The 71,074-nt window shown below is 46.1% G+C and overlaps 2 protein-coding genes across 4 annotated transcripts; one reads left to right on the forward strand and one right to left on the reverse strand.

Annotated features, from left to right (window-relative positions):
• The first annotated feature begins 1,195 nt into the window (after positions 1-1,195).
• Alox12b (arachidonate 12-lipoxygenase, 12R type) lies at positions 1,196-13,232 on the forward strand. Its single transcript, XM_047545658.1, has 15 exons — positions 1,196-1,549; positions 2,552-2,756; positions 6,015-6,096; positions 6,236-6,328; positions 6,426-6,548; positions 6,861-6,964; positions 7,260-7,432; positions 7,657-7,800; positions 8,853-9,056; positions 9,248-9,334; positions 9,654-9,823; positions 10,267-10,388; positions 12,201-12,301; positions 12,641-12,811; positions 12,994-13,232. The coding sequence occupies exons 1-15, from the start codon at positions 1,403-1,405 to the stop codon at positions 13,171-13,173; spliced, it is 2,106 nt and encodes a 701-aa protein (XP_047401614.1). The 5' UTR covers positions 1,196-1,402; the 3' UTR covers positions 13,174-13,232.
• An 11,894-nt stretch (positions 13,233-25,126) lies between these two features.
• Alox15b (arachidonate 15-lipoxygenase type B) lies at positions 25,127-33,130 on the reverse strand. 3 transcript variants are annotated; one of them, XM_047545864.1, is made up of 14 exons: positions 32,984-33,130; positions 32,673-32,895; positions 32,313-32,394; positions 30,067-30,189; positions 29,695-29,798; positions 28,329-28,501; positions 27,990-28,136; positions 27,694-27,897; positions 26,755-26,841; positions 26,445-26,614; positions 26,138-26,259; positions 25,940-26,040; positions 25,690-25,860; positions 25,127-25,306 (listed from the first exon to the last, which is right to left on the reverse strand). In XM_047545864.1, exons 1-14 carry the CDS (start codon positions 33,128-33,130, stop codon positions 25,127-25,129), a joined length of 2,034 nt encoding a protein of 677 aa, XP_047401820.1. The 3 variants fall into 3 exon arrangements, with proteins under 3 accessions (XP_047401820.1, XP_047401821.1, XP_047401823.1); XM_047545865.1 differs by lacking the exon at positions 26,755-26,841; XM_047545867.1 differs by lacking the exons at positions 26,138-26,259; positions 26,755-26,841 and having other exon boundaries at positions 25,940-26,041; positions 26,459-26,614.
• Positions 33,131-71,074: the final 37,944 nt, after the last annotated feature.

Raw genomic sequence — 71,074 nt, forward strand, 5'->3', positions numbered from 1 at the left:
CAAGTAAAGAAAGAAAGAAGTAAGGGCCAGGTTCTTGACAAACAATTCCACTGGAGGCCTTCCCTCATTCCAGTCCTCTTCCTAGCTTCATTCTTAGATTTTTTTCCTGGTAAGGGTGTGTCATTTATAAAATCGAGAGATAACATAGATATAGTAAAAATGCATCAAGTGCCCTATATACTACCCAGATGGAGAGAGAGAACACATCCAGCTGCCTACGTGTTCCCCCATTCCTGGGATACTCATTAATCTGACTTGTGTAAGATGTGTTTAGTTTTACCTCTTCTGGAACTTGGTGCTGAGGGAATAAGCAAGTGTGTCCTCTTTAAAATGTGGCTGCTTTTCTTCCAGATAATCTTTGTGGGATCCATCCATAATGTAGCCTAATTTTTTTGTTTTGTTTTGTTTAGAGATGGGATCTTGTGTTTTCCAGGCTGATCTTGAACTTGAGATCCTCCTGCCTAAGTTTCCCAGGCTATTGGGGTTGCAGGGCATGCATCACTGCATCTGGAACTTTAGTTTAATTCCTTTGTTTTTGCAATGATTGGGGATCGAATTTGGGGGCTTATGCCGGACAGGCAAAGGCTCTACTTTTGAGCTCCACCCCAAACCCTTTAGCTTAATTCCTGTGCCCCAAATTTCAATCGGATTTTCTTCTAATTGTATATTCAACCCCAATCCCTCCTCAGCTCATCCCGGCCTCAAGGAAAGCAACACATACTCCACTTCTGACCTGCAATAATTCCTTCCTATAGCATCTCTAGAGCCTCTCTGCATCTATGTGGTCCCTGGGTTTTGGTTCTAACACCGACCTGTCGTGAACTGTGGGTCCTAGGGTTGAAGAATGGTCCATTTCCCACAGCAGATCATCTGAATGGCAAGTCTGTCCCACTCCTCTCCCCTCCAATGCAGGTCACCCCTGCCCACAGTGCTGCTCAGCAGGGGTACCTGGTTCAGCAGGGGTGCCTGACAGCCAATGGGGGCAAGCAGGTGGAAGGAGCTCATTAGTCTGATAAAGATCTGGGGGCCCTGCCCCACCCCCTCCCCCAACTTCCCTGGGGCGCTGGCTCAGGCTGGACTGGCTCCCACACCCTGAAGGCTCCTTCAGCGTGGCATCTTCCATCCGCCCTCTCAGAGGCAGGCCCAGCGCCCTAGCTGCAGTTCCTCCCTGCCAGCTCCCACTGGGCTCCAGCCCAGACGCCTGCTCACTTCCACCAGCTTGCTCCACCCTGGGCAGCTCACATCCCAGCCCTCCAAAGGGCAGCTCCAGTGAGTGGTTCCTGCTGTCTAGCCACTTTGCCACAGAGGCTGGCCTGTTCACTCCTCTCTGTGCCTGGCCCCTCTGTGGGTCCTCCACACAGTGTCCGGGATTGAGCCCTCTCTTGACTCGTAAAGAGCAGCCATGGCCACCTACAAGGTGAAGGTGGCCACAGGCACTGACTTCTTGTCGGGAACCCTGGACTCCATCTCGCTGACCATCGTGGGGACCCAAGGAGAGAGCCATAAGCAGTTGCTGAACCACTTTGGGAGAGACTTTGCCACTGGGGCGGTGAGTGTGTGTGGCCCGGGAGGGATGGAGATGTGTGGGGAGGGAGTCAGGGACAGAGCTTGACCAGGAGAGGTTGGAGAACTGAGTCTCAGCTCTGAAGGCTGTGGGTTTCTTGTGACTCTGGCCTCATCCACACCTGTCTCCCGACCCTTCCCACTCTGCTAGTCTCTGGGCTCTCTCTCCTCATCTCTTTTCCCTCATCTCTCACCCCTTTCAACCCGTTTCCATCGCTCTCACCTCTTCTCCCTTCACTCATTCTACATGGCTTTTCTCTCATCTCTCTCCCATCCCATCCCTTTCCATGGCCTCTCTCCCCCTCCCCAGCCTTCTTCCCTTCTTACTCACTCTTCCTAAACCAAATTGCATCATAACTAGCTTAAATTTGCATTGGATTCTCTGTGACTTAAAATGGCATCAGACCAGCCTGTCCAGTGGGAACCTGCTTGCCCCATGATGGAAGTCACTCTTTGTGAACTCTCAGACCTGATTTTGAGTCAGGCCCAGCCATCTGCTGCTCTGTGACATGAACTGGTTCCTCTATCTATGTGGTCATTTCTGAATTTCCACACCTTCATTGAAAAATGAGAGAAGGGCTGGCTGGATCATCTCTCTCCATCTAGGACTGTAGGAAGCTTAGGAAGTCCTGGTCCCTCTTGGACTGCTTTGTACACCAACTCCTGGGGGTCTGCATGGTTCCTGAAGCCTCAGGTGACTAGGAAAGGGGATGGGAGAGAACAGGACTTTGGGAGCTAGGAAGGGAGGGATGGAGGGACTGCGGTTCTGCCTAAGCCTGGGTAAATGGACCCAGCAGAGAATAGTCAAGTTGGAGGAGTCAGAGGGGAGCCCAATGGTCAGGTCCATGTCCCATCTCTCTGCCACCTCAGTCCAGAAGGTGAACATCACCCAGCATGAGCAGAGCCTGGTTTAGGGACCAACTCAGTGGGAGGCTGGCAGAACCAGGGTCCAGTCCAGTGTGCTCAGTGAGACCTGTGTCCTGCCCAGGTGGATGAGTACACTATCCAGTGCCAACAGGACCTGGGGGAGCTCATCATCATCCGCCTGCACAAAGAACGCTACTCCTTCTTCCGCAAGGACCCCTGGTACTGCAACTATGTGCAAATCTGTGCCCCCAATGGCCGCGTCTACCACTTCCCTGCCTACCAGTGGATGGATGGCTATGAGACCCTGGCACTTAGGGAGGCCACAGGTGAGCCCACACCACCTCACCCCATGCCCAGGGGGCCCCCACTTCAGCCTGATCACCCCAGCATGGCTACTCTGGGCTCCCATTAAGCTGGTCAGGCACCAGGGACTCCTGAGATCTCCTGCCACTGTCATATATTACCCTTAGTCATCGCTGGGCTCAGCTTGGGACTGTATTCTGGCAGAATTAAGATGTGTGAGGCCCAGTGGTCACCTTCAGCATCCCAGAGTCTGGCAGCAGACAGCATTTCCAATCTTGCTTCTTCTTACTGCTCCTGTCCTCGCTTTGAATCCTGCAGGATGGTCAGCCATTCTATAATGACCTTTCTACTCTATGTTCAGGCTCAGCACTCTTGTAGGATGTCTTGTTTCTTATGCCAGAGAGCAAGTCCCGCAACTCCAAAAAACCTGATTCTCCAGTAGGATTCTGTTACTACAACAGGATGCTCTGCTACTCTAATAGGAAGCCCCATTATTCCAGCTGGAGCCATCTTGCTGCATTCAGAAGCCCCAATAACAGTTCAACATCTCCCCAGGGCATCATGGCCTTGTATATGATCTTGATTATATAGTGTATATATATATATATGTGTGTGTGTGTGTGTGTGTGTGTGTATTATATATAATATATAATATATATTTAATATGTATATAAACATATACATTTATATATATTTAACATTTTTTAAATGTTCTCCCCACCCCCAACTGCTGGGGATGAAACCCAGGGCCTCACAAATGCTAGGCAAATGCTCTACCACTGAGCTACATCCCCAGCCCTATGAACATTTTTTAGACTGATGGGCTGTTCTGTTGCCCCAGAGGACACTTTATTTCTCTAACAGGACTCATTGTTATTCCAAAAGCCTCCCCACTTTATCCACTAAGGGCCCATCCACCCCCATAGGAGGCCCTGTTACTGGTGCAAACCATCAGCTTCTCCTGCAGTGGATCAACGCTGCCCTGCTGTTTGCTGAGCTGTGTGGTCGCTCCCATGTGACAGGGACAGGACCTGAGTGCCTGAGTTCCATGCACCTACCCTAGACAGACCCGTCCACCTGACTGGGTGACTGGGTCAGCTTCCTATATGTGGCTGCTACATGAAGACTGGAGGTCTATCCTCTGTAATCCCCCTGGCTCTACCCCAAGCCTCTGCTGACTTCCCTTGAGAAATTTGGAAGGGGAGGACAACTTTGAGGACACCAGGGGATCTGGAATCCCATCCTCCTGATCTTTCTCGTTTTTCTGTGCTACAGTCTTTTCCTAGTGGGGGAGGAATAGGGCCTGAGCTGGGGGAAAGGAGAGGCAGGGGCAAAGGGAGGCAGGCCTAAGAGAGGGTGGGGCTGGCAAGGGAAGAGACTCAGCGGAGATGCAGAGTGCCTTCCCATGGTGATAGGTCTGTGTGGCATGGAAGCAGGGGACAGGCAGGGTGACACTTGGTGGCTGGGCAAGAATGGGGTTGGGTGGGGTGGCTGCCATGCAACACCAGGGCAGGGAGGCTTGAGTCACCTGTTGGGCCCTCGAAGGAGTGAAGCTCCCGCCCTGGGACAAAGCCAAGTTGGGACTCTGGGTTGTACCACCCAGGGAGTGCCATTCACCCAGACTGTAGCATGAGCTGAGGCAGATGGAGGATGGACCCGGTGGCAAAGTGAGGACCTTGAGGGAAAATGATGGGACTGCAGGGATGTGTACAAACTAGCCTGGGGACAACCAGTCAGGATGCTGGAGAAAGATAGGCTTGGATCTCCATCTCAGAGCCACCATTTACTCTCAGGACTTCTGTGCACATTTCCACATTCTTCTAAACTTTGATACCCTCATCTGTAAAATGGAGCTAACCAGAGGCTCTACTTCATAGGGATGATCTGAGAATCCAATGACATAATGTCTAAAAGGACAACTGTTGTGGCTGTTACTGGGTGAAGGGTGGGAGGTCAAAGAAGCTGGCTATGTGTCAAATTCCAGCCTGACTGCTTTTTTTAAAAAAAATATTTTTTAGTCGTAGGTGGACACAATATCTTTATTTATTTTTATGCGGTGCTCAGGATCAAACCCAGTGCCTTGCACATGCGAGGCAAGTGCTCCACCACTGAGCTCCAGTCTCAGTCCCTTGGCTGCTTTTTTCCTGTACAATATCGATTGTTTCATTCTTGAAAAATGGGAATGACAATACAGTCCTTGGGCTGAAACTGTTGGGGCCAGAGGTATTTTGCAATTTGGATTTTCTTTTGCAGTCACACACATGTATATGTTCATATGTCTGTATATAATAGATACATATTAAATATGCATAAATATATACATATGCGTATTTATCTCTTCCTTCCTTCTATGTTCAGGTTGAGTATCCCTTATCTGAAATGCTTGGGAACTAAAGTGTTTCAGATTTCACTTTTTAAAAATTTTGGAATATTTGAGATATTTTTGGGAAGGGACCAAAGTTTAAACATCTAATTCATTTGATTCATATATACTTCATACACAGGGCCTAAAGGTAATTTTATACAATATTTTAAGTGTTTCTGTATTTTGACTGTGACCCACCACATGAGGGCAGTGTGGAACTTTTCTACTTGCATCATGTTGGCACTTAAAAAGTTACATTTTGGAGCATTTCAGATCTTGGATTTTTGGATTAGGGATACTCAGCCTATCATATGTACACATGTACCATATATTCACCACTGGGTATTCTCGATCAAACACATTAATATTTCTCGTCAAAAACTGAATAATTAAACCAAGCGAGTTAAATAAAGACTGTGTCTAGCCTCAGGTAAATTTAGAGCATGCTTTGCTCACCAATGAATTTGTTATGAAACAAACTTGATTTCCACAGCCTTTTGTATTTTGGAATTGCAGGAAAGGGCTGTGGACCTATAATAATTAGTGACCTGCCTCGTAAAGTAGTTTTTGTATGGCTTGAATTATTAATATAAGTACTCAGGCCGGTTGGGGTTGCGGAACCACAACTGTCCACAACTGTCAGTTATTAAATATTTCACTGTGTCTAGAAGAGGGACTTCCCCCAGCAGCAGAACCCAGCTTGAGGGGTAGAGTAGGGGTGGGTTTGAAAATTTTGGTCTGAGATTTTGGCAGGGGACATACCCTCTGTCTTCCAGGGTAGGCCTTCCCCATCCTTAGCCATGAGCCTCCATAGCTCACCCTGGGGGCTAGAAACCAAACTCCTGTTCTCTGAAGTGGGCAGGGACAGGCAGGGAAGGGAGTCAGCCCTTGAGCTTCCTCCTTGGTCTCCCTACAGGAAAGACAATGGCGGATGACTCACTCCCCATCCTTCTGGAACACAGACAAGAAGAGATCAGAGCCAAGCAGGACTTCTACCAGTGAGGGGGAGGGTGGCAGGGTCTAGGGGACCTGCAGGGGTTGTGGGAGGTCAGGGGCCAGTGTTGGCTCTGGCCTGCTGTGCCCTGGATTGGTACCTGGACAACCATAAGGGTTCACCATCTTGGCTTGTCTTTGCAGTTGGAGAGTCTTTGTTCCTGGCCTGCCCAACTACGTGCATATTCCCAGTTACCACCCTCCTGTCCGGCGATTCCGCAACCCCAACCGGCCTGAGTAAGGAGGCTGTGCTCGACCCCTCCCATGGCTGCCCTCTGGGCCTCTGCTCCCTGAATCCCAGGTGCCAGGCCCCAGCCCATGCTTCTCCCCCCAGGTGGAATGGTTACATTCCAGGATTTCCGATTCTCATCAACATTAAGGCCACCAAGTTCCTGAACTCAAATCTCCGTTTCTCATTCATCAAGACAGCCTCCTTCTTCTTCCGCCTGGGGCCCATGTGAGTGGGTATACTAAGGGGAGATTGAGGCTCTGGTGACTGTCCCTCTCTGCTGTTCCATGCTCACCTCCAGGACAGGTCTAGAAGTTGGAATGGCCAGGGAGGCAATGGGAACCAGAAAGAGAGTAGAAAACCCGAGACTTGACACCCGGAGACCTAGACACACAAAGACCTTGGGACATAGGCCACAGAGACCTTGAGACTCAAGAGACTCTGGGACCCAACGATCTCAGTGGGTGGGCAGCCCTGCTGTCTGTCCCAGCACCCCTGGCAGCCTCTCTGACCACCTCCCTCTGGCATCCCACCTCCTAGGTCGCTGGCATTCAAACTCCGTGGCCTGGTAGACTCAAAACGTTCATGGAAGAGGCTAAAGGACATTAAGAAAATTTTCCCTGCCAACAAGACTGTCATCTCTGGTATGGAGTAGGGTATCCCCAATTGAACGAGGGGCATCCAGGTAGTCTCTGGTGTAAGAGGCAAGCCCCTCATGTGGGCTGAGTGACCAAGGGAACAATCAAGAGTCAGGTGTGTGCACCCTCCTGGGGCTTCTCAAAGCATTATCCTGGGCCCCTCCAGCGACTCAAGGCAAAGGTGGGGGCTTAGTTTTCCTCCCTGAGTCCTCTTGGTCTAGACTGACCTCTTCTGTCCCAATGCCTCTATGTCCCTGAGGGGGACTGGTTCACTTTGTGATGCACCTGCACCACCCCTTAGAGTATGTGGCTGAGCACTGGACAGAGGACACTTTCTTTGGGTACCAGTACCTCAACGGCATCAACCCAGGACTGATATGCCGATGTAGGAGGATCCCAGACAAGTTTCCTGTCACAGATGACATGGTGGCCCCATTCCTGGAAGAGGGAACATGCCTGCAAGCAGAGCTGGAGGTGAGGCCCTCTCTGGCAGACACTCTGGACAGCCTCCCTGCCTCCTCCTTCAACGTCCCTGTGTCTCCTTAGCTCTGAGACCCACCTGAGTCCCACCCATGCCCACGTGCCCCACTTCCCCAGCCCTGTCTGACCACTGAACCCTGAGGCCAGTGCGCTCGGCACGCGAGGCGTGGGTCACGGTGCTGGTGTCTACCGGCCTTCCCACCATGGCTCCCCTGCAGAAGGGGAACATTTACCTGGCAGACTACCGCATCTTGGAGGGCATCCCCACCGTGGAGCTCAACGGCCAGAAGCAGCATCACTGTGCCCCGCTCTGCCTGCTGTACTTCAATCCCCAGGGCAACATGATGCCCATCGCCATCCAGGTGTTTGGGGTGCAGTTGGGGCTGCTGTGTGGGTGCACTGCCAGGACCGAGCCTCCTTGTGCACATGAATGTTCCTCTGAGTGTGTGCACGTACTTATGTGTGTGGGTGTGTGAGAGCCTGTGTGTATACTAGTATGTACCGGGAATGTGCATCCATGTGTAAGCTTGTATGTTCATCTCAGTCCACCTAAGCTAATGCACGTCCCAATCTGTGTGTGTGGCCGTGATGAGATTTGCAGGGAGGCTCTTGGGGTGTGGCCCTGTGTTTAAGCCTGGCACGAGAACATGCATGTCCCTATGTGTGCATGTCTGTGTTCTATCATTGTGTCTGTATGCCCATGCGTGAACTGGGTCCCTGTGCTGTGCTTGTGTGTAAGCTGCTGTGTGCCAGGTGTGCGTTCTGTGTGTACGTGCACAGAGATGACCAGAGGGGATGCCCCTGACTCAAGCTCGTCTGCTTGACTTCATTCATCCATTTACTTGAAAGAATGACCTTTACTGTAGGCCAGGCCTCTGCTGGGATTACAGAGCTAATCAGACTTAGATGCTGCCTGGCAGGAGAGGGAACTGAGATGTTCCCTTATCAGGGATCCCCACAAGTGTTGTGATACCCCTCTGGGGCTATCAGCCATGTCTGATGCTTCTAGTTTATTAGTAGAACAGTGGAGGTTGGATTTCAGTGACAGCCTCCCATACTGAGGGCTAGGCACCCTTGCCCTTTTACAGAGTACAGCCTGCACACCTGAATATGGCAGCCCTGGGGATGAGGGAACGACAGCTTCTCAGCAGTGGCACTTTGTGAGCTGCATCTTAAAGAATGAGTGGGAGCTGCCAGATGGAGATAGAGACAGGGCAAAAGTAGAGGCAGAGAGCATAGCAAAAGCAAATGTGGGTGGGGAGGGTCACGGTTTGCTCAGGGGACCAGAGGGACTGGAGCACAGTAGGTGTGGTTTTTACCTCCTTGAACTCCCTCTGCCTCCTTCTTGTGGTGCTGGCTTTTGTGTGTGAGGGTCTCTATCCTCACCTAACCCTCTTTCTTTCCCTGACCCCAGCTGAGCCAGACCCCTGGACCTGATTGCCCCATCTTCCTGCCCAGCGATTCTGAGTGGGACTGGCTGCTGGCCAAGACGTGGGTGCGCTATGCTGAGTTCTACAGCCACGAGGCCATCTCCCACCTGCTGGAGACCCACCTCATCGCTGAGGCCTTCTGCCTGGCCCTGTTGAGGCAACTACCCATGTGCCACCCCCTATACAAGGTATGGGCTTGGGGGCAGAGGCCCCATAAAGTCTCACTGCCTTGTAATCCCTGGGAGGATCTGGGGATCCCTCCAGAGAGGACTTAGGGCAGGGGCTTTCCAAAGTCAGGTGTCTGATGTTGCAGAAATGGGAATGCTGAGATCCTCTGGGGGCATCCTCAGCCCTGTCTTGTCCTTGCTTTCCCACCCAGCTTCTCATTCCCCATACCCGCTACACCGTCCAGATCAACAGCATCGGGCGGGCCCTTCTCCTCAATGAGGGGGGCCTCTCTGCCAGGGTAAGATTTCTGCCCCCAGCCCCTGTTGAAACTTGCTTTCTTCTGATCTTTGCAGTTAGACTAAAAGCAGGACTTCCCACTTGCCTTTGGATCTTGGGGGGTGGGGAGGGGACTGGTTAAAGTGGGTGCTGTGTCTAGAATGGTGCAGAAGCAGGGGATGAGTGTGCTGGCCTGGACTTTGAGAGCAAGGAAGGACAGGCTGGGTCTGTGGCTTGAGGTACCCTCACCGAGTCCTGGAGGATCTGAGATGCCGTGGTCCTCAGGGAGGAGGCCTTGCAAGGATGCCATCCAGCTCCGGGCTCTCCCTCCTCCCCCACAGGCCATGTCCCTGGGCCTGGAGGGCTTTGCTGAGGTGATGGTGCGGGCTCTGTCTGAGCTCACCTACGACAGCCTCTATGTCCCCAATGACTTTGTGGAGCGTGGGGTCCAGGACCTGCCTGGGTATTATTTCCGTGATGACAGCTTGGCAGTATGGGATGCAATGGAGAGGTGAGGTGGGGACAGCAGTGATGGCACTTAGGGTGGATACCCTGAGCTGTTGAAGCGGGTGTGGGAGCTTTTAAGAACCCGAACTTAGATGTCATCTAGGAGCTTGACCTTGGGGCTGGGGTCTGGGCTCTCCATTCATCACACACCTCCTCCTTAGGCCCACAGGGCCTCTTCCTTGCTTTGGACTCCCGCCCTCCTCTGCTGGTCAGCCCTCTCTGGGCTCTGAGGTGCCTGGGGGGCCTCATTTATCCACACTGGGGATCACCTGAATGTCTTCTGATCTTGCCAAGTCACGCTCTCTACTTCCTTCCTGAATGACTTGCCTCCCTATAGGTCTGGGCTAGCCAAGGCCAGGCTGACCCCGGGGAGGTGGGAAGCATGGTTATGGAAGGAGAGGGGAGGGAGAGATGAGGTTCCAGTCTGAGTCCCTGTCCCCTGGTCAGGTATGTGACGGAGATCATCACCTATTATTATCCAAGTGACGCAGCTGTGGAGGGTGACCCGGAATTGCAGTCCTGGGTGCAGGAGATATTCAAGGAGTGCCTCCTAGGGCGTGAGAGCTCAGGTATGGGTGTGAGAGCTCAGTGGGAACTGGAGCCAAGGTGTGGTTCCCAGGAAGCTCCACGAGGGCCCTCCTGCTTCTGGGACAGACAGTATCTCCTTGTGGGCTGAAGGATGCCAAAGGACTACCTAGGATTTCCACAGGGCTCTGCCCTGGACCTTGAAGCAGTGGCATCTCTGGGAGGCTGGGGAAGAAAACATGGCTGACCATTGGTGCCTGTATGAACTCAGGTGCTAAGTCATCTCTGCAGAGGCCTAGAGGGGTCCCAGTCCCTCATCCTAGAAAAAAGCCACTGTGGAATGAGAAATGGGTTATGAACTCTAACAGGAAATATACTGAAAGCTGGGGAGCTAAAGGGAGAAACTGCAAGCTCCAGGAGAGGAGTGGAAGTTGTCCTGAGGTCATGCCACTTGGGCACACACTCAGCAAATATTTAGTGAGCAGCTATGGCGTATTGCTGGGCTGGTTATTGAGGGGGCAGAAGGGATTAAGACAAAGGCAGGTGCCCATCCTCAAGGTGTTTGATGCCTGGGGTAGGGGTGTTTCACTCAGTGAATGAGCAGTGTCCTTACAGCAGGACTGGGGCAGTTTGGAGAAAGCTGAGGAGGGGGCTAGAGAAGCCCACGGAAGGTTTCTAGCCAGCTTGGGCTGGGCTGGTGGAGTCCGGGTAGGAGTGGGGAGCAGTTAAGATCTAGCTGAGATCAGACTCCTTGATTAACATCTAGCTAAGATCTGCCACAAGCCCCTATTATCTCACAGCTATCCTCATCTGGCAGATGGAGCTGCTGCTGCTCAGGAGCTGCATGTGGAAAGGCCCAAAAGCTAGAGGCAGCATTTTGTGAACTGCTCACTGGGATCCAGTTCCCTGCAACTGGAGCTGAGGGTGGAGGTGGGCAGGTTCCTGATAGGCTAAGACTGAAGCCAGGAATAGGGCCAGGTTCCCAGGCTGGTAAGGAGTTTGGAATTACCCTTGGAACCAGAGTGGCGCATCAAAGTGTTTCACAAGGAGATCAGATGTGTATGTTAAAATATCAGGCTACAGTGCTGGTCAGGAGAGTTTAGGAAGCTGTATGGTGTCCAGGAGGGAGGTGATGGGAACTTAACCAGAATGAGGGCTGTGGGGACACAGAGAATTCCAAAGCTAGAAATGACAAGACTTAGTGATTGGTTTGGGTTTGGTGGTGGGGTTGGGGTGGGTGAGGGGAGGGAGGGGCCAAGGGTGACTCCCAGGATTGGGGCTTTTGCAGTTGGGTGGATGGTGTGTGCCATCCCTTGAGCTGAGGGCCTGGAAGCGGAACCTTTGGGAGGAAAATACTCAGTCTGTTTTGAATGCGTGGAGCTTTTGTTATAGGGTAGCTGTGGCAACCAGGGCTGCTCACCTGGTATAATCAGAAAGAAGCCAGCAGCTTAGCTGGGAACAGGCATGAGGCCAGGCTACTGAGAAATTTATCTGGAGTAAGAAAAAGTCTCAAAGGAGGTGGGAAGAATGTGTGTTGGGGTGTTGCTGAGTCAGGGTGGAAAACCCAGGACTCTTCCCAAAGGAGAGAAGCCTCTCCACTCCCTAGGGGAGCTGGAAGAGAGATCCAAGGGCTTCAGCTTAGCTGGGAGCACATCTAGCCAGGGCCAGCCAAGCCCTTCCCCCAGCCTTTTCATATGGACTTGGGAGAAAAGAAGTTGTGGCCACCGGAGGGCGGAACAGGCAGGATAGGGGTACCGGAGCTTGGAGGATTGGCAAGAAAGTGTGACTTGGGCTTGGAGGCGCCCTCTGCTGGATGGTCAAGGCTGGGACAGGATTGACGTCCGTCTGCCCTGCAGGCTTCCCCACGTGCTTGCGAACCGTGCCTGAGCTGATCCGGTATGTCACCATCGTCATGTACACCTGCTCGGCCCGGCACGCAGCTGTCAACACAGGCCAGGTACCTGTGTTCACCAGCCCATCCCCAGTCGCAGACCTCCTAAATTGAGCCGTAGCCCGGACTTCAAACCCAACCTTGGCCATTATCTCTGGTCCAGTCCGGATTTGTGTGAACCCCTGATTCAACTCCAGTCACACTTGAAATCCTTTCAGCCCCAACTCAAACCCACCCTTACTGCACCCCTAACCCAATATCCGCTCCAGCACCACCAGTCTAAACCAACCCAGCCCATTCTCAGTCCACTGGGGCAGGAGTCCAAGTCAACCAAGAGAGGGTGATAAGAGCTTGGTGGATAGGAACTCTTGGGGTGCTCTCTGAATCCCTTTACCCCACCCCCAGCTGGAGTACACCGCCTGGATGCCCAACTTCCCATCCTCCATGCGGAACCCGCCAATGCAGGCCAAGGGGCTGACCACGCTGGAGACCTACATGGACACATTGCCGGATGTGAAGACCACTTGCATTGTACTCTTGGTGCTCTGGACCCTCAGTCGTGAACCTGATGACAAGGTGCAGTGTGGGGTTCTGGGACTCTGAACATGGGCAGGCTGGGGATTGGGGAAGGCGAGGATAGCTGGAGGTGTCCAGGGCTGGGAGCTTGCAGTGGGCAGCGGCTGAAAGGAAGGCGTTAGACTGTAGGTTGCGTGGGGATGAGCCTGGCTTCTTCCCAGCGCCAGGTTCTGTGTCCACAGCGGCCCTTGGGCCACTTCCCGGACATTCACTTTGTGGAGGAGGTCCCGAGGCGGAGCATGGAGGCCTTCCGCCAGCGCCTGTCCCAGATCTCACACAACATCCGCCAGCGCAATAAGTGTCTCGCTGTCCCCTACTACTACTTGGACCCAGTGCTGATCGAGAACAGCATTTCTATCTAGGACACCCCCCTTCGTATTTCTTCGTTTTCCTATTTTCGAATAAAATTACTTCAAATGCTCCCTGGGTTTCTGAGTGTGGGCAACTGTTTTAGGAGTGCTGGAGGCATGGGGCTGGCACCACTGGGTACAAGCTGGGGCGCTCACACTGCGAAGCTGTTCTCCACTGCCACCATGTCCAAGTAGGCCTAGAACAGCACTAGGCCCTGGTTCTGCTCTCAGATGCCTTGGAATATCAGGACCAGATGGGTCTGCTGTGGACCTCCTCCGTGAAGTGCTCATCTGGGCTCAGAAGTCTCTGGTGTCGCAGGGTATGGGGACGGAGGGTGGGGGTGGTAGTGGGGTAGGGGCAAGGCTGGGACCTAGACTCTCACGATGATTCTGGTCCGTCTGAATTCCCCCTACCTGGGTACTCAGTCCCACCTAGGGGAGCCAGATCACGCAAGACTCAACTTGAAACAAACTACCTACCCAGCTGTGGAAGAGCCATCACCCTACAAGAAATCTAGACCACACCAAGCTAAAACTCACTTTGAAACCCAGACCACTCTAAGCTCCACCTACTAGGAATCCATACCACCCTAATACATACCCTCCAGCCAGGGAGACATTCCAAGTCCTGCCCACCTAGAAGATGCAGCCTGCTGAGTGCACCCTCTAAGAAACCCTTTCTCCCCAGGATCCTTCCTCACCTCATCCACTCTCCTGAAACCTGAGACCCTTCTCCCTGTACCTCTGACCTTGGTTTCATTGCTGATGCCCCGGATTACCAGGGTGTGGCATTGACCTTAGGGAGTAAGGCTACCAAGTCTGGCCTTTGGCAGTGAGTGTGGGGGGGGGTCACATAGGGCAGGAATATTGGGTATCTAGGAACTGAATTCAAACCAAGCCCTCCCCCCAAATTCAGCACAGAGCTGCCACTTCTCCTGCTAGGCCCCCTTCTTCTATGACCCTGTTTGTCCCTGGGGTTCTGGGACAAACAGTGGCTCCCCTGGCCACTGTTGATGTTGGTATATTGGGCTGAACAGGTGAAAATGATTATGGTGAGATACTACCTGAGGCCAGCACAACTGTGCAGGGTGGTGGGATCCCTAGACAGGAGTGAGGTGGGGAGAATAGAGCTGAGACCCAAGGGGCTGCTGCCCTGGGGAAGTGCAGCCTGGAGGGCAGGGAACAGGCATGGATAACTCACCTGAGCTCACGTAGCTTAGAAAACCTACTGGAAGATGTCTCTGACCCAGGCCTGGAGCTCCAAGTCCCTGCTCTCTGCCCTTTCATTATCCTGGTAGTAGATGTCAATAATATTGGTCACAAAGCTGGGGACCCAGGAATACTGTTCACTGCCAGTTGGGGTCCAGTGCTGCCCAGGGCTGTGGGTTGGAAGAGGTCACTGAACCTTTCTCCAAAAGGAGGAAACTGAAACCAAGGCAAGAAAATGACCAACCACACAGTGTGAACTTCAGGGCTGAGTTTCAAACTGTGATCTTTACCAGGGGTGTGGCCTGAGGGCCAAAGGTGGTCTACAGATTTTTTTTTTAAGACATGCTACCAGAATCTGAGTAGCAAGAGAGCCTGGGTAGTCCACTTTTTTTCTTTTTTTAAAAATACTGTAGCTGGACATAATACCTTTATTTTATTTATTTTTATTTTTATATGGTGCTGAGGATCAAACCTAGTGCTTCATATGTGCTAGGCAAGTGCTCTGTCCCTAAGTTACAACCCCAGATGTGTTTGATTGACTGTCAAGGTTTATCGTTTATTTTTGAAGTGGAATCATCAACATTTAAATATTAGAAGATGTCTGGTTTCTCTTGAAAAATCTGAAGACCTGGCCACAGTCATGCTTAGGCGCCCTTTGTCACCATGAGACACACGTGAGTTCTCCACTGGCCTCCCAGTTATTCCCTCTTCCATAGCTTTTTTTCTTCTTGCTGGTCCTTCAGACACTGGAGTTCCTGTCTCTTGAGCTTGATGAAGTCAGAGCAAAGGATTAGACACCAGGCTGGTGGGCTGGTACTGTCTTAGTTGGGTTCAATTCCTCCATTGGTTTTCCAAGGGCCATCCAGTCCTAGCTAGAGAAGGGGTCAGGAAGGGCATGCAGAGCCACTCCTAAGAAGGGTGTTGCCATAGGCAGCTCCTGTTGGTGTGTTCATACAGGTACAGTCCTGGAGTACTTCAAGGGGGAGGTGGGGTATGAGCTGAACTCAAAGTGGGGGTAGTGTTTGAATAGGAAGAGAGGAAGAAATTGGGGTGCTTTGCCTCCATAGACTTGGAGTGTTCTGCGGAGGAAGAATGGAAAGGGAGGGATGAGCCATGTGAGGCTCATGAGCAGCAACTGCACTATCATAACCCCGGTGCTTGAGGGAGGTCATTATGTAGGCTATTGGCAGGAGGTGGGGACCCACAAGAGGCCAAATGTCAAGAGATCTGACCAGTAGATTGGAGGCCAGGGGTATACCCTAAGGAGATTTCTTATGAGGAAGCTTCAGAAGGAAAAACTGGAGACAGTGATTATCTATAGGGAGAACAAAAGTATTAACAGCTAATACTCAGAGAGCACTTCCTATTTGTTGAGGTTTTTCTTTTTTAAAGAAGAAAAAATTTAGTTGTAGATGGACACAATGTCTTTATTTATTTTATTCATTTTATGTAGTGCTGAGGATTGAACCCAGTGTCTCACATGTGAGAGACAAGCGCTCTATCACTGAGCCATGATACCAGCCCCTGAGGTTTGTTCTTAAGGTTTAACATATAATTCTAATAAAAATCTATGAGGTATGTGCTCTTATTACCCCTATCATAGCCTTTGCTTCAAGATAGAAATCAAAGAGGACAAAACAGAAAAAGTAGGAAAAAACAAACTTAGGGAGGGGCTGCTGGGATTAGAGATGTGATGCTTCCCACTGAGAATGGCAGCAGTGGGAGCAGGCCACCTTGCAGTTGTCCTGAGGATGTGATATGCTACCCACCCAGCCTACCAGCCCAACAGCCCCCAGGACCCTGGCCTGCTGGCCTGGATAGCAGGGAGAAGCAGGGGCCACTGCTGGGGCACTGGTTCAGCAAGGTCAGGGCTTAGCCATAATTGGGGCCTCCCATTAATGATGCTGGGATGGGGGGCCAAAAGGATGGATGACCTGGTCCACCAGGGACACAGAGTCCCTCTAGAGGAGGAAGGAGGAAGAGGATGGTTGGGGGAGGGGACAGCCCTGCACAATTCCTGGACACTTTGGGGAAGGAGGGAGAATTACTTAGAAGCTGAAAGTATTTCACTTAAAGGAATCTCTTTTTCTAGAGCCAGTACTCTGGCCTCTGTGTTCCATCCCAGAGTCACCCCTGGTTCCAAAGAAAGAGCCTTCCTGCCCAAGTATAGGAGATGCCTCTGCTGTGGCCAGGCCCAAGCATCAACAACAGGCACCGAGAGAAGTGAGCCCAACTGGAAGTCAGCCCTGCAGGATGTAGAGGTTCTTTACCGGCTTAGGGCACATCTCATTCCAGTAGCTCAGACTGCAGAGTGCTCAGCTGACCAGCTGCAGGGTATTCTCTGTAACGATAATCAACTCATCACCAAGATTTCTGAGCCTTGGGGCCACTGCCAATGTGTGGAGCTGGCGAAGTGCCAAGAGAGGGCATTCTCACTCAGCCCTCATCATCTCAGGATGATGTCTCTTGCTCAGGTGCTGAGCAGGAACCACTGGCCCAGAGAAAGATGGTTAGCAGGCTGAGAATGAGGAGACCTGACAGGAGTGAGAGGGATGAAGTGGGGCCAGCACCAGATGAAAGAAACAGGACTGGGAGCTTGGATGTGTGGGTTCCTGTTTTAGCCAGTTTTTTCCTTGCTGTGATCAAAAGACTTGACAAGGACAACGTGGAGGAGAAAAAGTTTATTTGGGGATCACAGTTTCAAAGTTCTCAGTCCATAGACAGCCAACTCCATTGCTTTGGGTCAAAGGCAAGGCAGAATATCATGGCACAGGACATGGTGTAGGAAAGCAGCTCAGGACATGGTCGCCAGGAAGTAGAGAGTTCCACTCATCAGGGACGAAATATAATTCCCAAAGCCATGCCTCCAGTGACCTACTTCCTCCAGCCATATCCCACCTGTAGTTACCACTCCGTTAATCCATCTGTGGATTAAGCCACTGACTAAGTTACATCTCTCATATTTAATCATTTCTCTTCTGAAATATTCTTGCATTGTCTCACACATGAGCTTTTGGGGGATACCTCATATTTTAACAGCTCCTAAGGGCACCAGGAGATCAGGGAAGGGAGACTGGGTCTCTGTCCCCTCACCTCTAGTTGAGCCTGCAGCCTTGCTAGGCCACCACCCTATCAGTGACATGAAAATTGTTTTGGGAGGCAGTGACAGTGATGGGTCAGGACAGGGTGGAAGCCATTCAGAAACAGGAAGGTGAAGAATGCATCCTTCTGTCAGAGCTCAAACACACACTCTGCAGGAGTGGACAAGCGGAAGGTCACCCTGGTCCCCTGCCTCCAGCCCTGCCACCATTCTGGGACTCAACTCCAGCTTCCCAGTGTGGTCCCTTCCTGATGCTAGTGGGTTCTCTTCCTCCCTCCTCAGCTGGTTGAATGACTACCAATGAGTAGTTTCTCAGAAAACAAGAATTAGAGGTTCAGGTTCTACCTGAGAAGTCCCCTGATCTCCCTGCCCCCCCCACCCCCCATTTTGGAGTGCCTAAGGGTGCCCTGTGGTATGCATTGGGACTATCTCTAGGATGAGAGTAGAGTTTGAGAGCCCCTCTCATCCTTCCCAGTTTCCACTGCACAAGGGTTCTTCCAATTTACTGTCAAAAATCACCAGTCCTGGGGCCCATTCTCCTGCAACTTTGCCAGGAGACAGTTTGGGTAATATGTTAAACCAGAGTAATCATTCAAAAGAGTTTGCGCCACTTTGGGGCAAAGCACTGGTGCTAGGGATGTTAAACTGACAGTTCAACATGCCTAGTTTGAACCTACAATGCACCCGGTGGGACGAGGGTATCAGAGAGTGGACACACCTGAATCCTCTGACATGGTTTCAAGTTTGCATCCCAAGACCCCAACCAAATAGGTGCAATTTTGAAAGAGCTTTAATTTCTCTAAATTGCTTAGGATATTCCCGAGACAAGTCCCCCCCCCCCCCCAGTTATTCAGTGTTGGGGACAGTTTGAAGAAATATTATGAAGTTGGAGAAGGGATGTTTTAGGAAACTTTTTCATCACTTTGATCAAAATATCTGACAAGAACAACATAGAGGAGAAAATGTTTGTTTTGGCTTGCTGTTTCAGAAATTCAGTTCATGGTTGTGGACTCCATAGCTCTGGACCTGAGGTGAGGTAGAACATCATGGCAGAAGTTATGGAAGAGGAAAGAAGCTCAGGACGTGGTGGCCAGGAAGCAAAGAGAGAGAGTTGCACTGACCAGGGACAAAATATAACCCCCAAGGCACACCCCCAGTGACCTACTTCCTCTAGCCACACCTACCTGCCTACAGTTACCGTCCAGTTAATCCATATCAGTGAATTAATCTGCCGATTAGGTTAAGGCTCTCATGACCCTATCATTTCACTTCTCATGACCTGATCATTTCAGCTCTGGATATTCTTCCATTGTCTTACACATGAGCTTTTGGGGGACACTTCATGTCTAAACCATTGGTCAGCAAACAGGCTCCAAGGCCCTGACTTAGTTTCCCCAGCTTTAGAAGGTTGGCTTGCTGCACAGGACAGAGGTTGCTGGTGTCCAGACAAGGTGGGAAAGGAGAGTTTGCCCCAGGAATTGCATGTAACTCCTTGTTGTTGAACTAGGAAGAAGTGGAATTGTTAGAACTTACTTTAAGGGCATCCTTTCTGAAGCCTGGAAGTGCAAATGGCTAGACAAACAATGGGGAAGGACATTTGAAGTAAGGCATCCTCCTGGGTCCCTATGCTCTGCCACCTGTTTTCCTCACATGGAGGCCAGCAACCCTGAGTGACAGGGAGCAAGGCTTTTCAGGACAGAAATGGGGTTCTGTGCAGGACAGGGGAGGGAACTGGTGACTGTGCATGACAAGATCTGTAATTTCCAGAAAGATTTCATTCTGGCCCTCTGGTCCTCAGTCCCACAAGGTGACTGCTGAGGATCCTTTGGTCCTGCCCCATCCCTGCACACATGACAGACCTGACACTGGAATGAGGAAGATGAAGGTGCACTGAATCTTATTCTGGTTTCTCCAGGGTTGTTGACTGTCCTGCTATCCCTTTAACTTCTGCACAAATTTCCTGCAGAAAATCACAATGGCACAGGCTGGGGAGGGAACCAGGTATAGAGAAGGAGATGTCTTGTGGTGGTCAGGCAGGCTCATGGGGAGGTGAGGTAGAGTTTCTGGTCTACTTGATCCATGCCCGAGTGGCACAGGTTGGGACCAAGCTCCTTGAGGTTCTCAGCATCCAGGCAGTGGAGTATCCCCAGAGGAAAACTCACTCCACCTGGGTAGGGGCAGAGGTGGAGATGGCAGTGATTGGTTAGTGACCAGACCCCACCCTTTGGGCATTGGAAAGGGTTACAAGGGTGGGTTCCTTGGGCCTGGTTGTAAAGAGAACATTTAGGACAGGGATTCTTGAAGGAAATATGCCAGGATTCCATGTATGCTGTTCTTGGTCAGATCTGAGGCTCAATTGACTTCAGAGGGCAAGAGCAAAGGAGTCTCTTTGCTCCCCCAAACTGGGCAAGCATCAAGAGTTGGGGACTCTGGGGACTATCAATCCAGAATTTTCCTGCTTCCAGATATTTCTACAGCTTCTCTTTAAGTTAAGCCTGGTGCTGGGCAGAGCAGAAGGTGACTGGTTGTTTTGCTTGCCAGATGATTTTGGCTGGGAGAGGAGATTTTGGCTAGTTGAGAAAGGCACTTGCCTCTCACCCTTTAAACACCAGCCTCTTCCCCCTCCTCTTCTCAGGCCTGGGGTGGAGGCATCCCTGAACTGGAAGGACCCCAGTCATTGAATGCCCTTCTACCACTTCCTCCAGGGAAACAGGCCATTCCTATCATCTGCTCACTCCCCATTCCTTCTAAGGCAGACCTTCCAAAACAGAAGTTTGCCTGATGTCATTCATTGACCCCCCCCAATTCAACAGCAGACAGCAGAGACCATGACCCAAAGAGCAGAGATGTTGGGAATGTAAATGAGGGATCTTAGCCACTCCACATTATGGGACTGCCACCTCACCCTCACCCTGTCTCCACCAGCCCCTCCCACCTCCACTCATTCCTTCTAGCCCAAAACATCTTCACCTGACCCATCCTCAGAACCAGTCCTCTCCCCTAACCCCATCCCCAAGTATGATTCTTCTCAGCCATCTCACCTCCTCCTTGCCCTGTTCCTTTTGTTACCCCTAGGCGGGTCTACCTCCTTTCGTCCCCCTCCTGCAGCTCTGGCCCACCAGTTGCCGGCTCAGTTGTCCCATCCTTCATAACTCCAGGCCCCGCCCACTTCAGCTCCAGATTGCAGAGGCTGCGAAGGGGGGCGCCCAGCCACTGCCTCACCAGGAACCCGCGCAGAACCCGGGTTCTCAGGCAAGGACAAGTGCCTGAGAGCGTTTGACCAGACAGGTGGGAGGGGAGTTTAATGCACCAGCAGTAGCAGCAGCAGCAGCAGCAGCAGTATCGGGCTCCTAGGGGAGCGTCACCTCGAAGTCATGCTTCTGGGGCCAGTGGGCAGAAGGAGAAGGCCAGTGTGGGAGCGCTGTTCAAACGAGTGGGGATTCCTGGCGGCGCGGGTACTCAGTGCGCCTGGGTTGAAGTCCTCGAAATTGTCCAAAGGCACCGCACTGCTCTCTCCTGCAGATTCCATGAGGAGCACTGACACGTCGTCCCCGTCCCCGAGCCTAGGAAGGAGCTGGTGGTCACATGTATCTGGTACCCGCCTGTAGAGGGCCGTTGGGGGGTCGGAAGTGCAACAGGAGTTGAGACAGGGCGGGCCCGTCCCGAAGACTCAAGAGCACTTGGGGAGGCAAAGTAGGGGTCGAGGAAACTGTGCGCTTTGCTCAGATTCCGGTGACCTGCGCTCTCCAAATGTGCCTCCATCCGGAGGCATCTCTTCCAAGTCCTCCACTGGCTCCAGCGCGCAGCGAAGCTTGGGTGGGACCAGGAAACGCTTCCTGCTTTCTGGCTCAGCTCAATGAGCTGAGACCTGGAGTCCTGGAATAACCTCGACTCCTTTCGTGCTTGCCCCCACCTCTATGAACCTTAGGGACCTGGGTCTCTTTTTAGTCCAGAGGATACTCCCTTTCTCCTCCTCCAGATGGTTCCAGTTGACTCCCCACTAAGAGAATTGGTGCCTCCTCCTCTGTCTCTACCTTGTCCACGCCCACCTATGGAGGGGCTTCTCTGTAAATGACTACAGTTGCAGACACTGAGATACTCGGTGACTATCACTGCCAGCCCTTGCTCTCATCCTCAATCCTGGGCCTGGTCACTTTCCAAGTCAGTGAGGAAGGGAAGGGGTAAGTCTGGGGATGACTGATTTTCCCACCTTTCCCTGGGATTGAGCAGAGACATTTGGAACATCCAAGATGGATGGGGCGAGGGTACAGGGAGGAGGCTGGAAGAGGGCCCAGCAATGAGGGAAGAAGGGACTAGGCTTCTAGGTCCTGGTCTCGGGTAACACATGTGCCCTCAGCTCCAACTTGTCAAAGTATTAAAAAAAAAAAAAAAATTAAAAGCACAATTTATACAAATTCAACACAGGTCAAAGATTTTATTCAACCCAATTGTTCTAAGAATAATTGAGGTGCTGGCCATGTATAGGTGATGTAAGAAAGGAAGGTTAAGATATAATTGCTGGCTTAAATACAAAACTCTCAGTGTCCTACAGGGAAATAAACTAATATCTTTGCTGTTATCTTTTTGAATGAACAGAAATCATTTGCATTTCTGCTGGAATCAAATTACATGAACTTTACAGAAACTGAGACCTTATTAATAATAGCAAACAATGATACAGTCTCCTAGAATGTTAAATATCCTTAAGAGAACAGGTGGTTGTCCTCTTGATTTTATGTATTAGCTTTTGATAATTTTTCTTTTAGGATAATTTTTTCTTAACAGGCCTATTTCCTGGAAGTATATCAGGCAATCAAACGTCCTTTTCTGAGTTCCTTTTCTCTTTCTCTCAAATTAAGTTCCCCACTTTATTCCTCTTATGTGGCCCTGCTGTACTGTCCACCTTTTACAATTTTTTTAAACAACAGGTGGGAATGCATCTTTCCCTCCAGACATTTTCCTTTGAATTTGACTTGATTTTCATACTTAGCTTTTTTAATCATAAAAGGAATCTTATGCTTATCATTGTATAACTTTTTTTCCACCAATATAACAATGTTTTTTCCATGTCAGTATTTATAGATTGACCTTATTAACAGCTACATTAATTTTCATAGGACTGTTTCCTAATGTCTAATATTTCCTTCCTAATGTGTTTTAGATTTTAATTTTTCCACATTTTTGTACATTATAGTTATACATAATAATCTGTTGCATATTCATATGTGCACACAATATAATTTGGTCAATGTCACTCCCTAGTACTTCTCCTCCCTCCCTGCCTGCCACTCCTTGGTCCCTTTCCTCTACTGATCTCTCTTTGATATTTAGGAGATCCACCTCCACCTTTCTTTTCCTTTTTCTTCAATAGCTTCCCCATATGAGAGACCTTCTGAGTTTGACTTATTTCGCTTAACATGATAATCTCTAGTTCCACCCATTTTCCTGCAAATGCCATAATGTCATTTTTCTTTATGGCTGAATAAAACTCCATTGTGTATATATACCACATTTGATTTATCCATTCATCTGTTGATGAACACTTAGGCTGTTTCCAGAGTTTGGCTGTTGTGAATTGTGCTGCTATAAACATGGGTATGTATGTATCACTGTAGAAAGGTGCCTTTAGTTCTTCAGGATAAAGGATATTTAGATTTAAAAAAAACTTTTTTCCATATTATAAATAATATTGCATAGAACACCACTGTAAACATTTCTTTGTGCAAATATGGTAGCATTCAGCAGGATATCTTCTAACTGCTTTTGCTGGATTCAATTTTTTTTTCAGTACTAGTGATTGAACCTTGTCCTCCTGAGCTTATAGTTCAGTGACAGAAGTAAGGATGAGGCTCGTGTCATCTGAAACATGTCTTCAAGTTGGCCTCAGCAGGACAGTAAAAGGTTGAAGGAGGTACACTGACTCACAACTGGCTCAACTCAGAAGTGGTAGACATTCCTTCTTCTCACAGTCCATTGGCCAGAATTAATCACATGGCACCACCCTAAGCAAAAGGTTGCCTGGGAAATGTTGGAAAGAGTGTGATATACTTGGTGAACATAACCTGTCTGCAGTAACTTGTGGTTCCTAACATTTCAAGTTAAGTCAAGCAGAACCTTTCTCATGGAGTTTGAATCCTGAGGTAAATGAATCAAGGACAAAAAATATTTATTCAGTATTCCAATTCTGTGCCTGGGAAAGTGTCCCTGGGTTTTTGTGCTCCAGTTGCCCAAAGCTACCTGGATTTCTGGTCTTTTCTGAGACTGCAACATTTAACTCTTTAATTCCTCAAAACAGTTTCATTTGCATGAACTCTTTTATTGGCCTAAGTGAGCAGGAAATGTTTATTAATAGAAACCAAAGAAGTTTAATAGATGCATAGCTCTTTGGGCACACAGGGTCTCATTGGGGAAGAATAATTCACATGTCACCTGCCAGCCCATACTGTTCTTTCCGAAGCATTTGTCCATTGAGTTCCATGATTGGGTTTATGCAGATACAGTATATGTTTTGCATTTTGTTCATTGTTTTATAAAAATTAGTGAAACTATGGTGCATGCCTGTAATCCCAGAGACTTGGGAGGTTAAGGCAGGAAGATTATAAATTTAAGGCCAGCCTCAGTAATTTAGAGACCCTGTCTCAAAATGAAAAATAAAAAGGATTGAGGGTGTAGCTCAGTGGTAAAGGACTCCTGGTTCAATCCCCAGTACAAAAAAAAAAAAAAAGAAGGTAGAAGAAGAAAAAAATTAATGAAGCTAAGCACCTACAGCACTGATACCTACAATATTAGTCAAAGATGAAAATCATCAGGTGAATTCAAAAGGATTCATTTGTTAATGAATGCTCACTAAATCTGACACACGCACATACACACACACACACATACAGAGAATTAAAGAATTTGTATGAAATGGAATTCCGTCATGAAGATGGAATTGGGAAGGCAAGGTATGATTAGTCATCCATTAATAGTTTTTAACTCTCTCAAAATAGAACCTGCTTTAAAATATACTTTAGTTCTAAGAACAGAGGAGGACACTGCCTGCAACCACCCCCGGGCAGTGGGTTCTCCTCCTTCTGGCTTCTAATGATCTTTTCTTAGTGTTCATTCATTTTAAAGCTGGGATAGTAGGTCACGGTCAACCCGTTGGGCAGTCTTCAGGCTGAATTACTTCTTGTGTGGTCCAACAGCCTACAGGAGGGCTGGCTGCCCTTGAGTCAGGTGACCGTGCTGTCTAATCAGCTGTGGTCAGTAGGTCAGGATCATGCATTTCCTGGTTACAGTCCAAGGTAATAAAAGGCAAAACAAAACAAACTAGTAAAACCCTTAAGGGGGTTGTGCACTTTGAGGCTTGAAGTCTCCAAAGGTTCTCGTCATCCTGTTCTCTGTGGGTGTTTTGTTTTCTGTCTTTTGTGGGGTGGAGGATGAAACCCAGGGATTTGCATATGCTAGGCAAGTGCTCTTCCACTGAGCTACACCTCAGCCCCTTGTCTCTCTGCTTTGTGGAGTGGGGGTGAGTTACATGGGGCTTGGTTGTCCCAAGTGAGGCACACTGGGGCCTGTTTCTCTTGGGGATCCTTTTCTCTGGGTGTCAGTTAGCCTAGAGCAATGTGGTCAGAGGGATGTATGTCACATGGCACCAAGTTCTCCAGGGATTTAGATGGAGACACTGTTCTCAATGAGCGAAGGGTCCAGGTAGGTGTAAGGCAACGCCAGACTCTGGTTCCGCTCCCTGATGTCCCTTGAAATCTGGGCCAGACGGCTCTGGAAGGCAGCAATACTTCTCTGTGGGGCCTCTTCTATGAAGTGTTCGTCTGGGTAAGTGCCCAGGGGCCTCTGGAGACCAACCACAAGGTTGGGTGAGGGGGCTGCTGAAGTCCCATCCCCTGAGTAGCTGTGACCCACCTTAGCTTGTTCTGTTCCCAGTTCCCACTGAATCTCATTCATGCCCCTCCCCTTAAGCTTTCTTCTTCAAGTGAAGATATCTGCAGGCATCTCTTGAGAATTTTTAATTTAAAGTTTTAAAGGAGCATCATCTCATGTTGCCTTTGAAGCTACACATCATCTCATTCAGCCACTTATCTCTCATTCTGTGTCCCAAAGCTCATGTGTCCCACTGGGGGAGGTTCTGTGGGGCAAAGGGACCCAGCTCTTCATGGCAGAGTCAGGTCTGGGCCAGGGAAGGTAAACAACACACTGTCTTCTATGCCCATACTCACTTTGTCTCCAGGCTCCTGGCTCAGCAACCAGAGAGCAATGATGACATCGCATGTGGCATTGACTGGTGGGAGGGTGGCTATGAAACCCTCTGGCCGTGCCTGTCCTTTGGAAGTGGGCGGTGGCAGCTGCATAGTGGGCGGCAGATTGGGCATCCAAACACAGGAGTCAAACTGAAGATAGAGAGGGAGAAATAGGGCTGAGGAGCCCAGTCCTTCCATTCTGGCACCCCTGGTACTGACCTTCCCTTACCTGGCCTGCACTGATGGCTGAGTGCTTGGCTGAACAGGTGAATATCACCATGGTGACATATTGCACCAGAGCTTCCTGGGTGTACAGGGAGGACGGCACGCCTGTGGGGAGAGCTGGGCTGTGGCTGGGGCTGATAGGGTCCTGAGGACCTCCCTGCAGAGGCCCGAGGGTAGGGCCTAGGGGCTGGGGGCTCCGTACCTGAGCTCTCCCGGCCTAGGAAGCCCATGGAGAATATCTCCCTCACCCAGGCCTGGAGCTCTTGGTCATCTTGGACAGATGCATCGCTTGGGTAGTAGATGCTCACAATTTCAGAGACGAAGCTGCAGAAAGCACCCAAGATCAGTCCCTCTCTGAGAAGCTTCTCTTATCCTCTCTAAGAACCACCCCTGCCCAATATCATTCATGTCTCAGCCTCCTTCTCATTGTGAACCTTTCTGGACCCTCCCTCTCTTTTCCGGTCTTCCTGCCTTTCCTGTCCCCTAGTTCCCTGGGAACAGCCCCTCACCGCTCCACTGCCCCCCAAATCTGCATCCCATCATCTCGGTAGTAGTAGTCTGGGATATCTTCAACTCCTCGGGCCCGGATATCTTCAGGCAGACACAGGTCAGAGTAGCTCAGCTGCTCCATGTTCCTTTGTATCAGCTCAGAGAAGCCTCCGATGCCAAGGCCTGTGGACTGGGAGACAGGACTCCTGAGCACTAGGACTTTGCTCCAGAAGCAGGAGGCAGCACTGGTATTGGAGAGTCAGAGCCATTCCCCAGCCCCAGAACCCGAGATTCTTCCAATTGAAGAAATGTCCTAAGGCGGTTTCTTACCCTGTCTACCACCTGGCCAGGTGCGATGAGTAGCTCACGGGCAAGTGTGTTGATATATAAGGTATATCGTGTGTGTGGAATCAGCAGCTGGTAAGGGGAAAGAGAGGACAGAACTGCAGATGGCCCTAGATTTGTCCCACAGAGGCACCCACCATGTAAGTCACTCAGAAAGACCACAGGGACTAGTGGGGACAGTTTGGGACAGGGGTCAATGCTCCAGACCCAGAGACCAGGCAGAGTTCACTTAACATCTTTTTCTATGCCCCTAGGCAGGGCCCTTACTCTCTCTGAGCCCCAGATCATTTTAGCAAATGATTTGGATGAGCATTGTGAGCTGGCATCCAGTGGTTTCCTCCGCCCAGGGCAGTAGAAGCACCATGGGCCTGGCAATGTAGAACTGTCCCCCAGAGCTCACTTCTCAGTCTCAGAGGCTGCAGATAGTTAGAAAAAATCAGCCTGGATTGAAGAGTACAAAGCAGGGTCTGTATCTGGGATCCAGAACACGATCTCAGTGGGAATCAGAGTCTGAGAAGCTCTGGGAGGGGGAAATCCTGTCTTTCTCAGAGGAGATGCCTCTGATGCCATGGAGGAAACAGATTTGTGTCATCTGAAGACTCAGCAAAGCCCAGTAACCTACAGAATACTCCTGAGAGAGTTCCTAGCTTTGAAACAACCTGTAGAAAACCTGCTGGTCCTTCAAAGCCATGTTCTCACTTTGGCAGCCTCCCTGAGGCATGGCATCTACCCTGGCTCAGGGTCTGCCTAGAAGCAGGAGGACTGTGCAGGGAGACACTACTGAAGTGGGATGGGACCTCTGCGTCCCAGCCTGGGAAGACAGGGATGCCTGAGGAAAGGCCACTCTGAAGAGGTACTACAAGGGGCAGGACAAGGTGCAGGGATCTTGGGGCACAGTCTGGGCCACCTTAATGAGACACTGACCTTGAAGAGAGGGTGGCAGTGGGGCAGTTGGCGCAGTGTGGCCAGGGTGAAGACCTCAGGCAGTAGGTGAGCATGCAGTAGGTGTGTGAGAGCTTCGTGGACAGAGAACTCAGCATTGCGCACCCAGGTCTTGGCCAGCAGCCAATCCCACTTGTCATCAGTAGGCAAGAAGATGGGGCTGTTGGGACCGGGGGTCTGGCTGAGCTGGGGGTGAGGAGAACAGTGGGGAGAGAGGCAGCAATGAGTGCCTGCCAGTGATGGTGGGACCCTCTCCATCCCTATCCCCCACTACAGACCTGGATGGCAAGGGGCAGCAGGGGTCCATGCCCTGGGCACTGGTATAGCAGGGTCATTGGGGCTGCAGAGAACTGAGGCCTTCCATTGATGACATTGGTATGGACGCCAGAGAGAATGCCATGATCCACCAAGAACAGGGAGCCCTTCTGTGGGAGAGAGAAGGGGAGCTGGGGATACCACCTGGCTTTCTAAAGAATGGGGGTGGGCAGAAGTAGGGAGATTTAGGGCTAAGAGAGGAGTGTGTTTTGGGAGACAAATGTGTACCCCTCCCTCTCCAGCAGGGGATGGGCCCGAAGGCATTGAGATGGGGCTGGCAGAGCTTGGGCCCTGGGCCCCACCTCCAGCTCAGCCTGCAGACTAGTCCCAGGGCCCAGCACTGGGGCCACCATGTCATCAGTGACCGGGAAGTTCTTTGGGAGATTGCGACAGCGGTGGATCAGGACAGGGTTGAGGCCATTCAGGAACTGGGAGGCGAAGAAGGTGTCCTCCTGCCAGTGCTCAAACACATACTCTGCATGGGGATGGGGGACACAGGAACCAGTCACCCCAGCTCCAATAGGTTTCCTCCTGACCTTACAGAAGAGTTCCCTTTGTAATTCATCCTGAGCAACCTAAAGTTTTCTCAGGGTGACCTCTCCTGGCTCCTTGGCATCAGTTCCTGCCCATTCACCAAACAGAAAATCTTAGTGCCCAGTCCACTGTCCCCCATCTACCTGACATTCCCCAGAATGACTCACCAGCCTCAGATACAAAATATCAAAGACAGAACATAGGCTTTTCCTCCAGTTTGGGACTCTCCCACTGCTTGGCATCCTGGGGAATGGCAACTCCAACCATCTGGTTATCTGTGGCAGAGTCCAGTCCCCTCATTTTCCTCCCATCAAGTCCCATTGATTTTTCCATCCACAGGGCCTCTTGGTCCACCTCTTCACTCAATCTCTTCTGCCACTGCCTTGCTGAGGCCATTATGCTCTGCTGCCCTCAGCCAGAGACACAGTTGGTCCTCCTGCGTCCACTCTTACCCCCACCCACCCTATAGAGCACATCTGCCATATGATTCCCTACCTATCCATAAGTTGATAGCATCACAAGGCACAAGTCCTGCCATGGCCCATACATGGCCCTGGCACCAACTGGGCCCTGGCCACTTCTCCAGTCTCCTCTCTGACCTTCCTTCCTCCTCATTCAACATGCTTTGGCCACAGCAGTGATTTTGTTCCCTCTGATCCTTCCATCTTCAGGGCCTTCCCTTGGCCTTGTGGAGCTCTCTGCTCCACAGCCCATCCTTGGCACTGTTAATGTCTACTCAACTCTCTGGGGAAAGCTTTCCAGGGCCCCCCTCCAGGGTAGGTGGGTTCCCCTTTTACATTATCCTGGAGACAATGATCATGTCTCACAAATGACACCAATGATTTGATTTCAAGTGAGTCCTATGGGCACTGTGAGTCCCATGGGCACAGGGACTATGTCTACTGCCCCAAGCCAGTGTCTGATGGGTAGTAGCTCAAGAAATGTCCATTGGATTAGGACATCAGGGATCCTCACAGTCCATGTTTATGGAGGAACATAAGGTCTAGGAAGGGACGGGTCCTGCCCAGAGTCCCACAGAGAATTGGCATTTGGTTTTTGAGATTCCTGACAGTCTTGGGAGCTGATACCCTGAGAAGAACTGATGCCCTGGGAACCCTGTGCCAAGTTCCTCACCAGCTGCTGGACTCTTCCGGAAGTTGAACATCCTTTTCATCTCTCTCAGACTCCTCCAGAGTCCTGTGCGGTCTAGCAGTCCCTTGATTTTGAGCTCTGCAACACTGCCAGGAGATGCGAGGGGTGGGAGGGGGCAAGAGACCCTGGAAGACCCTCCCCAGTCAGCCAGCCTTATCCTTTCTAGGATCCTAAACTAGCTTTCAGGGTCTGAGGTGGTTATTGCCCCTAGGGTAGTCACTGCCCATGGGAACTGGTATGTGCAGGAGGCTGTGTAACCCATATCACCAATGGCAGGGGAGCTGAGTAGGGGAGGGCAGAAGGCAGGGGTGGTAGGGCATCTAAACCAGTGCAGGAAAGGGTGGGCATCCTCACGCAGAGCTGCCTTTCATGTAGAATTTGGTGTTCTTGACTACAGAGTACTTCACGTTGCGGTTCAGGTCTTTTGCAGTCATCTGGTCAAGGCAGTGAGGCCAACCTGGGATGTAAGTCTTCCAGCTAAAGGGCAGAATAGGCAGGTGATCAGCAAGAGACCTCAGGAAGCCCCTGGACTAGGGCAGAGGGAGTCCCCTTGTGGGCCCTGGTCAAGCCAGCTCCCTTTTGCGAGCAAGGACTTTCCTGAGATCTGCCCTTCTCTTTGACCCACAAGGCTCAAAGGAGCTGCATAGTGAGATTTCTCTCTGTTCACAGTTGAATGATCTGGAGTTGAGCATTTGAGCAGAGCTAGACCAGAGTCCTTCCGAGGGAACTTGAGATTGGGGCAGAGCCATCTAGATTATATAGAGTGTATATATAGGGATTGTCAGCTATGGCCATTTTCCACCGTGTGGACTGGGAACCAGAGAAAGCTGAAAGAGAGATGAGAGAGGAAAGGGGGGGGGGGAAGGGGGAGGAGAAAGGGAGAGGGAGGGAGGGAGGGAGAGAGAAGGGGAGAGAGAGGGGGAGAGAGAGAGAGAGAGAGAGAGAGAGAAAGCATCTGGGGGGGGGGGGCTGCCTTGGTTTCTGGCCTGAGATCTGGTAACTCTTCTTGCCTATACTTCTACACTTCTGTAACCACCTCTGTGTCCTGTTAATAAATTCCCTCTTTATCTGTCTGCTAGTTGGAGTCAGTTTCTGTTTAGACAAGCACACAACTCTTGACTAACACAGATGCATCTTGCCGAGGGAAGGCAGTCATGAAGTTGGGGCTGTCCCTAGGGTTTCAGTTACCTTTGACAGGCATCCCATAGAGAAGCACTCCAGCCTCCACAGCTTGTGGTAGCTGTAGCAACTTACTTTGCTTCGGCCTAGGCATCTCTAAAGCCCATTATCAAGTAAATCTCACAGCCAAAACCCTTTGAGTGAAATGGTAAAATCATGTTCCAGAAAACTGAGGACCCCTCCAGCCAGTCCTTCTGTCATTCATTTATTCTTCAGTTTATTAAAAAATTGCTTGAGTTTTCAACTTCAAAGAACAATTTGCAATTAAAGCACACTGCCACCAGGTGGTGGCCAAGCCCTACTTCTCAGATTTCAAAGTGTACATGATTCACCCTGCAGTCTTGGTAAACTGCAGGTGCTAACTTAGTAGGTCTGGGATAGGCCCAGGAGCCTGCATTTTCTAACAAGCTCCCAGGTGATGTTGATGCTGATGGAATGGAGCTGAGGTCTCACTCTTAAGCACTAAAGGCCTAGATAGAGTAGCATTAACTAGAAACATGAACAATGGTAATAGTACAGGACTTGGCGGTTGGTTAGCTGCATTCCTAACCATTTTCTCATTTGTTCTACCTAATGACCCTAAGGAGACTGGTATTCTTGGTCCCTTTTGCAGAAAACGATAAAGAGCAAAGAGATTAAATGACTTGCCTAAGATCTCATAGCTCCTTTTGGAACAGTCTAGATTGGCCCTGGGTCTCTATGGAGACAATAGACTTCAATATCTGCTCCATTTCCCAGGGCTGTTGCTGTGAGATTTAGTGCAATGATATTCTTGGGGGTGTAATTCATGACACACATAGAATCCCCAGGAACCAAATCAGCTTGTCTTCAGAGACCTGGGGCAAAAGCATGCCATCCAGACTTGGGACAGCAAAATACAAGATCAAATCTTCTGAAAATCAGCACCTAAGAGTGGCTCCTGACTTTCTGCCTCAGGAATCCTCACCAGTCTTCCTAGCTTCTTTGTAACTTTCACCCCTTGTACCCTAATACTGAGCCCTGCCTGCCCTGGAGCAAGAGTCTCCTGGGGCTTGGGTGGTATATTTCTGGTTCTACTCACATTTCTGGAGGGATACAAGCTGATGTATGTAAAACCCCTAGGGTAGGGAACACACATGCAGGGTATGGCTTTTACAACGGTGTTTTTCAAATTTCAAAGGGCACCAATCATCTGAACGATTTGTCAAGACAAAAACTGTTACCCCCCACCCCCACCCTAAAGGTCCAAGTCAGAGGTACCAGGGACCTGAGAATTTGCCCTTCTAACAGGTGCCTGCAGGATGCAGATGCTGCTGGTTCCCGGAGCACATTTCATAGGAGAGGACAAGACAAGGGCATTAGTCTGTGTCATCAACAGCAGTTCCAGGTTGTCCCTCATCCCTTAAAGTGCCCCCTCCCTGCAATAATAGCTCTCTCCTCACCAGTACATCTCCTGCTTGGCCTGTAGTTCCTCCTGGCGTTGTCGCTGGAGGGTAGGATGGTGGTCTGCCCAGGAGACCTTGGCTGTGGAAGAAGAAAAGTGGGTGGAGAGGGGGAAGAAGAAATCCTCCTACCTTTGATCCCCACCACTCCCTCCTCCACTGCCGCCACCAGCTACTTCCCCCCATAAGTATTTCTCTCCCAAACCGGGCTGCCACCTCCTCCTGCCCACTGCTCCCACGTATTCTGCCCTACACCATGGCCACAAAGATCTTCTGGTCACTCCCCCTTGCACTTCCTCCAACAACAGACCTCCTCCTGTGTCCCTCCTGTAGCGCCAGCCAGCCCCGCTGCCTCCTCACCTGCTCCTTCTCGTAGCAGCAGGTCCCCTGCCTGCTCCAGCCACTGGTAGCAGGGGAAGCGGAGTGGGACGCCCAGCGGCGGCTCCAGTTGGAACCAGCGGCAGAACCAGGCATCTGGGGCCAAGGGCCCTAGCGGGCGAGGCAGCGCCGGCGGTGCCTTGTGCACGCGCAGCAACAGTACTGGGCCCACGTCCTGGGGGAGCATCACCTCGAAGTCCTCCTCCTGGGCGGTAGGTTTAGTATGAGGAAGGGTAGTCCCTCCTGCTCTCCCCGCTCCACCTCCACCTCTGCCCACCCCCCCACGCACTTACAGCGCCTGCAGTGAACTCCTTGCCCAGGTGGTCCAGGGGCAGTGGGGGGCTTTCTCCCTGGGTCCCCACAATGCTGACAGACACTTTATCCCACGTGCCAGCCCCGCAGGCCTCCCCAGTGGATACTCTGATCCTCAACTTGGCCATGGTGCCAGCCCGAGCCTGCCTCTCTACTGCACACCTGCAGAGCTGGATGGCTCACCCTGGAGGAGATGCCCCGCCTTAACCTGGCTAGGCCCTATGTAGGGAAAGCTGATTGTTGCCAACGACTCCAAGGGCCCACGGGCACCCCTTGCTCGCCCTAAAAAGCTTGTTGGGATTAGGCGGGGAGGGGCGGGGTCGAGAGGCTGGAACCGGACCTAGAAGGAAGTGGATTGAGCAGGGGAATCCATAGTGCTGGCACAGGGAGGGACTGGGCATCCTGAGATTTAGGGGACAGGACCTTTAGGTGATGGAATCCGGTTAGAATTGAGACCCAGCTGGGATGGGTAGGGTACGTTTGTTCCTGTCCCACCCCCACCTTGTTTATTTACCATCTTAACTTTAAAAGCCTGTGCCGTGCCCTCCTCTTGGCTTCCTACAAGACTTCTTGGACTACATGCATTCATTCTTTTATTTCTTCAATTTTGAGAGCTAACTATTCCAGCGACTAAATTAGGTACTGTGAATACAGGCCCAAACAAGACCCAATCTTGGCCCTGATGCAGGTTAAAAGCAGGTGTAAGAAAGAATAAATAAGTAAACAAATACTGTACATACTAGAATTTCAGATAATGATAAGTGCTTTGAAGAAAATCAAACAAGCTGATGTGAGGACCTGGGAAGTGGTGGGGTGAAGAAGAAGGCCTTCAGAGGTGCAGAGGAGGTGACATGGGACCCGAGGGCTGAGAAAAGGTATGACTAGGAAAGGGAATTTTGTGCAAAGACCTGTCTGCACAAAAGTCCTGAAGTTAGGAAGAGTTTAGTTTGTTGGAGAAGGGAAAGGCAGGATTATAGTGAAAGAGACCGAGAAGTAAAAGAAGAGTTCCAAATGTTGGCTTTGGGGAAATACAGATTTGGGGTCTCCAATCTGGAAATACTAAGTTTGATATGCCCATTAGATACCCAGTGAAGAAACTGTTATCAAACCCAGGTTCAGAAGTTCATCTTGGGATGTGGTGGTGCTCATCTGTAATCCCAGCTACTGGGGGAAGAGAGGTTGAGGCAGGAGGATGTAAGTTGCAGGCTAGCCTGGGCAAATTAGGGAGACCCTGTCTTGAAATAAAAAGTAAGGAAAAGGCTGGGGATGTAATTCAGTGGTACAGTGCCCCCAAGTTCAATCCCTAGTACTGGGTGGGGGGAGAGGAAGAAGCTCATCTTACAGAAGAACCAATGTCTGAGATTAGTGTTGGAGAAAAGGAAAGAATTGTTCAGTGACCAAAGAATGGAGATGTGGGAACCCATGCTCCCAAATCCACTTTCTCAACTCTTGGGAGAGGAGGGGTTTAAGATATGACAGGAATAACAGGGGAGAGATAGGCAATAAAAGAGAAGAATATTCATTTATTTTCTGGAAATAAGCAGAGATCTTCCAGGAACTTGGGTGCTGCTTCTTTTTACTTCTTTCATGGTCTCTTGTTTCTCATCATGGTGCCAGGTATGTGTCTTTAGCCTTTAAGCAGGGAGAGAGTGAGAGAGAGACTAAGCAAGTCTAGTGCAAGCTAATTTTATATTATAGTCTTGGACAAAACATTTTTCAGATGATCAATAGGTCTACTTGCAGAGCTGAGTAGAATCTGACCCAGATTGTTGTTAAGGCGGCAAGAGGCACACAATATGAAAACTGAGATGCCATGTGTTTTCATCCCATTCCAGTCACCCCTCAGATAGCTGTAGGTCCAAGTGAAGAGTCAATGTTTTCAGCAAAAGCAGCCCTCAGGTCCCTGAAGAGAAACCTAGGCAACCATTACCATCATAACCCACACACTGGAGGTAATATCTAGTGGGAGATCAATAATTGATTGTCCAACTGTGTGACCTTCAAAATTAGTGATTTTTAACTATTTAATTAATTTTAAAAGAGCAAGTGAGTGAAATTAGAGGGTTTATTTAGATTTTTTCCAGGTAACAAAACCACGCCTGTGCTAAATGGTCAGGGCTAGCTGGTATGCAGCTGGAGTCACCAGCATATGGGTGTGACTAAGCCACAGGCTAGAGGAAATGTCTAAGCAGGGAATATAGGTGGAGAAGAGAAGAGTGAGCAATCTGTGCCCTGAGGTCCTCTGAGATTTGGAAGTCATGCAAAGAAGGAAGAAGCAACAAAGATTGGTCATGGAGTATGTTAGTCAGCTTTCTGTTACTGCAACAAATACTTGAGATAATCAACTTATAAGGAGAAAAAGTTTATGTAGAGTCACAGTTTTTGAAGTTCTAGTCCATTATCAGTTGGCCCCACTGCTTTCGGGCCATCATGGTCCAATGACCTAAAAACCTCCCACTAGCCCCACCTCCTAAAGGTTTAACCACCTCCTAATAGCACCTCCCTGGAGTCCAAACCTCCAACACATGAGCTTTGGGGGGAGATTTAAGATCAAAATCTTAAACAGGAGAGGCAGTTTCATGAAAGCTAAGAAGAGACTGGGCAATTGTGTTAAGTGTTGCTAAGAGGTTGACCAAGAGGAAGACAGAGAAATGATCACTGGATCTGCCAGCAAGGAGGTCTTGGAGTTTGTGCTCCCAACTGATGAGTGCAGTTGAGGGAATCAACCCATTTTTGTGCAGCCAAGTCAGGCACAGACGACAGAATCTCACTGTGAGTCAGGTGACTTTGTGCAGAGCAGTATTGGTGTTGTGATGGGGGTGGCAGCTGGTTGGAGTATAGGTTGAAGAGTGACTGGAGTGGAGTTCCAGCTAAACACACACTCACACATGCACACACACACACACACACACACACACACACACACACACACACCCCTTACCTCTGCCTTCCTGAAACCCCACTAAAATACCAGGTTTAAAGCATAAACATACAAGGACAAGAAAATGAAATGAAGAAATGAAATGAAAATGGTGATATCAGCAACTGATGTAACAGGAGAAAGGTAAAAGTCCAGAAGTGGTCATTTACCACTTGAAAACCCCTCAAGGTCTCAGGAATTGGGAGACAGACACCACTGAGAGTGGTGTGTTTGTGACACTGAAATCAAGATGTGATCAGATGAAAACTTTAATTAGATGCAATTGGGAACTCTTCCCAAACTCTCCTGTATCTCCTCTACCTCTCACAATCTGTAGGTAAAGTATCCTTCCCAACCTCACAAAGATTTATTTTCTAGAGATTGAACTGGAACAAGTCTAGACTTGCGGAGGATACCAGCTAGAGTGGAAGGTAGGACTTGAAACCTAAAATCACAGACCAAGCTGAGTCTGCCATTGAATAGTGGGAACCCCTACCAAACCCCTTCCCTGTGTGGATCTGCTCAAATCCCTGCTTTCAGTTCTTTTTTTAGTTCTTTTCAATTCTACTTAGAAGTAGAATTGCTGGATCATACCAAGAAATTGTGACACTATTTTCCATAGCAGCAGCACCATTTTATATTCCCATATCAATCAATGCCTGAAGCTCAAATTTATCCACATCCTGACTCATGTTAACTTCTGTTACTTGATAATAGCCATTCTGATAGACATGAAGAGTTAGTTGAGGTTTGATCTGCATCTTCCTAATGATTAGTGATGTCTAGCATAGTTTCATGTGTTTGTTGGCCATTTGGAGCAATGTCTATAAATGTCCTTTATCTAAACATCCATTCTTTTTTATTATTCTTTGCTAGGTCAAATTTTAGATTTGTTGTGGAAACGACAAGATGACTCTCAAAAAGTAGGAAAAACCAAGCTTTATTTCACACCAGTGGGCCTAGAGGAGATTAGCATTCCAAAATTCTGAGCACCTCTGACTAATTTTTCATAACATACAGGCTGTCTAGGGTCATAAATTTTCTAGTCTAAAACAGCACATAATCGGACACAAGGTTTCAAAAAACAATATATGATTGTGTATAAGAGTCTTAGAGTAGGAACTGTTTACAAAAGCAGACTGTGATAAAGGAAGCTGGCTTACAAGTTCTTCTGTATCTCTAGCCTTGAGCCCTGAACTTTCATAGGGGCATTTACATTTCAAAGGTTCGTGGTAGGTCCCAGGGAAAGTCCTTTATATTCTAAGAGGAAGGAGTAAATTTGTGCTATTTTGTTCTCCTGAAGCCCAGCTTTAGAAATAGGGAGGAGAACTCTCACTCTCCCGGCAGCGTCCTCAGTTCACTTTATATCCAGGCCTGGGTCGGTTACCCACTACAGATTTAGCATATGAATAATTAGAAAGAATAACTTGCATATTGAATTGACATGTGGAATATATTTGCGTAGACATTTGCACACAGAACACATTCCATATATGTTAAATATTTTTATTTGTAGATCACTCATGATACAAATTGTAATTACATGTATTCTATTCATGTACCCATGTGCAGTGAGTCTAGGAAAATGTGAGCAATTCTTGTTTTTACAGACATGTTATTCTAAAATACATCCTTGGGCTGGGGTGGTTCAGTGGTAGAGTGCTCTCCTAGCACGTGTGAGGCACTGGGTTCGATCCTCAGCACAAAATAAAATAAAATAAAAACTAAAATAAAATAAAATAAAGGTAAAATACATCCTTGGATGTTCTTTTCTTGCTGTTTTTGTCTTCTTTTTCACTTGTATAAATGTATAAATTTAAATGTATCTATTTTAAAGGAAAGTTAGTATTATTACTATAAATTGATTTGTAAGCTTAACTTCTCATAATAGAATGTAACAATAAAAATGAATGTGGTGGGTATAATTAAATTCTAGGTAGACTCTATTGCCTGCAGCCAGCTCCCTGTTGCAGAGGAAGATAACCTAAAGTTGGTGATATAAATAGAGCAACACCTAGTTAACACCTTCTGCCTGAGGTAGCTAGGGTTAAAAGAGAACCAATGTGTGGTTCTGTGTTAATTAAACTTGTGACCCTGTGTGACCCATTCTGACTTGCATCAGAGTATTTGGGTGCTTGTCAAAAATGCCAGTTGCCCAGCAAAACCTCACAGCAGGAAGGTAGCATTTCTGGAAGTTCAGGGGATGAATGTAGATGTTAGATATGCACAGTATGGTGATCCTTCCTTAGGGTCACTGCCCTTGAGCATTTCTTCTTCTTCTTTTTATTATTATTATTTTTAGTGTGTTGGGGATCAACCCAGGGTTTCACATATCCTAAGCAACTAATCCACTTCTAAGCCCCAGCGTTTAGATATTTGATTCTGATCTACAGCCTATGATGGTCACAGATATATCAAATGGGAGGTATTATCCAATCCACTGAGAGATAGATGAAGAAATCAAAGCCCTGACTGTGGAAGGGACTTACTTGATGTTTAGAAATGTCAATCAAATTCTCTGTACTCCTGCTTTGAACCCCTGGATGATTTGACTTCTCGCTCCCCTCTTTCTTCTTTCCTTCCTTCCCTCCTTCTTTTTCTTTCTTTTAAGTTCTAAAAATTTGGAGCAAAGTTGTAGATGCAGGGCTGGGGGTGTAGCTCATCGGTAGAGTACTTACTTAGCATACCTAAGACCTTGGGTTTGAGCCCCAGTACTGCGGGTTTAAAAAAAGCTACAGATGCATGTGTTTTTAAAGAGTCTAACAGTTCTACAAGTATATCACCAACAAGAGCTGCTCCCTACTCTACTTTACCTTTTCTGTTTCATCAAAGACAAGAATTCTCACTCATTTTGTTGATAATCTTGTTATTTACTACCACACCTGAAAATAGCATGCATGTATTATCTATTGAAAAACCTAGGTGCATTTTGGCTTCCCACCATGACAGCCAGGATTTCATTCTTTTATCTGGTGTTGACTCCATTAGATTTGCAAACCTTTCTTAACTTCTGTTCTAGTACAGTTTCATTAGAATTGTGCAAACTGGCATTCAGTGTTTGCACAATTTTTTTTAATATTTAATTTTTTTAGTTCTGGGGATCAAACCCAGGGCCTTGCACAAGCTAGGAAAGCACTGAGCTATGTCTCCAGCCATTCATATTTTGACACAGGGTCTCTTTAAGTTGCCAAGGTTGGGCTTGATTTTGCCATCCTCCTGCCTCAGCCTCCTGGCATGCTGGTATTATAGGTGTGCACCATCTCACTTGGCTGATTACATGATTTTGATTCTATTTGTGCTATTTATTCATAGAGAAGGGAGCCTTATAGTGTATTATAGTAATTAGTTTCCCATTCCCTACAAAACCTTCAGTTACTCTAGATAATTATGTTTGTTATTCATAATCTTGTTTTCTATATATCTTTCATTAATTTAACCCAAAGATTCATCAATTTTTTTTTTTTTTTTTGTACCGGGAATTGAACCCAGGGAGGCTTAACCACTTAACCACATTTCCAGCCCTTTTTAAAAATATTTCATTTAGAAATGAGGCCTTGCTATGTTGCTAAGACTGGCTTTGAACTCAGGGATCCTCCTGCCTCAGCCTCCAGAGCTGCTGGAATTATAGGCCTGTGCCACTGTGCCTGGCTCATCATTTGTCTCTATTACCCTTCAATATGTTCACATTAAATATTGGATCAGTTCTGTGATCCTGAGGAGTCTCTCCCAGGCTTTCAACAGGCTGCACTGTTGGCTGCTCGCTGCTGCTTGGCAGTCATCCTGGACTCTTGCTTCAGGATCATCCTCTCAGTTCCTTTTACCTCTCTACTGCTACAGCACCTGTTTCCTGCATCCCATGCTTTGTTCTTTCTTGGCTGTTTCATGAGCATGTCCTTCAAGGGTGCATGGGAGGAAGAAGTTGTTTAGACTCCCATGTCTAGAAATGCCTTTGATGGATCTGAATACTTGCACAATAGTTTGGAAACCTTTTTGTTCAGAGTTTTGAAAGTTCTGCTCTACTGGAAAAGCAGTGTTGCTATAAAGAAGCCTAAGTCATTTGAATTCCTCATCTTTTCATATAATCTAATATCCTCCCCAAGAAGCTTTCAGGATCCTCTTTATCCTCAGCTTCCATTATTTCACAGTGTCAAGCCATGGTATACTCTATTTTCATTCAGTGGGCCCTTTCAATTTTTTTTTTTGTTGTAGATGGACAAAATATCTTTATTTATTTTTATGTGGTTGTGAGGATCGAACCCAGTGCCTCACACATGCTAGTTAAGCACTCTACCACTGAGCCACAACCCCAGCCAGGCCCTTACATTCTTGAAACTCACATTCTTCAGTACTGGGAAGATGTCTTGAGCTATTTTATTCATCTTTTTCTTCTCTTCATTTTATCTATTGTCCCTTTTTTGAATTCCTATGATTTAGAGGTAGGACCTCCTGAACTGGTCCTTTATTTCTCCATTTTATCTTTATTTATTTAACTAAATTTAAAAAAAAAAATTTAAACAGGGTCTCCCTAAGCTGCTGAGGCTGGCCTACATCTCCCAAGTCCCTGGGATTACAGGAGAGTGCCACAGCACCTGGCTGTACTCCATTTTATTTATTGTTCTCCATTTTATTTTCTCTTCCATTTTCTATCAAGTTGCCTTCTGCTCTATTTTCTAGTGAATTGTCTCAAATTTCTCTGCTAATTCATCCATTGAGTTTTAAAATTTTTCCTATGGTGCTTTTAATTTCAAGAGCTATTTTTTGTTCTGTGTTTATTTTAAAAATAGTATCTTGTTCATATTTCATGATTGTCAAAATTTCTCTGAGGATATTAGAGATAGGGTATTTTAGATTTTTGTTGGTTTCTGATATGCTTCTTTGGGTTATCTATTGACACAAGATAAACCACCTCAACTCATAAAAATTGTTTATTTGCTGATGATTTTGCAGTTTGGGCAGGGCTGCTTTAGGTGTTAGCTAGAGTTCCCTGTACAGCTAATCCCCCTGGGAGGGAGGCGGGCATGGGCCTAGTAAGAATGACTTCACTCCCCTGTCTGCAGTGGCTGGGGCTGGTTGGGCATTTCTCTATCATCCTCATCATTCACTACATGGTGTTTGGATCCCAGGAGGCCTCTGTCTCCTAGGCCATGAACTGGCAGAGTCACTTCTGATGCATGGCACGAGTCAAAGTTGGTCACACACCAGCACAGAGTTCATGTGGGAGAGGAAAGGGACTCTACCTCTTGATGGAAGGAAGAGGGAGGAATCTGTGGACATATTTAATCAACTGCAACACTATATTTTTTTTTCTTTTTTGGTGGTACTAAGTATTGAACCAGGGGTGCTCTATCACTGAGCTACACCATTGACCTTTTTTGTTTTCAACTTTGAGACAGGGTCTTGTTAAGTTGCCCTGCCTGGCCTCATACTTGTGATCCTTCTGTCTCAGCCACCCCCAGTAGCTGGGATTACAGGTGTGCACCTAGCTCACAATACTGGTTTTGAACAATCTCTTTTCTATTCTTTTAATGGAGGCTGGGAAGGGGGTAGAAGTTTGTGTTTGTGTTGAATCTTCCAATTTTGACCAGAATAACTTAGAATATCAACCTGTTGCATTTCTTCATCTCTAATTCCCCATGGGTTCCATCAGTAGCCCCACTCTATCACCTTCTACTGTTGTCTATGTATAGTTGACCCTCTGTGTCTGTAAGCTTCATGTTCACAGGTTTCATCAACCTGGGGACATGTGCTATGTAGTCAGGCCTATGATGGTTGCATCTGTATTGAACATGGACAGTCTTTTTTTTTCTTGTAATTATTCCCCAAACAATATAAGAATTATTTACAAAGCATTTACTTTGTATTAGGTATTATAAGTAATATAGAGATAATTTAAAGTGTACAGGAGGATTACATAGGTTCTGTGCAAATACTATGCCATTTTATATAAGGGACTTAAGCATTCACAGATTTTGGTATTTGCAGGAATCCTAAAACCAATCTCCTACATGGATGTCAAGGGACAACTATCCTTATGTTGAAGCAGGTAGTACCTTGATGGAACTAACATCTAAGTTCTCTTGGTTGAGATTTGTGGAAAGTTATAAGAAGCTTAGGGATAAGCAAAGAGGTGGACCCTGGTAAAATGATTGCGTTTGTTTTTTAGTTTATTGGTTTTATATCTATCTTCTTTATTTCTTTATGCTTGCAAAATTATTCAGAAGAAAAAAGAAGAGAGAACAGAAAGTAGGGAAGTATAAATAATGAGGTTGGAATAAATTTTTAAAGGTTTTAGTGTGAAGGGGAACAGAGAAATGGGACCATAGCAGGGAATGTGGAATGAAAGGAGAATTTCTTTCAAGATAAGTAGTGTTCTTACAATGATTCTCTGAGTCCTGGCTTCATAGTAGAATGACTAGGGGCACTTCAAAAAGCAATACCCAGGTCTCTCCACAGATTTTGGGAACTAGACCCACATGTTAGGTTTTGTTTTGTGGTGCCAGGGATTGAGCCCAGAGGCACTCTATTACTGAGCTACATCCCAAATACTTTTATTTTTTATTTTAAGACAGAGACTCACTAAATTGTGGAGGCTGACCTCAAACCTGGAATCTTCCTGCCTCAGCCTCCCAAACAGCTGGGATTACAGGTGTGCTCCACCCTGTCCAGCCCAGGTATTAGTAATTTTTAAAGCTTCTCTGGTGTTAATCATTTGACAAAGTGTCTGAAGTAATCAACTTAGAAGGAGGAAAGATTTATTTGGGTTCAAAGTTCAAGAGGTTTCAGTCCATGGTCACCTGGCCCCCAGACTTTGGGCTTGTGGTACAACTGTACATCATGGCAGGAGTACATAGCCAAGGATGCCTGTTCACCTCATGGTAACTGGGAAGCAAAGAGAGAGGAAGAGGCTAAGGTCCCAGTGACCCCTCTAAGGTCATACTCCCAATGACTTGACTTCCTCCCATTGGTCCTCATCATTTAAGGGTTCCACCACCTCCCAGTTGTACTACAGACCTAGGAACCTAGCCTTGAACACATGAGACTTTGGGGAACATTTCAGATCCAAAGTATAGCATGCTGCAGATTCTAATGTTCAGCAACCGTTGAGAACCACTGACCCAGAAGCATTTTTGAATCATTAGAAATGAAGGAGGGAAAGTTGATAAAAAAGGAAGAAGGACCCATTTCAGAAGTGAAAATCCAAGAAAGTGTCAGGGCAGAACCCAGAGTCCAAGCAGGGACACTACCAACAATAGGACATAACAAGTTTAACCAACAGAAAATTCTAACTTGAATTGACTTCCACAATACAGTAGGCTATTGTAACCCAGGCCTCACAGGTAGGGTGTATGACACCGTGAATTACCCACCCCATATCCATTTCCCCTCTACCTTCCTCATAAAACAAAAACTTGGTTCAGGGCAGGAAGGTGACCAGGGGGCCCTGGGTGCTGAATCATGCTTATCTAAGCTGAGTGTGATGGTTCTCTGCCTTGTGTTTACACATGGTTGCCCCACAGAGGACCAAGGGCTTGATGTCCTTCTATCTCTTCTCTCTGCCTTCTGCAGAGTTAGCCTCATCCTTGGGTTCCACTCTGGCTACTGTTCCGGAGGCATTTCCAGACCTCATGTTCTCACACCCGACCAACTAGGAAAAGAGGGAGTTTTTTTCCCCCCAGTGGCACCTGTGGAAGAGTGCTGATGCTCCTTTTTTCCAAAATGCTAGCAAATGTCCTCTCACCTCCTTTTTTTTTTTTTTTTTTTTTTTTTTTGTCATTGTTTTTTCTCTATGTGGTTACACAAGGATTCCTGAACGAACCAGTGCAGCCAGGAGAATGGAATACCCTGGGTAGCTTAAGCCCACCATGGTGTATCTTTGGAATCAGGAATGGAATCAGTCCCACCCAAACCACCTGGCTGAGAATGGAAATGGGTGGTGTGTTAGTCAGATTTTCATCCTGTGACAAATACCCAGGAAAAAACACTCATGTGGAAGCTAGAGCAAAATAAGGGAAATAAAGTGATGATGCCTGGGGGGTCTGATACCATAAATATAGTATATAGGGAAGATCAGCGGAATAGAAGGGAGAGAGCCAGAGAAGGGAGGAAGGATGGGAAAGGGGAGGAAATATAAATCGAATTTAATGAAAGCATGGTATATGCATATATAAAAGTACCAAAGGGAATTTCACCTTTAAATGTAGAAAGTACCCATCAAAAACAAATAAACAAAGGAACGAAAGGAAGACTAGTAGAGCAGAGAAAGGAGAACAGGGGTAGGGAGTGGGGAAGAAAAGTGGGGTAGATGGGAATTGACATCAAATTCCTTGCATGTATAATTTTGTCAGAAAGAACCCAACTATGAATAACTATAATGCTCTAATGGTAAATTTAAAATTAAAGATTAAAAAACCTGAGGAAAAAAACTTGAAGAGAGATTTATTTTGGCTCATAGTTACAAAAGTTTCAGTCCATGGTCTCTTGGCTCCATTGCTTCGAACATGAACATCATGGCAGAACATCATGGCAGAAGGATAGAGCCTAAGTAAGTAGTTGTCAGCTCATGGTGGCTGGGAAGCAGAGAAAGAAAAAGAGAGTAAGGTGCTGTAGCACATGCCTGTAATCTGAGTAACTCAGCAAATGAGTGAGGCCCTCAGCAACTTAGTAAGACCCTGTCTCAAAATAAAAAGATAAATGGGACTGGGGATGTGGCTCAGTGGCAAAGTGCTCCTGGGTCCCGTCTCCAGTATCAAAAAAAAAAAAAAAAGTGTGGTGGGAGCTGGGGACCAGAAATACCCTTCCAGGACACACCCTCATGACCTACTTCCTTCAATCAGCCTCCCACAGAGTCCACCACCTCCCAGAAGTCTATTCAACTCTCAATGGATTAATCCACAGATGAGATCAGAGCCCTCATTATCCAATCTCTTCCCAAAAGCCCCACCTCTGAACCTTGCTCATTAGGGACACGAGCCTTTGGAGACACTTCATTTCAAAACCATAGGAGGTAGTTTCATAAGGAAAATATTAGGTGCAGGTATCAGGAAGAGGGGACAAAGACTGGGCAGAAACCCCACTCACAATGGAGCAGGGACACTCCAACCCGTGCAGTGGGACACGTCTTGCATCTTAACAGATCACATATTAGTGCAGATCAGTACCATGGCAGAGGGTCTGCAGTGTGGGGAGAGGGATGATGCCAGAGCTCCTTCCTGGTTGTTTCACATCATCAGTGAGACAAGGGCAAAGTCATCCGCTGAGAGGGGTCTGGAAACTTTTGTGTTGTCATATGCTTGGGGATGAAAGGATAAACAGAACAAGTCCTTACTCTCTAGCAGCTCTTGATTTGATGGGGAAAACCCACAGCCCAAAGGAACACAAATGAGGAATTGTGGATGGCAGTATCCATTCCCCTTATCCTGGTAAAACCAAAAGGGTTGTGGTGAAGCCTTTTTACTATTCTACATTCCTGCTTTCCTATAAGAATAAGCTTTCCCCATTCTCAGCCCACTCAGCGGCTCTGACTTCGTCCTCTAGCTGCAGGGTAGGCACAGGATCAAGTTCTGCTCAAACAGGTTTAGGCAGAATTTGAGAATTGGTCCAGGGATGTGACCTTTTCTTCCTTCCTTCCTTCCTTCCTTGCTTCCTTGCTTCCTTCCTCCCTCTCTCCCTTCCTCCCTCCTTTCCTTCCTTTTCTCACCCATTAGGCAAGTGTTCCACCACTGAGCTACACCCCCACCCTTTTCATTTTATTTTGAGACAGGGTCTTGATAAGTGGCCAAGGTAGGCCTTCAGTTTGCAATCCTCCTGCCACAGCCTCCCAAGTAGCTGGGTATAGAAGTGTGCCACCATGCCCAGTTGGAATAGTAATAATAATCATTATTATTAGGTGCTAGTTGTTGGATCCAGGGCCTTGTGCACGCTAGGCAAGCACTCTACTACAAGGTGCATCTCCAGTCCTTCTTTTATTTTTTATTTTGAGACAGGCTTTTGCTAAGTCTGGCTGATCTCAAACTTGTGATCCTCCTGCCTCAACCTCATGAGTAGCTGGAATTACAGGTGTGCACCACCATACTCAACTCTCTCTCTCTCTCTCTCTCTCTCTCTCTATATATATATATATATATATATATATGTATATATAGAATGTATATATAGAATGTATAAAATATATATATATATATATTTTTTTTTGGTATTGGGATTGAACTCAGAGGTGTTTAACCACTGAGCAACATCCCAGTCCTTTTTTATATTTATTTAGAGACAGGGTCTCACTAAGTTGTTTAGGGCCTTACTAAGTTGCTGAGGTTGGCTTTGAACTCTCAATACTCCTACCTTAGCTGCCCAAGCTGCCGGGTATTTTTAAAGTCTTTCATTACTTAGGACTTGTTAAGATGATGGAATGAAGCAAGCCATAAAGCTGTTGCTGACCACTTCTGTCACCATTTGGGTGGATCCCACCCGAGAACAAAAAATACGGAGGAAATGTTGCTGAATAATATATATATAGACAACTCTTGTGAGCATTTGGATGGAGCCATGCCTGAGGGGAGACTTACTTTTTTTTTGGTGCTGGGGATTGAACCCAGGGCCTTGTGCATACAAGGCAAGCACTCTACCAACTGAGCTATATCCCCAGCCTGAGACCTACTATTTTTGGATACCCAAACCCAAAGTTTTTCTTTAAAATAATATGGAATCCCTTTTAATCAGAAGAATCCTGAATAGTACAGGGGTTCAGCTTAGGCAGACATGAAGTCAGGCAGGTCAGAGAAAACTTTCTTCAGGTAAGAATGGTCACACTGAATTTCATAGATGAGCAGGTGTTAATTAAATGTAAGTAAGGAAAGTGCTCTGTGAACTCCACCTGCTAGCACACCTGTGTATTTGATTCCTGAACTGAGAGTATTGTTCACCTCAGTCTCTTCTGTCCCACTAATCCTCACATCTTCCACTTCCTGCCTCATCCCTCCAAAAGGGTCACTTAAATAATTTTTTGTCATATATTCATTCAACAAGTATGTCTTAGAGTGTGACAGGGGAGGCACTAGCTGAATGTTGTATAGGAAAGGAAAGATGCGTGACAAAGTCAGAGAATGTACTTGGTGGGGACTCAGCCTCTTCCCATTCCATGCCCATGGAAGACATTGCTAATCAATCCATGCAATCTTGAGCTCAGAAGTGGCCTCAGAATCTTTCTCATTATAGCCCTCTAGACAGACGCAACCAACTGATTGTAATTGACATACAAGATGAAGCATAGTGTCTTCCCCAACTCCTTGACATATCTATCTTCTCTGGCTCTCCTCAGGTTGTACCCAGTTTTCTACCTGCTTAGGAGACAAGTGACCAGGAGGATTGTGTGGGGTCTCTACTCCCTTTGGTAGAGGACAAGAATGTGACTGCTGGCACTGGTAGTAAATTATGATAAATCTGCTCTGCCCTCCATGAATGTCACTCTCACTGGCAGTAAAGTATACATTAGTCGAGTCTATGCACCACTAAGGTGTGCACATAGTTGTGTCTGCTTTAGACATGCCCTTCAATAAAGGACCACTTTATTATTGGATCCTTAAACGCAGTCTCTTTGACATACCTGATACGGATTAGACCAATTATACAGATACGTGTTGCAGTTAATTGTGTGTAGCCAGTAGGTGCCATGATGGCAATTGAGTGACTGAAAGCACTACTGGAAGTGAAAGGCAATGAGAGTTTTTCCCATAGAATGGAGAACCATTGTTTCATTTGGAACTTTAATACCTCTTAGCAAATACCATGACTTTAAAACCATATAGCCAAAGGATGCTGGGCACAGTGTCATGCCTGTAATCCCAGGGACTCAGGAGGCCAAGGCAGGAGGATTGCAAGTTTGAGGCCAGCCTCAGCAACTTAGTGAGACCCTGTTTCAAAATTAAAAATTAAAAAGGGCTGGGAATGTAGCTCAATGGTAAAGCACCCCTGGTACCAAACCAAACAAAACCAAGAAAAAACCTTTATAGCAAAAGGAAAACCTTTCATCTTGACTTCTTCAAACTATAACAATAGATCCCTTTCTTAAACATCTAGAATTATATATATGAATATAAACTGTAAAACTGGATAGATCTGAAGACACTTGTATAACATTTTTTTTCCTTTTATTCAAAAACAGAGGAAAAAGGAAAAGAAAGAATGAAATGAAGGCAGAAAGGAAAGATGAAGGAAGGATCAAGTGCATCCTCAAAGTAAAATATGGTCCAGGGCAAAGGTGGATCCATAACAAAAGGGAGACAGGACTTAAACAATGTACTTCAGAGACTGGGAAGAGTGAATTAATTAGGACTATTGGTGTTTAAGTAATAGATACTCACTAGAGAGAACTTGAGTGAAAAGGAAGATTGATTATAAGAATATAAAACCAGCTGGTTTCAAGATGGTGGCCTAGAGGGCGGCTGCATTTCATGTTGCTCCAGGACGCAGGATTCAAAAGAGGAGATAGTGAGAGACTTGGGACCAGCTCAAGGCCACCGGGTGAGTCTCTCCCGTTGGGGAGGCATCCCGGATGGGGCAGTAGCCCCGGAACGCAGGGAACTTTGTGAAGTAGAGTTGCTCGGCGAGACGCCCCTCCCCCCACTGGAGCAGTAAACACGGACAACTGGGATCATCGTAGAGGAGGCGGCTCAGCACAGCGCTTGGACTCGGAGCAACCACTGGGGCTCCGGCTGGCTGCCTGAGGAGGAGCTGCGTGGCGAGCTGTTTGGACGCAGAACAACTGCTTCTGAACACCGGAGGGTTGCCCGGAGGAAGAGGAGAAGCGCGGCGGGTCGCTTGGTCTAGGAGTGACTGCATCAGAGCCACAGGCGGTTGCCAGAGGAGGAGCTGCATCGCGAGCTGTTTGGACTCAGAACAACCGCTTCTGAACACCCGGGGGGTTGCCCGGAGGAAGAGGGGAAGCGCGGTGGGTCGCTTGGTCTAGGAGTGACTGCATCAGAGCCACAGGCGGTCGCCAGAGGAGGATGCGAGTGGTGAGTTGATTGTACTCAAAGCGACCGCTCCTGAACACCAGTGGCCTGCCTGGAGGAGGAGCATGGTGGGTCGCTTGGTCTCGGAGCCACTGCTCCTGAACACCCGGGGGGCTACCCCGAGGAGGAGGAGGAGGAACAGGGCGGGTCACTTGGGCTTGGAGTGACTGCCTAGGGCTACGGGTGGTTGGTGGGAGGAGGAGACGCGAAGTGAGTTGCTTGGGCTCCTAGTGACTGCGTCGGAAACCGGGCCCCTGTCCGGAGGAGGAGGTGTGTGGCGGGTCTCTGGGTCTCGGAGCTATTGTACGGGGCTCCAGGTGGCGGCTCAAAGGAGGGGCTGCATAGCCAGGCGATTAGGTACAGAGCAGGGTCCCAGGAGCTAGGTGGCTTCTTGCTGGAAGAGCCACACAGAGACACGCCTAGGGGCGGAGCGAAGTTTCCAGGACTGGGGGCGGATTCTCTGGGAGAGGCAGCCTAAGGAGACTCGCCTGCGGAGGGTGAGGCTCCCAGGCCCAGGAGGTAGGTCCAGGCCCCTGGGAACGCTGCAGAGGAAGACAGCCCAGCCCAGGCGGTAGTTGTAGATTGAGGAGAACCTCTAGGAGGGGAACTGACCAGTGAGACGTCCCCACTGAGTGAGTCTTCCCTGCCGGGAGAGGTTTTCTCACAGGGACAGTAAAACCAGAGACACAGGCACAAACAGGACTTGCCTCAGCCCACAGCCTAGTTCCCCGTTGGATGACCATTGGTCAACAAGTGGAGGCACCTCTGCCCACTAGCAGGGAATATATGCCACCTGAGGGTCACCACCCCTAGAGAGGCAGCTTCTTCGTGGAGCTCTGCATTATCAACTTCCTCCAAGACTTCAGGCTACTGAAGGATAAGAGGGGATATACTAGCAATCTTTAGGGACATTATAAGTCAATAGAGGAAATCTGCAATATCTCAATGACCCACTGATTAATGAACAATATGAGAAAACAAGGGAAGAAAATGCCCCAAACAAATCTAGATGTTACATCAATAGAATCCAATGACAGCATGGCAGAAGAAATGACAGAAAGGGAGTTCAGAATGTACATAATTAAAATGATCAGAGAAGCAAACGATGAGATGAGAGAGCAAATGCAGGCATTGAATGATGAGATGAAAGAGCAAATGCAGGCATTGAATGATCGCACCAATCGACAGTTAACAGAGCAAATTCAGGAAGCAAAAGATCATTTCAATAAAGAGTTAGAGATATTGAAAAAAAACCAAACAGAAATCCTTGAAATGAAGGAAACAATAAACCAAATTAAGAACTCCATAGAAAGCATAACCAATAGGATAGAACACCTGGAAGACAGAACTTCAGATATTGAAGACAAAATATTTAACCTCGAAAACAAAGTTGAACCAACAGAGAAGATGGTAAGAAATCATGAACAGAATCTGCAAGAACTATGGGATATCATGAAAAGGCCAAATTTGAGAATTATTGGGATTGAGGAAGGCTTAGAGAAACAAACCAAAGGAATGAACAATCTATTCAATGAAATAATATCAGAAAATTTCCCAAATCTGAAGAATGAAATGGAAAATCAAGTCCAAGAGGCTTATAGGACTCCAAATACACAAAATTACAACAGACCCACACCAAGGCACATTATAATGAAAATACCTAACATACAAAATAAAGACAGAATTTTAAAGGCTGTGAGAGAAAAGAACCAAATTACATTCAGGGGGAAACCAATACGGATATCAGCAGATTTTTCAATCCAGACCCTAAAAGCTAGAAGGGCCTGGAACAACATTTTTCAAGCTCTGAAAGAAAATGGATGCCAACCAAGAATCTTATACCCAGCAAAACTTACCTTCAAATTTGACGATGAAATAAAATCTTTCCATGATAAACAAAAGCTAAAAGAATTTACAAAAAGAAAGCCAGCATTACAGAACATTCTCAGCAAAATATTTCATGAGGAAGAGATAAAAAACAAAGAAGCAAATCAGCAAAGGGAGGAATTATCCTAAAGGAACTGTCAAATAAAGGAGGAACCAAGATGTGTCAAAAAATAAATAAATAAAATTTTAAACATGAACCAAATGACCGGGAATACAAATCATATCTCAATAATAACCCTGAATGTTAATGGCCTGAATTCATCAATCAAAAGACATAGACTGGCAGATTGGATTAAAAAGAAAGATCCAACAATATGTTGCCTGCAAGAGACTCACCTCATAGAAAGAGATACCCATAGACTAAAGGTGAAAGGATGGGGAAAAACATACCATGCACATGGACTCGGCAAAAAAGCTGGAGTATCCATACTCATTTCAGATAATGTGGACTTCAAGCCAATGTTAGTCAGAAGGGATAAGGAAGGACATTTCATACTGCTTAAGGGAAGCATAAATCAGCAAGATATAACAATCATAAACATCTATGCCCCAAACAGTGGCTCATCCATGTATGTGAAACAAATCCTTCTCAATTTTAGAAACCAAATAGACCATAACACAATAATACTTGGTGATTTTAACACACCTCTCTCACCACTGGACAGATCTTCCAAACAAAAATTGAACAAAGAAACCATAGATCTCAATAACACAATCAATAATTTAGACTTAACAGACATTTATAGAATATACCATCCAACCAAGAGCGAATACACTTTCTTCTCAGCAGCACATGGATCCTTCTCTAAAATAGAACAGATATTATGCCACAAAGCTAATGTCAGCAAATACAAGAAGATAGAGACACTACCTTGTATTCTATCAGATCATAATGGATTGAAGTTACAAATTAATGAAAGAGTAAAAAACAGAAACTACTCCAACACCTGGAGATTAAACAATATGCTATTATATGATGAATGGATAACAGAAGATATTAGGAAGGAAATTAAAAAATTCTTAGAGGTAAATGAGAACAAAGAAACATCATATCAAAATCTCTGGGACACTATGAAAGCGGTACTTAGAGGAAGATTTATTTCATGGAGCGCATTTAATAAAAGAAGTAAAACTCAAAAAATAAATGACCTAACACTACAGCTCAAAGCCCTAGAAAAAGAAGAACAGACCAACACCAAAAGTAGTAGAAGACAGGAAATAGTTAAACTCAGAGCTGAAATCAACGAAATTGAAACGAAAGAAACAATACAAAAAATTGACAAAATAAATAGTTGGTTCTTCGAAAAAATAAACAAAATTGATAAACCTTTAGCCACACTAACAAAGAGAAGACGAGAGAAAACCCAAATCACTAAAATTCGGAATGAACAAGGAAATATCACAACAGACACGACTGAAATACAAAACATAATTAGAAGCTATTTTGAAAATCTATACTCCAACAAAATAGAAAATTTTGAAGACATCAACAGGTTTCTAGAGACATATGAATTGCCTAAACTGAACGAGGAGGACATACACAATTTAAATAGACCAACTTCAAGTAATGAAATAGAAGAAGTCATCAAAAGCCTACCAACAAAGAAAAGTCCAGGACCAGATGGGTTCTCAGCCGAGTTCTACAAAACTTTTAAAGAAGAGCTCATTCCAATACTTCTCAAAGTATTCCATAAAATAGAAGAGGAGGGAACCCTCCCAAACTCATTCTATGAAGCCAATATTACCCTGATACCTAAACCAGACAGAGACACATCAAGGAAAGAAAATTTCAGACCAATATCCTTAATGAACATCGACGCAAAAATTCTAAACAAAATTTTAGCAAATTGCATACAAAAACATATTAAAAAGATAGTGCACCATGATCAAGTGGGTTTCATCCCAGGGATGCAAGGTTGGTTCAACATCAGGAAATCAATAAATGTCATTCACCATATCAATAGACTTAAAGTCAAGAATCACATGATTATTTTGATAGATGCAGAAAAAGCATTTGATAATATACAGCACCCCTTCATGCTCAAAACACTAGAAAAAAATAGGGATAGTGGGAACATTCCTTAACATTGTAAAGGCCATCTACGCTAAACCCATGGCTAATATTATTCTAAATGGTGAAAAACTGAAAGCATTCCCTCTAAAAACTGGAACAAGGCAGGGATGCCCTCTTTCACCACTTTTATTCAATATCGTCCTTGAAACTCTAGCCAGAGCAATTAGACAGACCAAAGAAATTAAAGGGATATGAATAGGCAAAGAAGAACTCAAACTATCCCTATTTGCTGATGATATGATTGTATACTTAGAGGAACCAGGAAATTCCACCAGAAAACTGTTAGATCTCATAAGTGAATTCAGTAAAGTAGCAGGATATAAGATCAATGCACATAAATCTAAGGCATTTCTATACATGAGCGATGAATCTTCAGAAAGAGAAATTAGGAAAACTACCCCATTCACAATAGCTTCGAAAAAAATAAAATACTTGGGAATCAATCTCACAAAAGAGGTGAAAGACCTCTACAATGAGAACTACAGAACACTAAAGAAAGAAATTAAAGAAAACCTTAGAAGATGGAAAGATCTCCCATGTTCTTGGATAGGAAGAATTAATATTGTCAAAATGGCCATACTACCAAAAGTGCTATACAGATTCAATGCAATTCCAATTAAAATCCCAATGATGTACCTTACAGAAATAGAGCAAGAAATTATGAAATTCATCTGGAAGAATAAAAAACCCAGAATAGCTAAAGCAATCCTTGGCAGAAAGAGTGAAGCAGGGGGTATCGCAATACCAGATCTTCAACTCTACTACAAAGCAATAGTAACAAAAACGGCATGGTATTGGTACCAAAATAGAAAGGTGGATCAATGGTACAGAATAGAGGACACGGACACAAACCCAAATAAATACAATTTTCTCATACTAGACAAAGGGGCCAAAAATATGCAATGGAGAAAAGATAGCCTCTTCAACAAATGGTGCTGGGAGAATTGGAAATCCATATGCAACAGAATGAAACTAAACCCATATCTCTCACCATGCACGAAACTAAACTCAAAATGGATTAAGGATCTCGGAATCAGACCAGAGACCTTGCATCTTATAGAAGAAAAAGTAGGTCCAGAGCTTCAACATGTCGACTTAGGATCAGACTTCCTCAACAGGACTCCCATAGCACAAGAAATAAAAGCAAGAATTAATAACTGGGATAGATTCAAACTAAAAAGCTTTCTCTCAGCAAAAGAAACTATCAGCAATGCGAAGAAAGAGCCTACAGAGTGGGAGAAAATCTTTGCCAATCATACTTCAGATAGAGCACTAATCTCCAGAATCTATAAAGAACTCAAAAAACTCTACACCACGAATGCAAATAATCCAATCGACAAATGGGCTAAGGAAATGGATAGACATTTCACAGAAGAAGATCTACAAGCAATCAACAAACATATGGAAAAATGTTCAACATCTCTAGCAATAAGAGAAATGCAAATCAAAACCACCCTAAGATACCATCTCACCCCAATTAGAATGGCGATTATCAAGAATACAAGCAACAACAGGTGTTGGCGAGGATGTGGGGAGAAAGGTACACTCATACATTGCTGGTGGGGCTGCAAATTAGTGCAGCCACTCTGGAAAGCAGTATGGAGACTCCTTAGAAAACTTGGAATGGAACCACCATTTGACCCAGCTATCCCACTCCTTGGCCTATACCCAAAGGACTTACAATCAGCATATTACAGAGATACAGCCACATCAATGTTCATAGCTGCTCAGTTCACAATAACCAGATTGTGGAACCAACCTAGATGTCCTTCAATTGATGAATGGATAAAGAAAATGTGATATATATATACAATGGAATATTACTCTGCCATAAAGAATGATAAAATTATGGCATTTGCAGGCAAATGGATGAAACTGGAGAATATCATGCTAAGTGAGATAAGCCAATCTCAAAAAACCAAAGGAAGAATGATATCGCTAATAAGTGGATGAGGACACATAATGGGGGGTGGGAAGAGTTAGTGTTAGGGTTAGAGTTAGGTTTAGGGAGGGGGGCAAGAATGGAGGAAGGAAGGACTGTATAGAGGGAAAAGAGGGTTGGGAGGGGTGGGGGGAAGGGAAAAAAATAACAGAATGAATCAAACATTACCCTATGTAAATTTATGATTACACAAATGATATGCCTTTATGCCATGTACAAACAGAGAAACAACATGTATCCCATTTGTGTACAATTATAAAAATAAATAAATTTAAAAAAAAAAGAATATAAAACCAGAGATACAGCCAGAACTCAGGGACAGCCTAGAGACAGGGCTTGGAACCTTGTAAGAACTTGGGAAATTTGCTCTCTCCATCTCTCTTCTCTGCATGTCTATTTTGTTCTCTTTCTCTTTCCCTCTCCCTCTTCCCAGTTCTTTATGGTCCTGGGTTTGCATGGCAGAAAATGATTGCTACAGCATCTTTTGTTTTTATATTCTCTATTTAAGATACATGTCTGAGTGTGGTTCACACCTGTCATCCCAGCTACTCTGGAGACTGAGGCAGGAGGATCACAAGGTCAAGGCCAGACTGGGTAACTTAGCAAGACACTGTCTCAAAAAATAATATTTTTTTTAAAAAAGAGTTTCTTCATTCCAGTTCCCAGTTCTCCAGCACAGGATTCTCAGGACTTATTTTAGTACAGGGGTGCAGCCCTGGTCCCATTACCTGTATGCGGTATGAGATCATGGAAATTGCCAGGTTGGCTGTGTCCACCATAACCATGAGGGTGATGCTGATGAATTGTGAGGTTGTGGGGAGATTATTTCTGGGCATCTGAAAACCCTAAGTAAAAAATATTCCCTATGTAATTCGAGGAAGGCTGCTTACATGAGGTGAGTTTTAAACTAGTTAGTGTTTGATGTAGCTCAGCGGTAGAGTTCTTGCCTAGTATTTATATATATATATATATTTTTTTTAAGATAAAAGAGGGCCCTTCTAAACTAGTTAGGGTCTAAAGTACTAAACCACTTTCTCCCCAACATCCTAAATCCTCCTGCCACCCTGTCTTGCCCTAGATGTGCCTGGTCGAGCCCCCTTTTCCATCCCAGTCCCTGTACTGGGTCTCCTGAACCATATTAGAGAAAATAAGAACCATGCATTTGGGAGTTTCCCAGCCCTGGGTAAGCAGTTGCTTTTTCAAAGCTGTCTGCACAATTTTCTTTGTGCTCCAAACAGACAAATGCAAATCATCCAAGACCTCAGTCAGCTTTGGCTGGTGTTGGGGTGGAAGTGACCTTTGCCTCCAGCAATGACTGAACAGATCCCAGAGCTGCTAGTAGACCCTCTGACCCATCTGGACCTTCCTTGAGCACCCCCTGTCCTGAGGTATCTCCAGGTATTTATGTGCTTTTTGGCTTCTTAGCGTCCTCCAGTGCTGCCTGCTGTGCTCTTGGGGTCTGTGAATGCTGGTCCCTGGAGAGTGACCCTTTCTTCAAAGTCTCCATACCCAGGGATTCTGGGCCCTGGGAGCTAAAAACCTGGTAGATCTGGGATTCCACAGAGATACCTGCTAACCCCAGAGCCAATGCCCACCCTCCCACTTACAAAAGCACTCTCAAATCCTCACCTGATTTCCCACAAACTCATCTTGCTAATGGCAGACATGTGGCCATCTTAGTCTCTGGTGGCACTGAGGACACCAGAAGAGGAAGCTCTTTTCTTACCAGTAAATACTCATAGACTCAGCATCTCCTCCTCCCTCTGCCTCAGAGAAAGAAATTTGCCTACTGTTGTCCAAAGTGACTTAGGGACTTGATCCCATATCAGGTTTTACCTCTTTATTAATAGCACAGAGTCTAAGACCTCAGGAAAATTACAGTCCTGACGCTCACTGAGTAAGTGTTGTGACCTTAGGCAGGTCATATAGCCTTTCTGAGCATCAGTGTTCTCATCTATGAAATAGAGTTATAATAGGACCTGACTCATGGAGCTGTAGAGCTTTCTCAAGAAAAGTGCTTAGCACAGTTTACAGCACATGGCAAGCACCCAATAAAATAGTGTTCCCCCTTTCCTGTACTTTCAAAGGTTGAGCTCACTACCTATTTCCCTGAGAAAACAGAGAGCTTTGACAGAAAGTTCTGGAAAATGAAACTACCTGACCCACAAGGTAGCTACTCCCAGACCCAAACTATCCTACTGTAATCCTCTTACGAGGCTCTCCCCCCTCATATTCAACATAATCCCTCCTTGTGGGCTTGTCTATCCCCACTAAACACAGGGACCTCATTCCCTAGTCACCCAGCCCAAGATCTCCCCCTCAGTATTGCCTCCTTCCCTTCAGCATGTTGATGGATTCAAATCTTTCAAAAAAGAAGCATGACAACTTTTAAAGATATGGGCAATAGGCTCCAAGGAACTTTCCTTATTGTTCCCCTACCTGCCCTCCTGCTCAACCCTAAATGATTCCACTACCAAAACTTGTCCCATGACCTGGCCCTGCTAAACTCTGTAAAACCCAAACCCTTGTTGCAATTGGCTGCCATTTCCCTCTTGAAAATGTGCCCCTCTGTTGCTTAATAAAGCATTGCTGTTACATTTCCTTTTTTTTTTTTTTTTTTGTATTCTCTTTCTTGTGCTACCTTTTGGTGCTGAGACCTGGGAATGGAAGTTGGGGCTCTTTTCCCCTCCCCGTCCTAATGAACTTCTACTGCTTTTTCGATTTTCCATCTTACTTCGCAGGGTCTCTCTCTTTCCACCTTATACTGAAAGGTGGAAACGGTGTTTGGTGGCAGGAGACATCAAGGAATGCTTTGATCTCTATCGCCACCCTGGTCAAACCTCTCCAACATGGGGGCTCCCGGAGGACTCCCCCTTAGGTTGTCTCATTGCTCATCCAGACCCCAGGGTATCCTCCACCAATCTTGTCAAAATCTAAATTAGGCAACCTAAGTCAATGGCTCGAATTCAGAATTCAGGACCTTTGACCCCCAAATCCTCCAAGACTTAAACAATTTCCTCCAAAGAAATGGCAAATGGCCTGAGGTTCCTTGTCTCCAAGCTTTCTTTTACCTTCATTCAAGGCCCTCGTTATGCCGACCTTGCTCTGTTCTATAATTACTTCTCACTGACTCCCCACTCTATAAGCCCCTTAGATCAGGTCTTAACCCCCAGATCTCTTCTTCATTTACCACCTCCAAAATAGCAGATGAACTCCCACTAAAAGTAAGTAAAGTTGGAGGCTCTAAAGGAAGTTTCAGGGACAGAAATGACTGATAATTATCCAAAGAGACTGTCAGAGTCATAAACTTTTTTCTGAGTCAATTTGAGACCTACAAATCTTCCTAACCTCCTATGTAGCCAAGCTTTATCTGTGCTTCTGTGTTTGCTAGTATGGTTATCTAGCCCCAATATTTATCCCTTATATTGGTCTAATAGGTGTAATGTGGCAACTAAAAGTCTTAACTAACTTTACTAAGAAAGCCGTAAGTAACAGAAATAAAGAGATCTCTACTAAGCATAGAGGTTATGCCAATAAAAAGGTATTTTGTGAAAATCAGATTAGATAGCTTAACTACATCTTATGGGGGCATTTGTAACATGATAAAACTTATGTGATAACTCTGAAAATGTTAAAGATTTACATTCCCAAATAAAGGCCTTGTCCTCACTGACCTTGTTATGGGAACAACTTCTTAGCTCTTGTACCTCCTTATGAGAGATTAATGGTTTCTATTATCTTCATGATATTCAGTGACATGTTTTGGATGTTGCAACATTTATTTTGTATTAATCTCATTTCAGTACTTATGTCCTTTTGTTTCTCTCACAGAATCACCCACTCCTCAGATGGGGTTCTTTCCAAACCAGACTTTTGTTACAAACCCCTTGACTGACCCAAAACATTCCTAAAAGTGAAACTCAATCGGCTTGCCCCACGTTGTTCCCTCTCAGCTTGAAGCAGCCAGAGTGGTCATGTTCATTTTCCCTTACAACAGTAAGATTTCCATTTTCAAGTGGGAATTAAGACCAGGGGACAAAAAAAGAGTCAATATAAATAATAAATGATTGGGTCAGAAAGATGGGGGCTAATTCAGGAGAAAATGAAATGCTAATATCTCCAAAGTCCTCCCCCCTCACCTGTTGCCAAGGATACCTGCCTCCAGGGAATAGTTCTTCCCTCAGGGAGTTGTAGAAATGTTTATGAAGTATCTCCTGGGCATACATGAAGAGGCACCCCTGGAAGGCTTCTTTCCCACATTGGCCCACCCTTTGACCACAATCATGTAGGCAGGATGGTGGTAGAAGAGAGAGGCAGGATCAGGGGAGGAGAAAACATGCTAAATGTTGTGTGCAATAATTCTATCATATGGGCCCACTGTGCTGACCCCCACATGCTTTCTTTTCTAGGAAGCAATTTACCTACCATCCTGCCTGGTCTCTGAGGACAGGATATGTCACATTCCTTAGCAAACTACCTGTTCACCACAGGAGAAATTCAGGCCCCAAATAATATTGATAAGAGGAACCCAAGTTTCCCTGAAGGAGGAGAATTTTGTGATCAGAACCTGAAACTGTGGGAGATTCTCAAGATAGAGTTCTCCCAGCTTTAAAATTAGACTACCTTCTCTAGACTCTCATAAGACACATTTCTCCTATACTCCCTTCATCTGGCAGGAAAAAGACGAAAATCTATCTCAGTTAATTAGAGTAAAACTACCCCTCATCTGTCCTAGTTGAGGAATCCAAGTTATTTTCTCTAGTGGAGACATCACTCAAAGCACTAACAGGCTTGCCTTCCACTTCAAATTGAGGAGCATAATATGAAATCATGGTCTTGTGTGTATAAGAACCCAAAAGGACAAAGAGAACATGGAAGAAAGTTTAGGAGCACGACTTACTGGCAAATGTCCTCTCTTAAAATAGTTATAAAAAATTAGTTAGTATCCTCCATTCTGAGTGATGCCCCAGTCAGAGGTCTTGAAGGAAAGGCAGAAACTGCTGACCCCTAAAGGGGCATATGGATAAATTGGCATATAGAAAAATGAGTGCTCATAAATTAAATTTAAAAGAAAAATGCAATTCATATGCAAAGCATATGAGATTTCAGTTGGACTTTAATTAAAGTACCATAAACAAAGTATTTCATCTTATTAAAATGGAGTAATTTGTTTAAATTTGGAAATTTCACAAAGGTAGTTTTGGAGTATGAATTAAGAAAATGGTCAACAGCTAGGAAAGAGATACAAGAAGGTTCTAGGCATGGAAATATATTTTAATATGGAAAGTAGAAAGAAAAAGAAATATTTCTGGATAAGAAAGCCTTTTGTGTGCCAAAGTAAAAAGTTGTAAAATGTCTAAGTTGCAGAAGGTTTGTGGAGTAACTAAGTTGGTTGTATATAAGTAGCAAAATCAGTTAAAGTTATTCAAGATTTTTCCCTAAGGTCAAATATTAATGTACTGATATAAACCAAAGTTTAATTCTTTGTGGGTTGAAGTAACAAAGATTTCTTAAAACATTAATCTGCTCTTATATAGCAAGATAATCTCTTGTGTCTGATAAGTTTTATTCTTTAGAGAAACTAGTCTTGAAGGAATTAGGGTTTGTACAACTCTGGTTAAGCAACAACTGTTATTTTAGAATATTACATTATATTACAGATTCTGAATTTTTCTTTAAAAGCTAACCTTGATTAATACAAAAACATCAGTGTAATTGTAGTACTATTTCTGGCTTCTTTGTATACTAAATGTAGTCATATCTTCCAAATATACAAGTCTTTAAAGCATAAGGTTTAGAAGGGTGTGTTACCAAGCTGGTATTCTTCAAACCAAGGTTTAAAGTAAAAGTTTGGGATTATAAGAATTACGTTTCTTAGTTCATAGCTATTACACAAACTGGATATATTTTTACTCTTGTTAATTTCATTTCATATTTTCCTAGTAAAGTTTAACTGTTGTCTGTTAGTACCTTACAGAAATACAGCTTTCAATATAATGACTTGAGTTAATTTGAGGTAGTAGGCCATCATCTATACACAGACAGGATGTAAGGCTAACCTTCAGTACTAATATAAACCCCAACTGAATAGAAGGGGCAAATGACTGTAAAATTATAGACATTGAAGTTAAAACCCAGTACTCTTACTTTAAGACTGGTGAACTGGCTTACTGAATGTTTAAGACCAAGGCTTGGAGATTAAAATTAAGGAAGTAAAAGGGACAAGAAATAAAATAGCCAGTATTTGGCTCTTGCCCTCTGATTCAGCTTAAACCCAGGGAACAAGGGGACTTCTCTAAATTGATGTTTTATCTAACTCTGGGCCACATGACCTCCCAATCAGAGTGATCTATGAGACCCTGGAAAACAGAAAACCAACCGGTGCACAAGCTACAAAAGAGGAGGGTCGTTGGAGAAGGGAGACATCCCTGATGCTTCCAAGGGACACCACATCATTAAGGAACCCTGACCCATCCTGGAAGATGGCACTAAAAGAACTAAGAGGCTGCTCTCAAGTTCCCCAAGAGTGACCCCTTGAGGGAATTCAGCTGACCTTTTGTTTTAAAAATTTTAGTTGTAGATGGACAAAATGCCTTTATTTATTTATTTGGTGCTAAGTATCAAACCCAGTTCCTCACACATGCTAGGCAAGCACTCTACTACTGAGCCAGAACCCCAGCCCTCAGCTGACTCTTTTTTTAAAATATTTTTTTAGTTGTAGATGGGAACAATACATATATTTATTTTTATGTGGTGCTGAGAATTGAACCCAGTGCCCCACACCTGTGAGGCAAGCACTCTACCACTGAGATACAACCCCAGCCCTCTTAGTTGACTCTTAACAATAGGTAGGAACAAGGTCAGTTTGATCAGCTTGGTCTTGAACACTTAGCAAAAACAGTTATAACCAAAGTACAACAATTCCTAGGATTTTAAAAGAAAAGACAATAGTTATTTTAATAGAACTTAAGATGTACACTTGTGTTAGCCTCACACCCCTAGTGCCCCCCAAATTCTGAGGCATTTTTTCCTTTGTGAGGCTCATATTTACCTATACCTACCAAAAATTGGACTGGCTTCTGTACCTTGGTCTTCCTTACTCCTCAAATTGATGTTTTACCTAACAACAAAAGTTTGCCTATCCTGGTAATGGTGCACAACAGACACAAGTGAGCACTTCAGTTAATTTCCTTACTCATAGGGCTAGAGATATCTGCTGGGATTGACACAGGAGCAGTGGGATTAGGAACCTCTCTTCACTACTATAAAATATTGTCAATATGTGTTATTGAAGATATCTAACAGATTGCCGATTTGGTACTGACTTTACAAAGTCAAGTGGATTCCCTGGTGTCTGTCCAACTGCAAAATCATTGTGGCCTAGATCTCCTTGCTGCCAAATGAGGTGGCCTCTGCCTCTTTCTTGGGGAAGAATGTTGCTTCCATGTCAATCAATCAGGACCAGTAAGGGATAAGGTTGAATAACTACAGGACCAATTGGAATGGCAGAGATGAGAACTAGCCAATTCCTAAAATGGTGGATTTCCTGGCTTCTCCCTCTTTTAATCTCTCTAATACTCATTTTTCTTGTAATAACCTTTTCCCCCTGCTTTGTTAACTTTATACAGAAGCAACTTCTTCACAAGGTGACTCTCTAGCCTAGACCACCCCCCAAGAACATGCAAAAGTTATTCTCCTTCACTCACAACATGACTTTCCTGAGCCCCATAAGGAAGGAATCACCCACAATGATTTTGAAGTTTCTTCCCTCTACACCCCCTCATGCCACAACCACCAGGACTGGAGAGTCTAAAATACCCACCATTTCCTCTTCCAGACTTCTGATAGTGGATCCCCTACTCCACTCCTTCTCAGCAGGAAGTAGCCAGATATGATGATGTTGACCCAACTCATTATACTTTTCAGAGTCTGGGGATATGGAAAATAGGCCCCAGGGAACTTCCCTTACTATTCCCCTATCTGCCCTCCTGCCCCACCCTAAATGAGCCTGCCACAAACTCCTCCCATGACCTGGCTCTGTTAAACCCTATAAAACTCAGACCCTTGTTGCAGTCTGCCACCATTTTCTCTCTCAGAAATGTGCCCCTCTTTTGCATACTAAAGCATTACTGGTCCATTGAAGTCTGCCTCCATTTCCTTTTTCTTTTTGTATTCTCTTTCATGTTCTTTCAATTTTCACCTACTCTTCCTCCTTTCTGGCTCCTGAAAGAACATGTTGTACTATTGTGTCATCACAGGGAATGTTCTCTGGCCTCCCCAGGGAGTCTCTGACTCCTGGAAGGACCAGTTTCTGGAACCAGTTCAAGCCTTGGGAAAATCCAAGATCATTCAGTCCAACCACCTCAGTGTATGTGGGTGTTGCCCCATACTTGGGCACCAGAGCCCAGGGACTCCACTGAGATGGAAACCAGGTCTGGGCTTGTTCTCCAATGGCCAAGAAAGCTTCCATCACTTGGTAGCAGTGTTGAGGACAAAGTATTCAATACTGTTCCTCCTTGTCTCCTTTTCAGATCCTGGTGAAGTTTGTCTGGAGCCTTTCACCATGGACTCTTAATGCCATGTATGCAGTCCCTCAGTTCTTGTTTCAACTGAGATCACTACCTCCCCACCCCGAGCCCCTGCCATGACTGAGTATGGCAGGAGTGCTGGGTGCCCATCCATCCTGGGATAAAGGCTAAACCCTAGGGGAGGTGATACCAGAGACTGAGGTGAGTCACTTGCCAGTGACATGCATGAGAATCCAAGTGGCCCAAAGTCAGACTGTATGTTGATGGTGGTAACAGGGATGACCTGATAGACACACAGTTTGGGAGTGGGTGCTCAGGACCCAGAGAGAGGCCTAGGAGATGAAGTACTGGGCAATAATAAAGGGAATGGTGGTGATGCAAGGCCACAAAGTGGGTGAACATTTATTTGCTTGGCTTGGTGGTTTGGGTGAGGCGTTGGTGGTGAGGGAAAACCTGCTTTGAGTTCAGTCATAAGCACGTTTTGATCAAATGGACCAACAGTGGGTCAAGAAGAAAAGATCATGAGGGTTTTGTGGTATGAAAGAGAAGTTAATTTTGCTTTTCATTTTAAAAAATGGAACTGGGCTTGGTGGTACATTCCTGTAATTCCAGCTACTTGGGAGGATGAGGCAGGAGGACCACAAGTTTGAGGCCAGCCTTAGCAACTTATGATACCCTGTCTCAAAGTAAAATAAAAGGAGGTGCTGGGGATATAACTCAGTAGTTCACTTGCCTAGCATGCCAGAGGCCCTGAGTTCAATCTCCAGGACTGCAAAAAAAAAAAAAAAGAATCCCAAAGGTGTGTGTCAACGACCCATGTTAACTGGGTCACCCATTCATAAAATGCACAGTCATTCCCTCAGTAGCTGCAGGGGACTGGTTCTAAGAACCCCCCCCTCCACCATGGATACCAAAATCCAAGTATGTGCAAGTTTGTTATATGAAATGGCATAGTATTTACATATAACCTACACACATTCTCCTGAATACTTTAAATCATTTCTAGATAACTTATGATACTTAATACAATACCAGTACTTCCTAAATAGTTGTTACTCTGTATTGTTTAGGGAATAATGACAAGAAAAAAGTTTGTACAAACTTAGTGCAGATACAAGATAAATATATGTATATAGATAGGACTAACTACATGGTATATTTAGTAAGAATGTAAAAATTTTCACCAATATTTTCAATCTGCCATTTGTTGAATCTAAGGATGTGGAACCTGCAGATATAGAGGGCAGATGCAATATTAATTTTGCTATAATAAGTTATCAAATGAAATTTTTCTTGTAGCTACAGAATTAGAACTAGGGCCCAGAGCAGGAATGATTAAACACTAAGCACTCCACATTCTAGAGAGGAAACAATGGACCAGCTGCCCCCACCAGTACCACCATCCTGAGGGCTTCTGGCCCTGTTTTAATCTATATTCCCAACTCCCATTTCCCACTTCTCAGATCGCCCAGTGGGGACTGTGGGGGTGGCAAGAGAGCAGGCAGAGAGAGCAGAAGAGGGTGGGAGGCAGCCATCTCCAATGAAGGCAACTCTTCCTCCAACAAACACCAAGTGGAAACTCTCTGGAAGAATCACTAGGATGGAGGAGACTTTAAGAGCAGGAGATGGGCATCTCATTCCCAGCCACAGAGCACAGTAAGTAGGAATCAAAGCACAGAGGGCCAGGAAGAAGACAGAGGTGGCCCCAGTCCAGCTCCCTGTGTCCTAAAAGGTTAGTTTCCCTGGCTCCTCAGAAAAAAGGAAATCAGAGAGTGAGCTGGAGATGGACCACTGCCAAGGCTTCCTGGGCTTCCCAGGCAGCCATGGGGTGTGGAAGGAGATAGCACATTCAAAGAGAGACATAGTTGTTTTCTTCTGAGGGTCCTCAGTGATGAAGTAAGCTGGGCTGAGGTTGAAACTCAACCTCAGGGAACCATATATCGGGGGGTGGGGGGGTAGATTCAAATGTAGAGAATGGAAGCTTGTCCATTTTTTTTTCCCTGAAATGTTCTTTATTCCCATTTCATAGATGAGGAAAGCAGGCTGTCCATTCTGACAAGTGAAAGCACCAGGGTCTGACCAAACAGTCACTGACTGAGAGCAGCCATTTGCTGGCTGGGAAAGGGGTACGGTGGGGCGCCCTGGGCAGGGGCTTGGGGAAAGTGAGTGGGGCAGTATAGAGGCAGGAGGCATGGCAGAGAGTTACACATAGGGATGGCACATCCTGTTCCTGCTGCATAAGCGCCACAAGTCCTGCTCCATAATATACCTGCCATCACCCAGCTAGTAGATGGCACTGCAGAAGCCACCCCAAGCCACAAGTGTAGGTTAGTTTGTTCATTTTTGAAGGTTCTCTTTAAGAGAAAGTATATAACCAGGTGTGCTGACATACACCTGTAATCCCAGCTACTGGGAAGGCTGAGGCAGGAGGATTTCAAGTTAGAGGCCAGTCAGGGCAACTTACAAAGACCCTGTCTTAAAATAAAGTAAAAGAAGGTACTGGTGATGTAGCTTAGTGGTAAAGTGCCCCTGGTTCAATTCCCAGTACCTAAAAAAATAAAATAAAAATAAAAGATACAGTTGGCCCTCTGTGTTCTGCATCCAAGTTTCTGCATCCATGGATTCAACCAACTTCAGATTAAAAATATCTGGGGAAAAATTTGCCTCAATACTGAACACATACAGACTTTTTACTCTTATGATTATTCCTTACACAATACAGTGTAACAATTATTTACATATCATTAATATTGTATGAGGTATATAAGTCATCTAGAGATGATTTTAAGTATATAGGAGGACATGCATGAGTAAGAAAGTATGCAAATACTATATCATGTCGAGCATCCTTGGATTTTGGGTCCTGGAACAAATCCCCCAAGAATATTGAGGGATGACTATACAAAATTAGGTAGGAACCATAAGCCTCTTTTTCAACTTCATGGGGAACACACCCCTGCACATGTCCCAGCTGGGCAGGGATGGTCTCTCAGGGACAGAAGCAACTGAGCCAAAGCCAGACTAGGGAAATTTCCCCACCAAAAGATGAACAGTTAAGACTTCCATGTTACTTACTTTGTGGGGAAATCCAGGGATCTGAAGATCAAATAGTACTCCTCACAAGGTCCCTCCTCTCCTGAGCAAGGAGCCAGAGTGGGGAGGAATGAAGGAGCAGACACAAACTTCCCCTGGGATCCCTGATAGGTGTAGTGAGGAGCAGGCACTTCAAGCATGTAAGGGATTGCAACTTGCAATTGGACTGGAATCCTGGAAACAGTGATTGCAGAAATTCTGTTCACATCCCACCAAATCAAACCCTTCAATAATCCAATTGCTTGTATATTGACTTGGAGTTTCAACTGTGCTCTTGGAAAAAAAAAAATAGAATCCAGGTGCCATGAAGCAAGAAAACTGCCTATGAGGGACACATCTCCAGCACATCCTAGAGAGCCACCCAACGCCCAGAGTCAGAACACCCAGATTTGATTCTTCATCCCAACATTTGCCAGAGGAATATCCTTTGACAAGTCACTTCTCTTCTGGGAACCTCATTTATGTGCAAAATGGTTCTTGTGAGAATTAGAGATGGTGTGTGGGGTTGTGCTTTTGAATGATGGGATCGATGTTATTGGTGAGCAGAGAGGATAGATGCTTGACTAACATACCTTTCTCTAGGTCCAGAGCCAGACACTCAGACTCAGGTGTGGGTGGTAAGGTGCAATGACCCCGGTGAGTTGACAAAACAATTTTAGCTTGGATGGGCGTATCTCCAGAATGTGGCAAATTATCCTGCCCTACAAGATACTAGACTTCTCAGACAGCACAGATATCCTACTCAATTCTTCTACTCCCTTCCCAGTTCTGGGAACAGGGAGAGACATCTATCTCCACCCCAAATCCTCTGTCAAAGTCTGATTGTTTCACTCATAAAGATGTCAACACAGTGCTGTCGTGAGCTTAGCAGATTGCACCACACTCATTCGCATGATTCCCTCCGACTTATAAATGATGAGCTAGGACAAGTGTCCTGACAAGGATTATATGCTGTGCTGATTTTCCTATCCCAGGTCCTTACCTTCCCCTGCTCAGGTTTCCTATAAGTGGAACAGTCATGCTACAGGGCAAGGGATCTGGCCTATTCTGGATGGAGTCAGTACTTAGTGACCATCTTCTGTTCATCATTCACCTTTCATCACCTCTTTCCTCCCTGACCGTGATTCTCTTCTTTTCTTTCTCATTAAACCAGTCTAACCAATGCTTTCCACAATCCTTTTAGGGAGTATCAGGACACCTCAGGCTACAAATAACAGAAAGTCCAGTTACCTTCCCAGCTGGATCTGGCTTCAGGCCCAGCCAGGTATGGAGGCTCAAATAGTGGCAGTCAGGACTTAATCTTTGTCCATCTGCCCATTCTGATCTCTGTCTTTGTGATGGCAAGATCCACCAAGGTCCCATCCCCTCAGCAACCTCAGAAAAAGAGACAATAGCTTCCCATGACTTCCAGCAATGTCTCAACACTGAACTTCATTTGCAACCCAGGTAACCTGCAGGACCTTGATGCAAAAACACTGACTCTTCATTTTGGCCTGAAAAGTGTCCAATGAGTAACTAAAAGTAGGGTGAAGAATTCAGCATCTTTGCTTCCATTTGGTATCCATCTCCTTTGCTTGGAGTTATCTTAGACTCTAGAAACAGGTCTGATGATAAATATCTTATGTTAAGTCCAAAACACCCCACAGGCAACAGCAACTTACTTATAAACGACAACTTTCTTTTTGTCCACTTGACTGATCCCAAGATAATGATCAACCAGACCACAGTGTGACCAAGACAGCTTGACTTGTGCATATTTCTGCTCCCCTTGTCTGTATAATCTGGAAGCTCATGGCAGTACCCCTGTGGCCAGGGCTGGAAATGTTGGTCTCCTTTGCCTTCCCAGTATAGCTATAGTGATTAAAAGTTCCTTTCCTGCTTTTCACCATTACTTTTTTCCATTTGGTTTTTGGGGATAAAGGACAGATATGATTTGTTGGGATTCCCAGAGTCGGCCTCTGTCCTAGGACTCTAGTAAGCATTCCCAGGGGGTGGGGGTGTTCAGACCACCCTTGGGTCAAAAGAACCACACACCATGAAATGGAAGAAAGCTCACCTTTATTTCAACTCCCACTGTCCTAAGACCCAAGCAGATAGCCTGGTGTCCCCAGTGCAAGGTTCGGAACATCTTGGAGAACACAGCCCTACAATGCAGTGTCACAAATTACGGGCAAGGAGCAGCTCACCTCACCTCCTCAAAGGGAGGTACTTGGGGGTCCATATGGGAGTGGGGAACAGGGCCCAGACCCTGAGGAGCAGCACAAAGAAAAGTGCCACGTGAGCCCAGAGACAAGCTGTGGGTTCAAAGCAAAAGCTATCGGAGATCCCTCTTTGGCCATAACTTGTCCCAGCCTCAGAGCCATCCTAAAGCAAGGATAGCCCCAAGTGTGGGTTCCTGGTGCAGGCCAGTTGGCTGAGGTAGTGTAAACACATCTGAAGGTGGGGAGTGCCAGTGACCATGCCAGGTGCTCACAGGTTAGGAATTGCCCAGACCCAAGAGCATCAGGTGGGGAACTGGGAGGACTTCAGAGGGGGCCTAAGATTGAAAATTGACTGAGTCCATGAAAAAGGTGTCACAGAAATGGGGGAAGCTGCAGAGAAAGGCAGAGAGAAACAGCTGGGTGGAAAGAGGTCTGGGGCTAGAGAGAGAGCAGAGTCGGAGGAAAGAGGAAAACAGGTACAGAGAAAGAAGACTGAGGGACAGAGAGGACAGTGAAGTTCAATCTTTCCCCTTCTCTTCTCCCACTGACTCTGTGAATTCTGGTGGGAAGATGTCCCAGCCCCCAGTCCCATCATATCAGGTCATTTGAGATCTGAAGCAGCTGGCCTGGGAATGAGGCTGAGTCAAAGTTGTGAAGAGACCTGCTGACACCTGTCCACTCCACCTCTACCCTGAGGTGGGTTTAAGCCCCAGCCCTCTTCCTCCTCTTCTTCTTGGGTGCCCTGCTCAGGCCTGCCCAAACCAATCTTCTGCACCTAACCCTGGATGACTCTTTCCTGAGGCTTTCTGACTCATATACCATTAACCACCCCAGGCACTAGCAGGACAGGAAAGAGGAATAGTGGGAGATGAAGTGGGGTAGGAAGGGAAGAGCAGGAGACTGAGAGCTACATCCACACTGTCAGGTCCAGGCCAGCAATGTGGAATCTGCCCTTTAATACTGGGACCAAAGTACAGAGAAAATCTTAAAGGAGATGTTTAACAATGTAAATAATTTTTTTAAATGTGTGTGCATGCATGTTAGGTTTTTCTTGTTTTAATATTTAATTCATCATCTTTGAATGCAGATGAAAATGGTTTTTTTAATTGCACTAAATTATTCACTATAGTGGCACCATCTTAGGTAACCAAAACTTACAAGTGCTGGATTTGTTATTTCTTATAAATTTTTTCTTTTACTTTAGGAAGGAAGAGGAGGTTCCCCTAATTAATTTTAAAAAATGCAAAGCAACCTCCAGGAACAAAAGTCATTCTAACATCCACTGCTCCAGGAGTCCTAAGCCCAAGGTCTACAGGTGCCAGATGTAAGGGATGCTCAGAAAATCTCAATGTCTTGGAGGCTGTGGGGACTGTGAGAACTGAAATGTGCAGCCCTGGATTAAACCTATTGTTGCTCTTTAGCTCCTGCAGGATGTTGCCCAGGGGTGATGCAAGCCTTGTGTGCTGCTTTTGATTTCAGAAGAGGGAACTCTGGTACAGTTGGCCCTGCATATCCTTGGATGCTGCAGTCACAGATTCAATCCATCATGGATCTTGGACTATGGAGTTAGGCCTACAATGGTTGCATCTGTACTAACCACAGACTTTTCTTGTCTTGTTTATTCCCTAAACAATACATTATAGCAAGTATTTACACCACATTTACATTGTATTGGGTATTATAAGTAATCTAGAGATGACTTAAAGTATACAGGAGAATATTCACAGGTTCTATGCAAATACTACATCATATTATGTAACAGACTTGAGCATCCAAGGATTTTGGTATCCATGGGGATCCTGGAACCAGTTCCCTATGGATACCAAGGAATGATTGTATATGTTTTTATATATATTTATGTATATACTGGATATTTTAACCCAGGGGCACTCTACCACTGAGACACACCCCCAGACCTTATTTATTTATTTATTTATTTATTTATTTATTTATTTATTTGTTTATTTATTTAGACAGCATCTCTCTAAGTTGCACTGCTGAGGCTGGCCTCAGACTGGTGATCCTTCTGCCTCAACCTCCCAAGTCACTGATTACAGACATGCACCACCACACCTGGGTTTTTATTTTCAATATACTGATTTGGTAGGGCACAGTGGCCTATACCTGTAATCCCAGATACTGGGGAGACTGCGACAGAAGGAAATCGAATTTGAGGCCAGAAAGAATAAGGTAGCAGGATGATCATCCCAAAAAAAGTGATTTAAAATTGATTTTTAAATGTTAACTCAAAACAAAAATACTCCATAAGTCAGTCAAAGCAATTCTACTAGCTAGTCTCTAGTCTCATTTTAATGAAATCTTGAAGATTTCAAGAATCTTGAGATTCAAGGGATCCTACAATCATTCGGTTCTAGGCTTCATAAATTTTAGTGTGTCTATACTGTTTTGAGAGAGCTTATTAA

Source organism: Sciurus carolinensis, chromosome 3, assembly GCF_902686445.1.
Source record: "Sciurus carolinensis chromosome 3, mSciCar1.2, whole genome shotgun sequence".
Lineage (NCBI taxonomy): Eukaryota > Metazoa > Chordata > Mammalia > Rodentia > Sciuridae > Sciurus > Sciurus carolinensis.

Bases quoted from the DNA above. Each gene is read 5' to 3' on its own strand.
- Alox12b (XM_047545658.1), top strand. From the start codon at position 1,403: ATGGCCACCTACAAGGTGAAGGTGGCCACAGGCACTGACTTCTTGTCG. The intron at 7,433-7,656 runs GTGAGGCCCTCT...GCTCCCCTGCAG, and splicing joins GCCTGCAAGCAGAGCTGGAG to AAGGGGAACATTTACCTGGC. The intron at 9,335-9,653 runs GTAAGATTTCTG...CCTCCCCCACAG, and splicing joins AGGGGGGCCTCTCTGCCAGG to GCCATGTCCCTGGGCCTGGA.
- Alox15b (XM_047545864.1), bottom strand. From the start codon at position 33,130: ATGGCCAAGTTGAGGATCAGAGTATCCACTGGGGAGGCCTGCGGGGCT. The intron at 32,896-32,983 runs GTAAGTGCGTGG...CCTACCGCCCAG, and splicing joins AGGAGTTCACTGCAGGCGCT to GAGGAGGACTTCGAGGTGAT. The intron at 25,861-25,939 runs GTAAGGGAAGGT...CTCTATCTTCAG, and splicing joins CAGCCATCAGTGCAGGCCAG to TTTGACTCCTGTGTTTGGAT.